General features: G+C 41.5%; 1 protein-coding gene across 2 annotated transcripts; it reads right to left on the reverse strand.

Moving 5' to 3' along the window:
• Positions 1–14,677: 14,677 nt before the first annotated feature.
• LOC147464939 (uncharacterized) lies at positions 14,678–43,910 on the reverse strand. 2 transcript variants are annotated; one of them, XM_086517146.1, is made up of 7 exons: positions 41,467–43,232; positions 41,188–41,307; positions 15,975–16,091; positions 15,794–15,883; positions 15,602–15,709; positions 15,444–15,504; positions 14,678–15,301 (listed from the first exon to the last, which is right to left on the reverse strand). In XM_086517146.1, the coding sequence occupies exons 1-7, from the start codon at positions 43,099–43,101 to the stop codon at positions 14,787–14,789; spliced, it is 2,646 nt and encodes an 881-aa protein (XP_086373272.1). In that variant the 5' UTR covers positions 43,102–43,232; the 3' UTR covers positions 14,678–14,786. The 2 variants fall into 2 exon arrangements, with proteins under 2 accessions (XP_086373272.1, XP_086373267.1); XM_086517141.1 differs by adding an exon at positions 43,600–43,910 and having other exon boundaries at positions 15,169–15,504.
• Between the last annotated feature and the right edge of the window lie 28,179 nt (positions 43,911–72,089).

Here is a 72,089-nt window from a genome sequence, read left to right on the forward strand (position 1 = left end):
TGAGAAGCTTGAAGCATTCCGCAAAGCTTTGGGCTTACTCCCCTTTGTGGACTGATCATGTCCTCAGGGCATGGCACTTCCCTTGACTCATGTGCTAGCTCTCGTTCATCGTATCACTCCAGGGGGGATTTTTAACCATATACATGTGGTAGTGATGTGTGTGAACACACTAGGACCGCCGGGGCATTTCTTCCCTCTTTAGGAGGTTTTTTCTTCCGTGCATTTTATATACGCCCATCACTCTAGGGATATCCATCTTTCCATTGCACACTAAGTAACATACTCTCTATTGTGTGCCTTGAGCTTCCTTCATCTTCTCCAAGCTGTGTGCGTTTCTCTCCGACCCTAATTCCAACAAATAATTTATTGTTTGTATTATGAAATAGCTGTCTCAATTTGAATTGAGATACTCATAATTAGGGAGATGTGATTTCATGTTAGAAGGAAACACCATTGCCCCTTTGAGCTTTGTGTATTTTCTTGTTTGTATTATGACACCATTGCCCCTTTAAGCTTACTAGGATAACATGATTGTGTGCGTGCAGCCATTTGTGACTTGCACACAGTGTTTGGCAAGTCCCCAGCCTCTGACACGTGCGGTAGAAGCACACATTTTTGGCACCACTATTGGGGATTGCCTTGCACCAAGCTCGAGGAGCACTCAGTGTTCCCTCATGAAGCCATTCACTTCTGTCCTTTTTGAGTTTTTTTGAGTTTGGACTAGATCTGTTGGTGCTACAACCTGCAGGTTTTAGCAGGTTTTGCTAGATCTGTTAAGGTCTATAATGTGCAGGTTTTAGCATATCTCTTAGTGTTAGTAGCTCTACAATGTGCAGGTTTTTTGCAGTGGATAGTGTTGAGAAGGTTGTTAGTGTGCAGTGTTAGTTTTGTTAGTGTATAGTGTATTGTAGCTGCAAGGTGCAGTTGCGCACGTTAGGCAGGCTCTATGCACATGAGCTCGACGCTCTGCAGCACAACCTTATCCACAAAAAGTTATAATTAATAAAAAAACGCTCAAAAATTTTGAGATCAAAAAGAAATTTCAAAAAGAAAAAGCTTATATAAAAAGAAGGGATCGGGATCGGGATCATTCTCCAAGCCCAAGCCCAAGCACAGGCCCAGGCCTCAGTCTTCAGTCTTATGATATAGTAAAGACACTACTCTATATAGACTACCTCCTCAAGAGGAAGGGAGGGCGTGTGTGATAAGTCCTTCAAGTCCTCCACCCTTCCCTTCAGACTTACACCCTTGGACTTACTAATTTTAGCCTTCTTTTCAACTAGAAAAAGATTGTTTTTATGATTCCAAGGGCCTTAAGTAACCAAATCGGGGGCTGTAAAGCACGATACATCCCTCTAACCAAGAATCTCATTTTGAGCTATCACACGTCATATTCTGTGGTTGGTTTTAAAAAAAGGACAAAAAAAACAAAAAATTGAGAGTAAATCTGGGTTGCAAAACACCCAAAAAACCTAGGTGAGCCGCCTTCGTGGGCACTCATCAACACTTCTAGGGTGTTGAGTCCAAACATGCACCTACTCTCTTATCGTGTGCTAGAGGACGATCATATAGAGAGTGTCTCCGTTTACACGGGCACCCATTATTCCTCCACATTAGGCTCTAGGCCACATTAGGCTCTAGGCCTTCAGCGAGAACCCAAGGTAGTACCACTCAGGACCCACATATTGCATCTAGTGACTCTTTCTTTGACTATGACATCATGGAAGGTTACTTGACACCCAATCCCGATAGTTCAAGCCAAAACATGAATGCCATGGACCCACGGTCCGGGCCGAGCGTGCTTAGCCGCTTGAAAGAGACTTTTAGTAGAGCCACTCGCTCCAAACATGAAGCTAGCGATGTAAATAAAGGGGGTGGGGAGGTAAATTCACCATTCATGACCAATATAGACCCCATTTCCTTGGAGATTGTACATGTGAATACTCCATTCACTGCACTCCCTGACTCTTCAGAGCTATTCCCCTCTGAGGTTATATTACCTGATCGTAGAAGCCTTGCCAAAGACGTTGAGCAATATATCCTTGCAGCTAGGGAGAAGAAAATAAAAATCTTACGCAAGGCAAAGCAACCGGGATAGCTAAAGGCAAAGCCCCCTATGTCAACATCCATGCTAGTCGAGCAATCAAGTGCTCCTAAATTAGAAACCACTAAGGGTCAAACCATAGAGAGCCACATTGCATCTAGTTCAATGGACACCCCTAGCACCTGAATCCTAGATGGAGCATCTCCAAATGAAATTTGGGAGTATGAACTACAAACGGAGACTTTAATCGATGTGGGATACATGTCTAACCTCACCATCCTATCTTATTGCAGTATTAGCGAGAACCACGATTAATTTGTCAAACCATGGGACGAAGCTCACTCAACTAGTACATAGAGGCTACAAGAGGTTGTTAATCTCTTGGAAAACAACTAACAACTCGCATCTAACTCAAGCTACACTCAAGTGACTGAAATCACCAAAAGCCAATTGCTCATCAACAAGAAAATCACATCCTTGACAGCATCAAATGACATCCAAACGTAACGAAACTTCTAGGACAACTTTATAAGACCTAAGCACACATGCCTATGGCCTCAAATCCCACTTTAGGTCAAGTTCCAAAATCACGATTATTAACAGCAGTGGGATTTTGACCTAGTCGTTTCCGACCTAGAATGCATCTAAATGCTTAGCAATGATGTCCCAAGACCTCGCCTATGCTTAGTTTTCGATTTAAAAGTGTAAATTCTTAGTTATGATGATATTAGGCTGCGGGTCGGCAACGCCAAAAGCTACAAAATACTGTAAATGGCTTACGTCAATGCGTAGATCTCTTACCTGTGGTTGCAATGCAACAAACACAATCACAATGTGACAACCGGAAAGGAAGTAGGAAGCGCGATAAGGAGAGAAGTGAGCGTCGTTAGCTCACGTTGTGTATTTCTTATCCAAAACTTATAAAAAACTTACAAAAATTGGCTTTTATACCTTACCCAAGGTTTTTGGGTGGTCAAAACTAATAATCTGGAGTTCTATCAAAGCTGGGAATTGACTGGCTGATACAATCTGGAAGCTTGTAGCCCTGACACATTAATTACAAGGTTTATCAGAGAAAATAGAAGTTACAATATTCCCAATTTATCAAAATAATGAATGTTTTACAAGGAGAACTCCAAAAAATGGTTTCCGCTGTCAAGAAGTGCGCAGTGCGACTAGGAAAGCGTCGGGCCTCTGACTGTGAGGATTCGTAGCAAAATCAAGCGAGGCATAGACGATTTGAAGCCAAAAACACACTAAAAAAGAACAAACTCTAGCCATGAAATCTCCACTTTGAAAAAGAACCAATACTAACTCAAAACTCTTGTGTGTGTGAAGATTAGGTGTAGCCTCGCTCCCAATTGCACAGATGCAATGCTCATTCGACCTGTTAAAAACCTTAAATTTACGCTTCGATTCTTCGTCGTGACCATTTCATGGAAGCTTTAGTACTTCATTGGAGAAGCCCAAGTAGTTATTTGAGGAGGGGAAACCTTAATTGGAGGCCTCACAGCCTCAACCATGTAGTGGAAGCAACAAGGGGCTGCACTAGCACCCTGTAAAGGAATGGTTGTATCTCCTTGATCATGTGTCCAAATGATCTCATTCTTGGCTCTAAAATTTCCCACACAGCTTGAGCAATAATGCCAGCATCATTGATGTGGCATTTTTATACTATTTTTGGCCATTTTTAGCCCAAAAATGTCACTTTTTGTCCGTAAAAAGCCCAAACGAGTTAGAAAAAATTCCTAAAATTGAGGAAAAATCCCATTGGGCTCAAACTTCATGTTGAACCTCATTTTCCCACTTGGTAAGCACTTTGGACAGGTCTTTCATGCCAGCGTGGTTTTTGGCCGAGATTGCTCGCATTGAACTTTCTAGGCAAAACGAGCGTGCCACTTCGAAACACTTGATATTTGTACATTTCCAAAGCAAATTTGGCATATATTTATGTGAAAAAACATTCCATGGCGCCACGTTGTCGTGTTGTGACACGTACATAGTGGGAACGCATGCTACAAGAGTTATCTTGTAATTTTTTAGATACATAATTATCTTTTCTATAATGTACATATGCATATTTAAGTATAATAATAAGCCTTCTATTTCATCCTATTATTTTTCTCAAGGATAGCCTATTCTTACTTTACCATTAGAAAATACTATGGGAAAAACATCAATAGCTCCGCCTCTTTAACTTGGGGCAAAAAGCATTGATTCTTTATTTCTACTATCTCATTATCATCTCACACCCTAGCTAGATGCTATATCTAGGGTAAAGTCCAATATATATATATATTATGTATTTTTTATACTTTTCTTATATTTCTTTTTAAATAGCTACTAGGAGGGAATCAAATCCTAGTGGGACACTAGGTGGCATGATTTCAAAGATACACTTATTTTAATGCATTATTGCAAGCATGATTACAAAACTTTGTCAATGAGCAATGTCATGCTTTCATATGGCATGAGGTGTCCTTTGGAATTGAATGAAAGTTTAGGCTAAGGGGACCACGGGAAGACCTTTGCTGCCAAAAATGGACCCTATTTTGATGAATTGTTTACACAAGGTTCCAATCCGAATTGGAAAATGATTTTAAAATGAAAATCGTAGCTAATGAGCTGAAGTTTCTGCCCATATTTTTACTTTTTTATTTGGAGCCACGGTTGAGGAGATATGATCAAAATACTGGACCCCAGTCTGCCCACATCATGCAGGGACAGCTCATTTTCAACTTTTCCAATTCCTATTCACACTGGCTCCTCTCTTCTTGTGTAAACCCTTGGGGGTTCCCTTCACCTATAAAAAGGGACCTCTTCTTCCTTGAAAAAAAACTCAAGCATTCAAGCTATTGATGAGAAGAATTCTTGAGGGAGTGAGTAGTAAAGCCTAATTGTACTTAGCCATTAACATAAGCCCAAGCCTACACTTTCTCCTAGAGGAAGACTAGACATTCTTGTATGCTATCCTTGGAAGATCAACTCTAATCAAAGAAGGTCTTGCACTTGGCGTATCAATCAAAGTGGAGTTCTCCCCTCTTCTTCTCTCTCCATCAATAATGGTGCCAAAGGGCTTGTCAAGTAAGATGTGTTTTACATTGATGTTTTCCAGATTTCTTGTTGTTTTCTTTTTCATCTCTAATCTAACATATATATATATATATATCTAATATTATCTTCTCAACCAAATCTATCTCTCTCACTCTTAGTAATTCATCCTCTCTATAAATTTTAGGTTCTCTTTGCTACAGATACATCTCTCCCCGCAGTATCCTTATTGCCTACGGGCAAGAATAGGGCTTGGGAGGGAAACTTCTCATCTCTTCACTTCTCTCATATCTACATTTCTCACATACTATCCTAAATGAATAACCCACATGATGATAATTTGTATCGCTTTCACTATGTACAATCTATTAGAATTAACATACGGATTAGCCGTAAAATACACTTTCAACAACGTATAGTGTTTCTCTTTGGCCCAGAAAGGCTCAATGAAATACTTCTATCATCGGATCCCATCATACTACCTCTCATAGACTATAATTTTTCTTTTGATCTAAGCGTAGTTATCTTGCTATGAACCAAGAGGATTTGTACACACAATTAATCCCAATCACTAGACAAAATATATATACTACGGTAAGCACAAAGCTACAATTCCAAAGAACAATTCGTAGCCTATTTGGTCAGCCAAGATTGAATGCCATTAACTCATCTATTAACCCTTTCATGCTACCCATGATACGATATGACCATAGCCTTGATGTTTTCATCTTTGTGTTGTTTTGACATTCTCTTTTGTGTTCTTTCTTTGTGTGTGTGAGTGCAAGAGAGAAAGAGTGAAACTTCTTTGATTGCACTTCCGTCCAAACCCTAGTCTTCATGGCATCTATGGTTTAACTCCTTCATATAGCTTTTTGGAGTTCTCTCACAAACTCTCACAGCCATAAGCTCGGTGCTTTCCCGGCAAGACCGCAAATTTCTCGACAACGTGTAGGGCCTCGCCCGCCCGGCACGGTATGTACACGACTGCAACCGTGACATTCATTTTCGCATATATCACACTATGTACATTGTAGCATTTGGTCCCACACATCATATATATCAAGAGTGAGGTAGATACTTTAATTTCACATTATGAACGTTCCATGGCACGACATCCACCCCCTCTAAACCTGCACATCCTCCAGCATGTGCCACATATATATTTTGTAGGTTCAATCTTCATTTAAGTCAACATACATTTCAATTTCATCATCGCTTGCAACAAAATCTAACGCATCATCCTCTTGTACTTCATCCACATCCATACCATTTTCATCAGAGCCTTCATTTTGACCTTCCTGTGAATCAAAGGGATCTGTATCACCTCTTCTTTTGAATAACTTGATTCTTTTCCCTGCAATGGGAATCTTCATTTTTGTCCCATCTAATTCATGCAAGGTATAAGTGTTGCATTCCCATGTACATGCTGAACCACATAAGGACCAAACCATCTCTTTGAAAGCTTTCTTATTGTTGAATGTTAGTTGTCAAGACTGTTGTCATACACCAACACCCAATCACCTTCCTCAATAGCTTTAGGTCTAAGCGTATGCCTCTTATCAAATATGTCCTTATTCTTTAAACTTGCATCTTTCAATCGTGCTACTGCAATCTCAATATCTTGGGGCCTTCTTTCTAACTGTTGTATGCGCAAAGCAAGAAGGTCTTCCCTACTCATTGCATCTTCCCAAGGTAACACATTCCATGTGGGAATCATCATCCTCAATTGGCATTATAGATTTTTGACCATACATCAACTCAAAAGGCATATAGCCAGTAACCGAGCTATGAGTTGTACGATCAGCCCATAAAGCATAAGGCAACAACCTAGGCCACTCTCCCATTTTACCTTTGCAAGCCTTAGCTAAAGCTTTAATGATAGGAGAATGCCCACGCTCTGATTTTCCATTTCCCTCAGGATTATATGCAGTAGTGAGAGCAAGTTTAATGCCCAACCTAGAGAAAAACTCCCTTGCTTTGTGAGCATCCAACTCACCCCTGTCCGGTGTTATTTTCCCAACACAGCCATAACGGCTAATTACATCATCCAAGAGGAACTTACATATCCCTTCTGTGCTTTTTGTTCTTAGAGCACGACCTTCAACTTGATTGGTTAAGTCTTCTCGTGCAAGCACTATGTATCTCATTTGCCATAAGCCCAATGGCATTGTAACCAGATCTACTGCCCACTTGTAATGCATAGCCAATGGGTAAGTAGGGTGCAACCCATCACGATGACGTACATTTGAATACATTTGACAAGTTTCACATGATTCCACAAAGTGAGATACGTCTTTATACATACCTTTCCACCAATACCTCTCTTTCATTTTAGTAAAGGTGGCCCATACACCTCTGTGTCCAGCATAAAGACTCTCATGAAACTTTTTCATAAGCTCATTTTGAGCGTCCTTATCATTCACCACTCTCATGGGCATTCCATTTCTTTGTTTTGGACGCTTCCATAAGTACCCATATTTTAAAATGTATCCATAAGCCTTTCTCCGTATTCTTTTGAACTCTTGATCAGTCACCCCTTCTTGCCTTGTCAAAGTGCTCAGATAGCGTCCAATGAGCAACCAGTCACCTTGATATAGGTCCTCTGTAAATGACTCAAGTGCATTTGACAGACAAACATGATCGCCCTTGGCATGAGAGATACTATAGAACTGTGTGCCTACATCATCGCCCTCAACAACCATGTCTTCTTCTTTTTCATACCTTGCTCTTGAAAGCATATCTGCTACTGGATTATCTTTCCCTGCAATATGCTTAAATTCTGGATTCAAGGACTTTATGTAGGCAATCCATATCAACATAGCAATGTCGGGAGTTGACCAGCTTGTGATCATTCCAAGAAGGGGTAGACAATCAGTCTCCACTATTACATTTGCTCCTATCAAATACTCTTTGTCACATTTCAAAGCTGTGACTACTCCCCATAACTCTCTTTTTACATGTGGGATAGTTGCGTTGACGGGCACTTAGTACCTTTTCTCCAAACCTCACCACATATCTCTTGCCATCATTCTCATCTTGCCCAATCGCCGATCCAATTCCTATGGGGCTAGTATCCACTGTCACAATTACATATCTTCCACATTCATAGTTTGCTTTCCTCAAAGTTGGAGACATAAGCAGCAACTTCTTTAATTTCTTCATGGCACGTGTATGCATTTCTTCCCATTGAAACTTTTGGTTCTTTCTCAAAAGTTGATACAAAGGCTCTGCTACATGTGCATAATGCGGAATACAAATAATATAAAACACGCATGCACCCAAGAACCTTCGAACCTCAGTGACATTTATACATTTCTCTTTCATTCTCTGGATTACATCAATCTTTGTAGGACAAGGCCTTCTACCATATGGCCTACACATATGTCCCACAATAAGAACTTCATTCACACCAAACACTGACTTTTGGCTAGACAAGGTAAGGTTCACCTCTTCCAGTGTTGACAAGATATTATCACAATCATTGATATGGTTTGCCACATACTTTCGGCACCCCCTCGAGTCTAGAGCCACATCTTTATCACTTACATCACATCCTTTGATTGGCACATCATCAAGGAAAGGCATTGTAGTTTGCGGTATGAAGTCACGTAGGAATTTTTTTATACCATTCATCATGTGTGCAACTGAATTCGTTGCCCCCTGAGGTAAGGTGCACATCCTTACTAAACCCAAGGGTGTCCTCATGGTAGTCAGGTCCCTGCTTTCCATTGCTAGTTGGAACTGATCATACCCTGAGTACAAATCTCCCATAGAATATATTGCCCTTCCTACAAATGCCTCTGCAAACTCATCGACAATTGGCCCTATACCCACATTTCTGATTGTCACCTTATTTATAGGTTGCATATCCTGAATAAAGCGTAAAGAATCGTTTTTCTGCAGAATTGTGAACCACCTGTTTCAATACGGAGCACAAGAAGGCTCCAAGATACCCATCTTGATCTTTTCATTAAGCAACTCAATGAGTTTTGGCAAATGAGCCTTTGGAATAGGAATAGGTCTCAAGTTCCAAGGTACATGAGAGATAGTGAAGATCACAATAGGAGCAACAATGGATGGATCAACACACCCTATCTCATAAGGCTCAAATGCAAAAGCATGTCTTCAAAGCATATCTTTTCAGCTTTTGTCAAACTGTCCTCGCAACCAACCTTTAACTCTTTGAAAGAATCCTTTGTGAACTTGTGTCCAATCTTGCTTGGGTCACGAAGGCTAGGTTGCAAAGCAGCTTGTTCCATCTTATTTGTGCAGTCTTTTGGTAGAGGTAATGCCACTAGTTTCACTTTCTTTGCCACGGATTTATACTTAAGTCTCCACTCGTACATCAACACTTTGAGCATTTTTGAAATCCTCAATGGCCTTGTATATTTCTATTGAGAATACTTGCACAACCTCACTTCCCATACACAAATTGCAATACTAAGACTCCAAATCTTGCATAGTATTCACAAACGAACACTCATCAAACACACCTACAGTGCATTCATCATCTTCTAGAAAACCATTCATCTTCAAACCTATTTGTACACTATTTACATGTTGTTGTTCACCCCGCTTTAAGTCCTCACACTCTATAAAAGCTATAGATCCATAGTCTGATAATCCTACAAAACCTGTAGAAAATGTTTCCTTTGCATATATGGTGTTAAAGTGTGATTTAAATAGGTTGTACTTTTGCACTTTGTTGAGACTATGATAGGTAGAGAACCTATCAAAGATAATCCAATCCACCATTGTCATGAAGCAAGAATGTTTGCTCTATTAGCCTTCTTGGTTATATGCCATCGAGGTAAATGGAGATCAAGGTGCAAATTATTAGGCACTTTGGTAGAGATTTGTTTGTTAATCTTGGCAAGACCGAGGTTATGATATTTAACACCAGAGTGGGTAAGGGCATGAGCATCGATATTTACATTTGGTTAAGAAGTGGTAGAGTATGTAAATTCCTAGTCATATCTAGAAGTCATTTTTTACAAGACCCTCTTTCTCTTTGAGAGAGGAAGCAATTTTGAGTTTGACATGATGATATGAAACCCTTGCAAGATTGTACAGATTTGGGGGCCTAATGTTGACCATCATGATTGGTTTGACCAAAATATATCATGTATGGAGAGATTACTAGTCACTATGATCTCCAAATTTATCCAATCTAAGGCCACAATGTTCCACATGAGGTCGTAAGAGCAGGATTAGAAGTTATAGATTTGGGGACCTAGTTATAACCAATCGTGGTCTATGTACTTGAAAATATGATAAATCAAGAGAAATGGAGAGACCACTAGTCATCCTAATCTCTAACATAATTTGATGTAAGGTTGTAGTGCCACATGAGGTCCTCATAGAAGGACTAGAAGCTACTAGTGCCACAAGTGGTCTATGTACTTGAATGTATGATAAATTGAGAGCAATGGAGAGATCACTAGTTACCGTAATCTCGAACATGATTTGATGTAAGACTGTAGTGCCACATGCAGTCCTTATAGTAGGAGTTCTTGAGAAATCTACTCCTCTTTATAAAAGATTATGGTCCCTAGATAGAAAATCTTTGTGGAAAACAAGTAGGAGTTCTTGAGAAATCTACCTCTTGTATCCCCTTGTTCCCCCAAGATCCCAAACTATGCATGCCAATCCCCCTAGTACTAATGGATGTGTCAACAAACAAGCTCATGTGGTAGAGCTAATACTAATGTTTCCTCATCCTCTCAAACCCCCAGAGGTCAAGACAAAGGAAAAAGGCTTGTGAATTGTGATCGGTTCCAACTAGTTCAATTTATTATCTTTTAGACCTAGGGAAATACTATTTGGATACACATGCTCTAACCAATATGATATCCTACATGATACTTCCTCTAGAGACCCTTGGAACAATTGATTTTGTTGTTCATGATTATGGTAAATCTCATCATCCCGTTTACCCCATAAAAATCTTGAAGTTAATATAAATGATGTTGATTTTGATGGTGATGCTCAGATGATGGCTAATACTCCTATACCGAGAGTTGTTACCTTTAATGTGAAGAGGTTCAATGACCTCATTAGACTCTATTCCTTCAGTAAATGGTTGATGACTCAGGATATTGACATTTTCTTTGTGTAAGAATATAAGCTTCATAAAAGAGCTGGGAAACAAGGGTCCTAACCTATGTAAAGCCACTATGAAGACCTATTAGGTGGCTGACCATAGTACAGGTAGGTGCTCCATTCTATCTTTGCAATCACCCTTTGGACAGCTCTATCTTGAGAATGTATTTGTCGAAATGACCATAACAATAGATCTTAGGAAAGGATGAACCAAGGAATTTGACTTTAACCAAGGAATTTTTAATGGGTATTTTGATATGGCACTTTTCGACACCACCTCCCCCACTATTGTCTTAGGAAAGGATGAAGCCTTGGCTTGAGAATATGTGTTCAAAGCCTAGTCCTTGTTTGTTTCTTGGCAACAGATACCTTGTTTCTTGGCAACAAGGTATCTAAAAGGACATGGGGTGCACCTTTCATTCCACAACTCACTCAAATTCCAAGTCTAGATTGGACATAATATATTATATAAACTCTTACTGATTACCTTTCAATGATGATATATATGTGGACATTAGCTCTATTTTTCTAATCTTTTTTCTCTTATTCTCTCCTTGACTAATATTGATCTTCACATGCTTCAAAAAAAAGCGAAGAAGAAACCTCTTATGGTAAATACACTCTGCTCAAGAAATATTGGTTTGTTTATTTTCTATTACATTTGCTTTTCAATGTTAAACACGGTGACATTAACCTACTTGTGGTTGTGGTATGGTTACAATTTTGTGTTGGCTTCCAAAACTATATCAGAAACGTTGGCAAAAGGGTTGCAAATTGTAAAAGGCATGAACTTGGGAATGCATTGAAGGTTATATACAAAAACGTATGCAATCATTGGGATTTTTCCATTGAGTCATAGGCAATTGTTGCAAGAGTTAAGTGAAGCAAGACATGTACTCATACAATTTGAGATTGAAAATGCATGCAAGGTATGATTTGTATGCATGCAATCTAATCTTAAGGAATGCATTAACGCATTCAAAGGATTCTTTCAAGAGACTTGTGTTGAGGAAGCAAATACAAAAAACCTTGAAGCGGTATTTGATGAAAAAGAACTTATATATGCCCTTCAAAATTTGGGAAATGATAACCTTGTGGCATTTCCAAGGGATTTGTTATACACTTATAGGATCACTTAAAGGACATAAATGTCCCTCTCAGAAATGCATTTTGGCTTTCCTAGAACATGAATCCTCGTGTCAAGAAAGGTGGTATCAAACCGATAACCAAGAAACTCTTCCCTAAACATTGGATCATTGGAGACCTGAAACTATGATAGGCATTTTGTATAAATCAATCTCACTTCATCGATGTGGATAATCCATATACACTACCATCTTGATTGTCAAATCAACTATTTAGCATGCCCTTATATATGAGCAGGACAGTATTCTCATGCAAATGATTTTTTCGAAGCTGTCAATACAATGCAAAGGGATTTTATTTGTTTTGTAATGGCTAAGATGGGATTGCCCCTACGATGATCAATTGCATCTATCTCCTTGGAGAATAAACCTACTCTAGGCTTAACCTTAATGGAAGACTTTTAGATCCTATCACTACTACTAGATCTATGAGGTAGGGGGCTGCCCTATCAACCCCTTAGTGCTTTCCATATCTACACATCCTTTGTTTACCTTTCTAGAGAGAGAGGCTAAGTAGGTAGCATACAAGGTGTCCAGTTGGGTAATGAATAGATGTTGGGACAAGGCTTTGTAGATTATACTTTCTTAACCATTAAGGCTAAACAATTAATGTGTGAAGATACTTAAATGCATTAGATCTGTTTGCTCTAGTAGTTGGTCTAAAGTTAAATTTATCTATCCACTAATTTATGTTTCTACTAGAGACTTTCATGTTGTAATTTAGAATGGAAAAAAGTGTTTAATGGCCACATCTTTGGACAGTTGGGTTATCCTATAGGTTTGGAAATCTCTCAAACAGATATGTTGAAATGGGTTATGGATATGGTGCAAAAAAAAGAAGCCGGTTGGAACTATGACAAGTGACCATTGCATGTAAGTGCCATGTCTACTTTATTTCATTCCTTTGCTAGATTATACTCTTAAAGCTTTGCAAACGTTCGAAGCTAGAATGATCAAATTCTTGTGGGGATCTAAACATAATGCCTCTACTCTAGTGTCTTGGTATTTGATAATTGTTCCACTACATTTGGGCATACACGAAGGGCCAATCTATTTAAGCAAATACTTGATATCTCATCTAAATGTATATGGCATTTGATGATTGCCTATGTTGTTTATCTTAAGGGTATTTGGGCATTTGTCTGCATGGGATAAGCAATTCTTTGCTGCATCTCTCAAAATTGGGTTTGACGCTTCTTAGATGCTTGGGAAATCTTGTAAATATGTTGCTGAAAACTACACATTCTCAAAACTCACTCGGGTTTGAAAATGTCTTTTTGTATTTCCTAAAAAATTTGGCTCATTCTCTCAATAAAAAGGGATTCGTGCCATTGGTCAATTATGTGACTTGACAGACATGATAGACGAATCCAACTCTCAAAAGCTTGTCGAATCCTTCTGCCTCTTTTACCTATTGTGTAATGTTAGGTCTCTTTTGTATCTTTGTTGAATCACAACATTTCAATTGATCTTTGACTAAATCAAGGGTCCACACCCCTTCCTATCATTGTAGTGAAAGATATTAAATACTCTTGAATTTCTCAAGCAAATTAATGCTTATTTTAACTTTCTTTTTATTGTTTTATTTAGTTGTTTTCTACTTACAATTTTCCATTCAGCTCTAGAAGTCTTGAAATTCCACTTGAGTATTCCCTTTTGCTTCTTGGATGTGTTGGGTGGTCAAGTAGGAATGTCTACTTTCATACTATCATTACTTAACACTAGTTCTGTAGTCGGACACTCAAATGTCCTGAGACACTAAAATCCACGATATTTTCCACATCAACCCCAAAAATTGTACCCTTCAAGAATTGGTATTCTAGAGGGCTTTTTCAGCTTCATATACGTTAAAGACACAGATCGAGGGCTTTTTGTAGTGGTCTTTTCCCATATTCAATTGAATTTTCTTCTTGCCTTTATACTTAATAATCTTTATTCAGCCCCACACTTGTACCTTTTCTTCTCTTTTACCCAATACCTCATCAATGTAGTGAGGATGGGAAGTAGGATTATATAGGCATCTTTGCTATTTCCTTGGACTTCTCCCGTATAGAAGTGCAAAGTAGTATTAGTTTGAGGCCCAAGGCAAACACAGCTAAATCAGCCTTGTTCCATTTCCAACATTTTGTAGCTCCACACCGTAGGCACCGCACCTTTGTAATTAAAAATCAAGTCGATTGTGGTATCCCTCACTGTGATTTTGCAATGTGGCCAGTAACTCAAAGACAAAAATGGATGTGTTTTGCAAGAGACTAAGAGATGACAAGGACAAGGGGACTGACCAACGTATGTGCATCTGATTGTGTGGAGCAAAACCTATTATGGCTGACCTGACTATGGAACAAGTTTGTATTATTACGATCCTGAAGACTAAACAGGGATATAGAGAGTACAACAACCGAGTGTGTACAATCTCAACACATAATAAATGTGGGCAGAAGGCCCTACAAAATGGATGTGCAGTGTATATAGCCCTGCACTACAAAGCTAACCGTTGATGAAGTATACATAAATACACCTGTAAACCTTGGTAGTCCATGCCCTTGGCTGTTGCTTCCTTCTCCTGGTGATCCATCAGCAATGTCCAAAACACCTCCTCTATTCCCAATGGCCTCACAACACTCACTCCTTTGGTAGTCCATGCCCTTGGCCTTTGCTTTCTTTCCTTCTTCGGTGATCCACCAGCAAGGTCCAAAAACCTCCTTTGTTTCCAATGGCCTCACAACAGTCACTCCCATATATTGATGGCCAATGCATTGAGCAAGATGCACTTGCACAAGCTTTTGAACAGGAAAGTTGAGGCTCACCGGTCTCCACCACACCCACCAATCGGCCCAACTTGGCCGTCTGTGTTCCACAAGCCTGGCAGCTGCACGCGTCAAAATGCCTCCACCTCCAGTTAGTCTCTCAATTGACCACGTTCTCCTCACTTCAATTCCAGTTGCTCTACTTAAACCTGCTGTCTTTTAGCATCACAATGTTATCCAAAACACTGGACAGGGATTAAACCATGGTACGACAACAGCCTGCCTTGTTGTTTGATGACCCCCCCTGCTAATAATGTAGATCTGTCAACGCAGCTGGAGCATGCCCTTGCACACCAAACGCTCGCCTTTGGCGCTCCGTCTGGACAATATGTGCTCGCAAACTGCACTCCTCCATCTGTCACAAGTACCAATACAAGCGACAATCTTATCTTCATTTTTTAGAAAGCATGAGGGTGAATGAATGAAAGCTCCATGTTTGAGCTGAGATTAACCTCCAATGCCGATGCCATGGCAACAAGATCTGCACACTCTTCTAGCAAGTTCCGCTCTTGAGCAACCACATGGGCTAACTCTGACATCAATAGATATGTATCCTCAGCCTGCACGAGCACACCCCATAATATATAATTTAGCTGTAGACGAGGAAATCCTTGAGGTAAACAACAAACCTCTGCATATCATACCTTTGGTGCCAAGTAGTTGACTGAATTCTCTACTGAATTCATCACATCAGATGCAGAATGCAAGGCCTCTTTCACTGCAAATGTATCTGCCTACATTGCGCATTAACAAAACTAGGCATTTGACTTCCAGCTTTTTTTCTTTTTTAAGATCTTTTGATCATTGATAAGCCAGAGTACCTACCTTCACAGCTCCCGTTACAGGGACTCGAATAGTTGCAGATTCCAGAGCTTGAACAGTCCCTTTCAGCGCAAGGCAATGCGCTTGCTGTAAATCAGACCAAGCCTGTAAAGCAGGTGCCTGTAACAAAAGAGCAGCTTGAAGCATCGATTTTACAATTTTACAATCCTTCAGAAGGTTTATCACAAGATTTTGTAGTTTTTCTTTCAAAGTCATCAGCCATGGGGCAAGTCAATCAACACCATCATCCAGCATCTCCCCACGTCGAACTCAATAGACACGCACGGCCCTTCCCTCCCCTCCCCCCCCCCCTCTTCCCCCCTTTTCAAGTGCTAATGTATTCCCAGAAGGCAACTCAGTACATTTTGGGCAGCTTAATTTAATAAAGATCCCACCGAGTGTCTGAGGCAAGGCTGAAGAATGAACAAAAAACTTCAGTCTAAATCGGTGTCTTACATCTCTCTCTCTCTCTCTCTCTCTCTCTCTCTCTCTCACATCTGCTCTGCCGCTTTTTTCACCGCAAATTACAGGATTGGTGACATAGCAGCTGTACAAAAAAAAATCTAGCTTTTGGGCGATAGTTCCCAAAACCTAACTTTTGGGCGATAATTCCCAGGAACAGTAAATCAGAACGCGAACTGCGAATGTCATTGGGGCCACCACATGAGTAAAAGGTGATGGTTGAGGGACGGTGCTAACTGCTATCAAATTGATTTTGGGAAAGGTGAATTCAGGTTGGCTCAAAGACGTGGATGCCCGGATGCCCTTTGCTTGAAACAATCCTTACTGTAGTGGTCCTTAGTCTCGTGCTTGATATTGTCCAAAGCTTCTTGATCTGGAAGCTTCTCTTGCCGAAGAGAGAATGATCTCTCCTTTTGAAGAACTCATTGTAACTTCAAGGCTTCTAGTTCTCTGCATAAAGAGGTTAAATGTTCAGAGGGACTTTCTAAAAAGACTGAGGTGGTCTCTCTGCTTGAGGAGAGTCGGTGAACAGCTGAACAGCTTCCTACCTCCTATCCGAGTAGCAACTGCGACAAACTCCTCTAGAGTGGCGTAAGGTAGGAGACTCTCTCGGAGTTTTTGTTGAGACATTGTCGTGTTGTGGCACATGCATAATGTGAAAATAAAAGTATCTACCTCACTCTTTATGTTTTTAATATGTGGGACCAAATGCTACAATGTACATAGTGTGATATATGCGAAAACGGATGCCATGGTTGCAGGCGTGTACATACCTTGTCGGGCAAGCGAGGCCAAGGCGTGGCACCATTGCATGTTTTAACAAATTAAAGCATGCATGTTTTGCTTTAGAAATGTACAAATGTCAAGTGTTTCGAAGTGGCACGCTCGTTTTGCCGAATGCAGGCAATGTTGGCCAAAAATAGCAAGTTTCATGCGCGGGCGTAAAAGACGTGTCCAAAGTGCTTACCAAGTGGAAAAATGAGGTTCAGAATGAAATTTGAGCCTAATGGGATTTTTCCATAAAATTAGGGATTTTTCCTAGTTCGCTTGGGCTTTTTACGGACAAAAAAGGGAGCATTTTTGGACTAAAAATAACAACTAATTGGCCATAAAATGGTCAAAAATAGCTCAAAATAGTTCAAAATGCCACATCGACGGTGTCGTCTTTGCTCAAGTGGAGAGGGAAGTTTTAGAGCCAGAAATGAGCTCATTTGGGCATATAAGCAAGGAGATACAACCATTCCAATAAAGAGTGCTAAATAAAGGGTGCTAGTGCAATCCTGTGCTGCTTCCACTACATGGTTGAGGCTGTGAGGCCTTCAATTAGGGTTTTCCCTCCTCAAATAACTACTTGAGCTTCTCCAATGAAGTTCTGAAGCTTCTATGAATGGTCACGACGAAGAATCGAAGCATCAATTTAGGGTTTTTAACACGTCGAATGAGCACTGCATCTGTGCAATTGGGAGCGCGGCTACACCTAATCTTCACACACACAAGAGTTTTGAGTTAGTATTGGTGCTTTTTCAAAGTGGAGCTTCCATGGCTTGAGTTTTGTTCTATTTGAGTGTGTTTTTGGCTTCTAATCATCTACGCCTTGCTTGATTTTGCTACGAATCCTCACAATCAGAGACCCGACGCTTTCCTAGTCGCACTGCGCACTTCTTGACACATAATTGGTGAACCCAACACAAAGTAGACTATGGTGAGGGTTCGAAAGCTTCATTCAGAATCTTAAATCAAACCTTTAAAGCTATGGAGCAACAAGAGCAACACGGGATTCGGTTTGAACCAGTCACAATGCAAATGTTTCAAGCTTTTGCGGTGTTTATGCATCACCAACAAGCTGAAGAAAGAAGGGAGCTTTCCTCAACCAAAGCGCTTAATTTGTGGTGAACAAAATGGACCAACTCAATGGTAAAGATCTAACAAAGTATCTTTGTGGGTATGTAAAGAAGATGGAACTACAACAAGTGCCCGAAGCAGAGATGGTGCAAAGTTTTGAACTAGTTGTAATTCCCAAGATCAGATAGCATGTAAGGGGAATTAAAAATGAGCATGGGGCAACTCGGGAAGCATTCAAATTAGCCTTGAAAGAAGAGTATTTCATATTGCAAGACCTACACCAATGGTGAATATCCTTGTGCAAACTAGGCCATACATACCCCTCTTGCAAGATCTTATGCAAGGTGATCTTTAGAGTAAAATGTCTGCCACATGCGCCTTCATGATTCTCTTCGAACACTCTAATAAGCTCATCCCGCCAAGGTATACGTCTCAACACGAGATCAACCCCTTTCATGTATAAGACATCACCAATCAATTTGTACCTAGATGCTCTGCGCACAAAACCATACTTCTTAGACTTCTGAATGTCCTTCGGAATGATTCATGTTAGTTACAACTCCTCTTCTTGAGCCAAACTTTCGTGGCCATGATGAAGAGGTAAATTGGTCCTCAACACAAATAGCTCCCCAATCATGCTTTGAGCTGCTTCATGTGCCTCTTCATTTAGAGCACGTTCAATGTGTCTATGTCACATGACACATCCAATCCTATGTGTCTGTGGACAAAGCTACAACACGACAAGGGTTCAGTCAGTCCAGTCAGTCTAGATTTAGAAGTGATCTAGCACTTTTGTGAGTCTGTTCGCAGATCGTGCATGCCGAGTCACTTAGTGTAGATACATATCCTCTAGTTGCACATAGCATGATCATAAGCATTCCCATCAGAATCCTTTAGGGAAATTTTTATGTGCATTTAGCCTATTTTACGTATTTTTGACATTTTTCACTTATTATTTTTAAATGACTTTTGTTGGAAAGTAGGTAGAGCAAATTGAGTAAGTTTGTATATAAGCAAACCTAGACTAACACAAATTTGGCAGAAGAGGCAGCAGGAGCTCCAACGCTCATCAGGTAACTTCTCATGCAAGAACCTTGGTGGCGGTTTTCTCCTCCAAGCAAAGACCCTCTCTCTCCCCCTAGCGTTTTCCATCAAGTATCCTCGCCAGCAGATTTGTAGCCCTAGCGTTTTGGAGCCCAAAACGCCATCCCAGTCATCTGGCGTTTTCAGCCCTAAGCCATCAGTTTTCAGCCCTAAAGACCTGCTGTTTTCGGCCCTCATAGCAGCAGATTTTCAGCGACAAAGATCAGCAAAATCACGGTTTTCCATAGCGTTTTCAGCCATAGCCGATTTCAACCGATTAGCGTTTTTGGATAGCAGATAGAGACCATCAGATTTCAGCCCTTAAATCGGTCTCGCCATCACCGTCGTCGTCATCGATCTAGCCTAGACTTGTATCAGCCACATGCATCCCCATTATACCAGTTTGTGCAATCAATAGTAGACCACTCTCGCCGACGAAGATCAGCAAATCAGCGTTTTCCATAGCGTTTTCAGCCATAGCCGATTTCAGCCCATTAGCGTTTTTGGATAGCAGATAGAGACCATCAGATTTCAGCCCTTAAATCAGTCTCGCCATCACCGTCGTCGTCATCGATCTAGCCTAGACTTGCATCAGCCACATGCATCCCCATTATACCAGTTTGTGCAATCAATAGTAGACCACTCTATGGCAGTATGTTATGCCCCTCTAGTGGGCTTTTCATTTGACCAATGTACAGTTGTGTGGGTTCATGCGCGATTGCCGAGGCAAGAGCCTCTTGCACAGGTACTGGATTAGCTAGCGGCTAATCCCCTGCAGGTACAGGTGAATTCAAAGAGGTTTCACGCAAGAAATCTCGTCCGATTCAAAGGGCAAGTAGCCCTACAAGTGCGAGAGCTCGAGGACTTGCTACGGATGCGACGGGCACGCGAAACGGAGCCCGAAACAGTAAATTACAGCCTGCTGTGTATTTTTGCAGGTTTAGGGTTTTGGCCCTAAACGGTCCCTAATACCCCCAGGAGGTTCGGGGACGCGAGGGGACCGCTGTGCAGGTGATCTGGCGCATTTTCGGGGCTGAAAACAGAGAATTCAGCGTGCTGCAGATTCTCGCCAGGTTTTGCAAAGTGCCCGTATGCGTCGGGAAAGTCATTCAATGCATGGGAATACTGACTGTGAAGGGTCCTAGTACAGTTATGCTGCCGAAATCGGGCCGGAACAGTTGAAATTCAGCCGAGCTTGTGTGGAGCAGCTTGTAGTGAACCACAACGTTTATTCCCTCTTTTAAACAATAAAGAAATACCGAAAGGGGTGCCTCAGTTAGGGACCAATCTGGTGTCGGTCTACTCATACAGGTGCAATCTAGCAACCTGTATCCCTCTCCCCTTTGTTGTGTCTTGAAAGTACAGGTAAAGTAGACGACTAATAATGGGTGAAAGCTAAATCAAGGTTTGAAGTAAAGTCTACCGCCCTTTTTGGATTGAACAGACCGGTTTCATGGTTCCATCGACGGGAGTAAATCACTTTTTCCCATAGAAGTGAGCCTTGGTCAGTTTGGGCTTGAAGACACAGGGGATCATAGACCAAACACAGGGAATTGCAATTATGGCTGACAGACCAAATGATGTGACTGAAGAGGTTTCCTCCTCACAGGGTCAACAGACACATGAAGTGGGTGAGTCTTCAAGACCACCACAGACAGATAATGATATATTCAGGACCCAGTTGGCTACTGCTGTGGCTATGTTCACACAAGTAATGCAGAACCCGAGGTTTTTAGCCTTTCTGCAACCTCCTCTTCCGTCTCAGCAAGTTGGGTCACTGGATCATATTCAAAAGCCTGTTAAGGCTCGAGCACAGGTGATTCATACTGCACAATCAATGGAAACACCTGTACACTTTACGGAGAACATGCAATCTCCAATACCTGTGCCTAAGGTGCAAGAACACGTGGCTGAGATGCCAGTCTTTCACGCTATACCAATTCAGCCTGCCACTTTTCAGCAGCCTATAATTACAAATCGGCAACCAAATATGGCATTTCCAAGTCAACATAATTGCGGTCAGGGAACACAAATGAACCCTAACAGTGTTCCCATGTTTCAGTCACTTCCATATGACAATTTGACGCCGCTGGAGAGGCCAACTCCGTACAAAGAAGGTGGCAAAGGTTCCGTCCACACCAGCAGTTTGTTGGTACATTCTTTGATGACATGATAGTCTACTCAAAGAATGAAGAGGAGCATAGGCATCACTTGGCCATTGTGTTCGAAGAGCTACGCAGTCATAGGTTGCTCATCAATGCAAAGAAAAGTGAGTTTTTTCTGGAAGAGATTCACTTTCTGGGACACATTGTCTCAAAAGATGGTGTCAGAATGGATCCTACAAAAGTTGAAGCGATCAAGTCATGGCCAGATTTGAAGACGGTGCATGATATCCGAAGTTTCTTGGGACTATGCTCCTATTATAGAAGGTTTATCCGAAATTTCGTTGAGATTGCTTCATCTTTACATGCTCTTCAAAAGAAGGCAGTCACCTTTAGATGGACATAGAAAGAGATTTCAGCTTTTAATCTCTTAAAGGAAAAGATGACTTCGGATCCAATCATTGTGTTGCCAGATCTTAGGAAGTCATTTGTGGTCCACTGTGACGCCTATGGTAGTAGCATTGGTGCAGTGCTAATGCAAGATGGCAGGGTAGTAGCCTATGAGAGCAGAATTTTGCAAGGGCCAGAGATGACCATGCAGGTGTATGAGAAAGAGTTGCTAGCTGTGATTCATGCGCTCTTAAGTTGGAAACACTCCCTGCTAGGTGCAGATTTCGTTGTCCAAACGGACCATCAGACCTTGCGATACTTCTTGACACAGACAAAGTTATCTGAGAAGCATATGCGATGCGCAAATATTTTGTCCATGTTCCATTTTCAGATTGTGCATGTGGAAGGCAAGAAGAGCGTTGTGGATGATGCCTTGTCAAGGAAGCCACAAATTTCAGCTGTGTCAATTCCTTATCATCATGAACTTGATGATATGAGAGAACAATATGCAAATGATGAAGATTTTGCAAGGGTCTTCGAACAGCTAATGAATGGACAACGTCATGAACACTATCTTCTCAAAGATGGGTTCATGATGATGCATGGCAGATTAGGTGTCACAAAGCCATTGCGACGCAAAGTTATGGAAGAGAGTCATGTCCCACCGTATGCAGGGCATCGTGGTATCGATGCTACAGTTAAAGCGGTTGAGACATTCTTCTACTGGCCTACATTGAGAAGAGATGTGGATGCCTTTGTGCGAGAATGCCTAATTTGCCAGAAGGTCAAGTTTGACAGGCAAAAGGCACCAGGGTTATTGCAACCACTACCTATTCCAGATAAACCATGGGAAAGTATTGCTATGGATTTTATCTTTGATCTTCCGAGAACGCAGACAGGAAACGATGGTATTTGGACCATTATTTGCAGATTCAGCAAGCAGGCTCATTTTATTCCTGTTAGGAAGAAAATAAAGCAAGATCAGATGGCACGCTTGTTTATGAGCAATATTTTCAAGTATCATGGCATGCCACCGTCGATTGTTAGTGACCGTGATCCACGCATGACAAGTTTGTTCTGGAGAGGCTTGTTTGAGAATATGGGCATAACGCTCAAATTCTCTTCGTCATTTCATCCTCAAACAGATGGGCAGTCAGAAGAGGCAAATTCTACTATCCTAGATTTGCTGAAGTGTTATGTGTCAGAGCATAAAGGAAAGTGGGAGCAGTATTTGCCATTCATTGGTGGAGTATGCATACAATAATACAGTGCATTCATCAATCAGCAAGGCACCTTTTGAGATAGTTGAAGGTGGCAAGAAAGTTCCTCCCGTACTGCATACAAAGGACAAGATATTTGAAGCAGATAAGTATGTTCAGGACATGGATGAAATGTACAAGAAGGTCAAAGTGGCCGGTGCTTTTGCGCTTTGAAAAGGCAAGGTTAAAGAAGATGAAGGGCAAGGAAAGACTGTTTCCAAAGCTCAGCATGCGTTACTATGGGCCTTTTCAAGTGTGCGACATAATCAGTGATGTTGCATATAAGCTGAAATTGCCTGACAGTTGGAAGATTCACAATGCGTTTCATGTGAGTCTTCTCAGACCCTATGTGGGTGATGTGCCAGAGGATATGCCAGCTGAAGAGGAACTTGACGAGATCTTGGCCCCGGAACAGATTTTGGCACATAAGGAAAGAAAAGTGAAAGGCAAGGTTGCTAGGCGTTACTTGGTAAAGTTCAAAAACTATCCACCAATGGATGCTAAGTGGATGGAAGAAGGTGAACTTGCAGAGTCACCAATTGTGTTATCACTTTACCTGGAAGCCTTCGATTTGCAACCTACCTTGACCCCTTGAGTTTCAGAGCTACATGGATTGTCAGTGTGACAATGGCTTTTGAAACAAATGATGTACATGGTATTTAAAGTGAGCTCAAATGAAATAGCTGTTACATGAATGTTAGAGCTGTACAGATTGTCAGTTTGGCAATTGCTCTTATGGAATGTCCAAAAGTTTGGTTAGTGTTATAGAAGTGAGTATTTCTTGTCAATTTGTCAAGGATACAGTAATTGCTTCTATTAAAGAGTACATGTGTAGCTGCATTCTTAAACTGTCAGTTTGGGTATGCTCGAAAGTGTTACGGGATCCAACGTGTACTATAAGACAGTGGCAAAATGTGCAGCTACCATTTTGTCATTGGAAAGTTAGTGACTCAAAGCAATGGCACAGTGCGAAGCTACCACTATGTCATTAGGACAAGGTTCACACGGAGGCAATACATGAGTCGACGAGGTGTTGAATACACCAGGGTTGACAATGAGCATGTATGTGTCGTACATGTGTCGACAGGTGTTGAATACATCAGTGTTGACCGTAAGCATGTACGACATAGATGCAAACGAGGACGTTTGAGATTTCAAGAGGGGGTATGTCACCAGCGTGTGACTACTATCTATCCTTTTTGTTGATTTCTTTCTTATTATCTATTTACTTTCACTTTTTGGAAACACCCCTCGGGAGATCTAACTGCCCTGCATTGCATAGCTAGTGTGGAACCGTCCAGAGGGAGTCCAGGCATGAGGGCAAGAGAGCACTAAAGTTGGACAAGGACTATGGTTAGCCAAGTGGGGTCATTGACTAGCCAAACTGGAATCCTTTGGTACAGAGGCTACATTTCAGTTCTGGGTGTGGCTGCAGTGTACAAAGAGGGTCAGATGACCTAGAAAGATACAATGGCAACATCTCCTAATATTTAGGGAACTGCTATTTTGGGACTTGAAAATGTGTTTGCGTCATTACCTCCCGAATGACAAGGAGAACGTTTTCTTACTTTGTCGTGAAGTCAACTAGGCCACCGATTGGGAGATTTTTAGGCGGCAACCCCAAAACGGGAAAATGCTTATAAATGTGCCAAGTGGCACCTTCTGGTGCATTTTCCTCATGCAAGAGAAGGGGGCGCTGATTTTAGAGAGGAGAAGGGCTCATTTTCAGTCTGTCACAGGTTAAGAGCTATGGAGTGCTTGCTTTCCCTCTTATGCACAGTGCGGTGCCAGGAGTGATGCCCTGCACGCTGCGCACTGCCCTCTCTCTCCTCTATGGCAGTATGTTATGCCCCTCTAGTGGGCTTTTCATTTTACCAATGTACAGTTGTGTGGGTTCATGCACGATTGCCGAGGCAAGAGCCTCTTGCACAGGTACTGGATTAGCTAGCGGCTAATCCCCTGAAGGTATAGGTGAATTCAGAGAGGTTTCACGCAAGAAATCTCGTCCGATTCAAAGGGCAAGTAGCCCTATAGGTGCGGGAGCTCGAGGAATTGCTACGGATGCGACCGGCACGCGAAACGGAGCCCGAAACAGTAAATTACAGCCTGCTGTGTATTTTTGCAGGTTTAGGGTTTTGGCCCTAAACGATCCCTAATACCCCCAGGAGGTTCGGGGACGTGAGGGGACCGTTGTGCAGGTGATCTGGCGCATTTTCGGGGCTGAAAACAGAGAATTCAGCGTGCTGCAGATTCTCGCCAGGTTTTGCAAAGTGCCCGTATGCGTCGGGAAAGTCATTCAATGCGTGGGAATACTGACTGTGAAGGGTCCTAGTACAGTCATGCTACCGAAATCGGGCCGGAACAGTTGAAATTCAGCCGATCTTGTTTGGAGCAGCTTGTAGGGAACCACAGCGTTTATTCCCTCTTTTAAACAATAAAGAAATACCGAAAGGGGCGCCTAAGTTAGGGGCCAATCTGGTGTCGGTCTACTGATACAGGTGCAATCTAGCAGTCTGTATCCCTCTCCCCTTTGTTGTGTCTTGAAAGTACAGGTAAGGTAGACGACTAATAATGGGTGAAAGCTAAATCAAGGTTTGAAGTAAAGTCTACCGCCCTTTTTGGATTGAACAGGCCGGTTTCAATAATGATGAGCATGATGATTTGGATGACAATGACAAGCATGATGGTTGCATGATCAAGATGTGATTTCTCACAAGCATGATGATTTACATGAAGAAGACGTGATTGTTCACAAAGATGATGAGTTAGTTGATGCTTTTTCTAGCGAAGCTAACCTCCTTGCAGATTCGATCAATCACGAAGGATCGATCTTGGCTCTCGAACCGAGGTCCAAAGCACCTCTTCAGGAAGCATCGATCTTGGCTCTCGAGCCTAGGTCCAAAGAATCCTCACAGGAAGTATTATGTGTTTGCATGATTGATACGCACGCATTGCATGAGTGTTTCATTCGTGATCGTTTCCTATATTTTAGTCAGCGTTTTTATGTGATCCCTTTTCCTAGGCATGTTTCACTCATGAATGAGCACGGATGTATGCGGATGGTTCATGAAAAGCTGAAAAGTATGCATTCAAGGACGTCACATTCCATGTCTCTTCCTTGGCATGACACATTTGCAGAAAGAGCACATAAAAGTATTAGCACCAAGCATGGGCATTTCGTTTGTGAATTGCACAGTTGATTGCCTTAGATCAAACGAGAAAGATTCGATCTTATTGTTTGCGTGTGCGTGGTGAACGGTTTAGCACTCCGTCTATTTGTTCATTTACATTGCATGCACAGTCTTTGAGACAAACAAGATTATTTCCACTCACTTTACATGGAATAGGTATCTTCATGGTTTTGTGTTGGACATGGTTTCAGGAATTTTCAGCCATGGAGATTCTTGAAGAAGAAAGAAGCATGACACTCGACGAAGTTGAAGCATTGAAGGAGCCACAGAAGACTTTGTGTCGCTTTCTGTGCGGCCCAAAGAAGCAAGCGTTGCAGACCTTTATAAAGTTCAAGTACCGCACGACCCACACATCAGAGTGGGCCAACGACGAGTCCCTTCCAGGATTCCGGATGCTATTGACGATCTCTCTCGATGCCATACAGTTCAGTATCAGTACCTCACTTTCAAAAGGAGGGGATGTCACGTGGCACATCCAACCCTATGTGTCCGTGGACAAGCTACAGCACGACAAAGGGTTCAATCAATCCAATCATTCTAGATTTAGAAGTGATCTGGCACTTTTGTGAGTCTGTTCACAGATCGTGCATGCCCAGTCACTTAGTGTAGATGCATATCCTCTGGTTGCACACAGTATGATCATAAGCATTCCCATCAGAATACTTCAAGGGAATTTTCCAGTGCATTTAGCATATTTTACCTATTTTTGACATTTTTCACTTATTATTTTTAAGTGACTTTTGTTGGAAAGTAGGTAGGGCAAATTGAGTAAGTCTGTATATAAGCAAACCTAAACTAGCACTAATTGGCAGAAGAGGCAGCAGGAGCTCCAATGCTCAACAGGCAACTTCTCATGCAAGAACCTTGGTGGCGGTTTTCTCCTCCAAGCAAAGACCCTCTCTCCCCTAGCGTTTTCCATCAAGTATCCTCGCCAACAAATTTGCAGCCCTAGCGATTGGGAGCCCATATCGCCATCCCAGTCATCTGGCGTTTTCTGCCCTAAGCCATCAGTTTTCAGCCCTAAAGACCTGCTGTTTTCAGCCCTCATAGCAGCAGATTTTCAACGACAAAGATCAGCAAAATCAGCGTTTTCAGCCATAGCAGATTTCAGCCCATTAGCGTTTTTGGACAGCAGATAAAGACCATCAGATTTCAGTCCTTAGATCGGTCTCACCATCACCGTCGTCGTCGTCGATCTAGCCTAGACTTGCATCAGTCACATGCATCCCCATTGTACCAGTTTGTGCAATCAATAATAGACCACTCTCGCCGACGAGAGTGGGGCCTTCGGAGGAGGGTTTTACAACGTCTCGGGTGTGTATTCTCTTCTCTATCTCTCAGTTTCATACACTTGCACGCACAGTGTCCATTCACACTTTGTTTGTGACCATTGCACTCTCTCACTAAAGGAACGGAAGGCTTTCCCTTCCGTAAGTAAAAGGAACCCTTGAGCACAGTTCGGAGCACTCATCTTGAGCAAAGTTCAAACATTCATTCCACTGCACCTTACAGTCTGATGCTCAGTGCTTCGAACCTTTTTAACAGGCCTTTAATTTTGAAACACATTTCCTTCAATGAGGTGTTCTTGCTCTTCCACACACCCAACACTTGCTTCACAATTAAAAAGGCATCACCTTTTATGCTCAACCTTCTAATTCCATGCTTCAAACAAATGTGTAATCCGGCTTCCAAAGTAGCATATTCAGCGTCATGTTAGCATCCAATTTGAACCCTCTCTTGCATGCTAGATTCCCCTCTGAATCATAAAGTGCTATACCCTTTGAAGCCGCATCATGGCTCTTTCTGTATGAGCCATCTTAGAACAACACATGTGCATTGCTGATATGTGATACTTCTTCAACTATCCTTCTCACCTTAACAAGAAGGAGAATCTCCTTGTAAGTCAACAAATCAGCTAGGGTAGCTCTTGTACTGACTTCCACTAAAAAAGAGAACTCAAACTCTTGCAACTCAATTACCCATTTCTTGACCACATTTGACATGTTAGTGCCATTAATTAATTGTGGTAAATTGCGTAACTCGTTAAGAAAACAAAAGGTTGTGGTAGCAAGTAATGACAAAATCGTTGACAAGCAAATATTACACTGGCCATCACTAGCTCTACTTTCAACCATTTTCTTTCTGCTACCAACTTCACTCGGCTTGCACAATACACTGGCCTCATATAATGGATGCCCTTTCCCTTCTGCAATAGCATGGCTCCAATGGCATCATCCCCTACTGATGGATTTACATAAAACACTTGCTCCCAATCAGGAGTCTGCATGGCTGATAGCCCCCCTAACACCTCTTGAAACACTTCTTCACACTTGTCATCCCATTGCAATGGATCATGCTTTGCCACTTGTTGTAATGGATAAAGGAGCTGTGAAGACAATGGAATAAACCGCGCCATGTACTTCACTTTGTGTATAAAGGTTGCCAACTGCTCTGTACTCTTAGGTGATGGAAGAAGAATAATAGACTTAACCTTGTCTGGATCAGCCTCAATACCATTTTCTGACACCATATGGCCCAATAACATCACCCTTGGTTGTGCTAGATGACATTTCTTTGGATTTAGTTGTCATCCACATTCATCATATTGAGCCAATACCATCTACAACTTCTCGTGGTGTTCAGCTCTACTGCTGTAGACACAAAAGTCGTCCATAAAATCTTTAACACAACTACCAATGGTACCAATACCCAATTTGCTCTCTCTTGATAGGATGGTTCATTTGTTAACCCAAATGACAATACCGTGTAGTAATGAAAGTATTCTTTATTCGGACTTTGAGAGCAATATTCAATTGAAAATAGCCTGAAAAACCATCACACACACTGTACCTCTCATAACCTGCCACTGAATCCAAGATCTGATCAATGAATGGAAGAGGATATAAGTTCTTCTTAGTGGCTGCATTTAAGGGTTTTAAATCTATACAAATCCTCCACTTTCCATCCTTCTTTGGGCTGACTACTACTGGACTCACCCATTCTGTGGTCTCCATTGGGACTATGAACCCTGCCTCTTCTCCACTTTCCACCTCTTCTCGCAAGCCTTCCATCTACTCTTGACCCATCCTTCTTAGCCTTTGCAGCACTGGTTTAGCATCTTTCTTCAACTCTATATGCATCTCTTCTCCTTTGAGCCCTCTAATCTCTTCATATGAAGTAATGAACAAATCAGGAAAACTAGCCAGCATGTGCAAATTGTCACGTGACACATCCAACCCTATGTGTCCGTGGACAAGCTACAGCATGATCAGGGTTCGGTTCAGTCAATCTAGAATAGGAAGTGATCTGGCACTTTTGTGAGTCTATTCGTAGACCGTGCATGTCCAGACACTTAGTGTAGATGCATATCCTCTGGTTGCACACAACATGATCATAAGCATTCCCATCAGAATCCTTCAAGAGAATTTTCCAATGCATTTAGCCTATTTTCCTTATTTTTGACATTTTTCGCTTATTATTTTTAAGCGACTTTTGTTGGAAAGTAGGTAGGGCAAATTGAGTAAGTTTGTATATAAGCAAACCTAGACTAGAACTTTTTGGCAGAAGAGGCAGTAGGAGCACTTTGCTCAACAGGTAACTTCTCAGCAAGACCAACCTCCGCGACAACTCTGGCATTTTCTCTCAATAGAGGACCGCTCTCGCCATAGAGAGTGGGGCCTTCGGAGAAGGGTTTTACAACGTCTCTAGTGTCGTATTCTCTTCTCTACCTCTCAGTCTCATGCACTTGCATTCACAGTGTCCGTTCACTTTATTAGTGATCATTGCACTCTCCCTTCCATAAGAATAAAAGGAACTTTGAGCACAGTTCGGAGCACTCATCTTGAGCAAAGTTTAAACATTCATTCCGTTGTACCTAACACAAATATATCTCCTTCTCCATAGCTGAGAGGCCTCCACTGATCATTTGTGTCATCAATTCCTGCTTCTTTGACAATTCAACCTTGGTTTGCATCAGCCCTTCAATCACTTCATAAGGCCTTTCACTTTCATCTTCAATCTCATTTGCAAATGCAACTAAACCAGACTCATGGATTTCTTTGTCCATCAGAAGAAATGCAACATCAACATCCTCATCACTGCTGGTAGTACTATCACTGTCCTCGTCAGACACTGTGGAATAGTCTTGATCACTAGACTCATCCTCATCTTCATAAAGTTCCTCTAATCGTTTCCTTGTGTCCGTATTATATAGCTTCTTGGCACCTGTCTTTCCATAGAGGCTAATCTTGAACAACTCCCACTGCACGTAACCATTGTCTGCCCAGTATAATAGGATATGCTCCCACCCTCGCTTGCATCACATTTTACTTTCTAATGGTTTGCCAATCTGATCCAAAAGCATGACACCCCAGCCACTGTAAGACCCATCTTCTCAACGCATGAGTGTATTATGACACATATTTGGGCACCACCATCAACATAACCTTGTCCCACATTTTTTCTTTTGTGCCACACATCTACTATTGACCAAATGTCTGGTAGCTCATCCATCGCCAACATCTTCACTGACCCTCTCTCTAGTTCTTTCTCCATTGGGTTAACCATCCTCTTCCAATGTCACTTTAGCTTAGGCACCATCTCTATAAGCTGCCCAAAAGTAACATCTGCTTTTCTACTTGTCAGATCCTCCTTCAAGTCATAGCTTAATTGCCCATCCCCTAGTGGAAAATCTGAAACATGAAACTTCCGACAAGCCCTTCTTTTCCTCTTGGCCTTGACATCCTCATCCTCATGGCTCTTTCCCTTTTTCTTATTAGGACCTGGGGCACTTTTTCCTTCTTTATCCTGTGTGGTCCTCTTCCCAATAGGCATCACTAATGTATTCTCCAGCCTTGCTGCCTTCTCCAAGGTGACCACACTCATCACTTTTGTCTTTCCCTTTTCCTCTTGGGTTAACCCACTGGTTCCTTCTTCTCCCTTAATTTCAATGCCATAATCATTTGACCTGGTTAGCACCTGTCTTGGCAATGGATACATGTCGTGAGATTTGGAGCAAAAGTCCTAAGTGCTCGTCAACGCAACTATCCACAAGTAAAAAGAGAGTTATGGGGAGTAGTCACACCTTTGAAATGTAACAAAGAGTATTTGATAAGAGCAAATGTAATAGTAGAGACTGATCGTCTACCCCTTCTTGGAATAATCACAAGCTGCTCAACTCCCGACATTGCTATGTTGAGATGGATTGCCTACATATAGTCCTTAAATCTAGAATTTAAGCATATTGCAGGGAAAGATAATCCAGTTGCGGATATGCTTTCAAGAGCAAGGTACGAAAATGAAGAAGACATGGTTGTCGAGGGCGATGAAGTAGGCACAAGGTTCTATAGTATCTCTCATGCCAAGGGTGATCATGTTTGCCTATCAAATGTACTTGAGTCATTTACAGAGGACCTATATCAAGGTGACTGGTTGCTCATTGGACGTTATCTGAGCACTTTGACCAAGCAAGAAGGGTGGACTGACCAAGAGTTCAAAAGAATACGGAGAAAAACCTATGGTATTTTTTGAAAGATGGATACTTAAGGAAGCGTCTAAAACAAAGAAATGGAATTCCGTTGAGAGTCGTGAATGATAAGGACGCTCGAAATAAGCTTATAGAAAAGTTTTATGAGAGTCTTTATGCTGGACATAGAGGTGTAGTTTGCCTATCAAATGCACTTGAGTCATTTATAGAGGACCTATATCAAGGTGACCGGTTGCTCATTGGACGCGATCTGAGCACTTTGACAAGGCAAGAAGGGTGGACTGACCAAGAGTTCAAAAGAATACGGAGAAAGACCTATGGTGCTTTTTGAAAGATGGATACTTATGGAAGCGTCTGAAACAAAGAAATGGAATTCCGTTGAGAGTCGTGAACGATAAGGACGCTCGAAATGAGCTTATAAAAAAGTTTCATGAGAGTCTTTATGCTGGACATAGAGGTGTATGGGCCACCTTTACTAAAATGAAAGAGAGGTATTGGTGGAAAGGTATGTATAAAGATGTATCTCACTTTCAGGAGTCTTGGAAACATGTCAAATGTATTCAAATGTACGTCATCGTGATGGGTTGCACCCTACTTACCCATTGGCCATGCACTTTAAGTGGGTAGTAGATCTGGTTACACTGCCATTGGGCTTATAGCAAATGAGATACATAGTGCTTGCACGAGAAGACTTAACCAACCAAGTTGAAGGTCGTGCTCTACGAACGAAAAGCACTGAAGGGATAGGTAAGTTCCTCTTGGATGATGTAATTAGCCGTTATGGTTGTGTGGGGAAAGTAATAGCAGACAGGGGTGAGTTGGATGCTGACAAAGCAAGGGAGTTTTTCTCTAGGTTGGGCATTAAACTTGCTCTCACTACTGCATATAATCCTCTGGGAAATGGTAAATCAGAGCGTGGGCATCCTCCTATCAAAGCGTGGGCATCCTCCTATCATTAAAGCTTTGGCTAAGGCTTGCAAAAGTAAAATGGGAGAGAGGCCTAGGTTATTGCCTTATGCTTAATGGGCTAATCGTACAACTCATAGCTCAGTTACTGGTTATATGTCTTTTAAGTTGATGTAGGGTCAAAAACCTATAATGCCAATTGAGATAATTCCCACATGGAATGTATTGCCTTGGGAAGATGGAATGGGTAGGAAAGACCTTGCTTTGCATACAATAGTTAGAAAGAAGGCCCCAAGATATTGAGATTGCAGTAGCACGATTGAAAGATGCAAGGTTAAAGAATAAGGACAGGTTTGAGAAGAGGCATATGCTTAGACCTAAAGCTATTGAGGAAGGTGATTGGGTGTTGGTGTATGACAGTAGTCTTGAAAACCAACATTCAACAATAAGAAAGCTTTCAAAGAGATGTTTTGGTCCTTATGTGGTTCAGCATGTACATGGGAATGCAACTTATACCTTGCATGAGTTAGACGGGACAAAAATGAAGATTCCCATCGTAGGGAAAAGAATCAAGTTAGGTGATACAGATCCCTTTGATTCACAAGAAAGTCACAATGAAGACTCTGAAGAAAATGTTATGGATGTGGATGAAGAACGAGAGGATGATGCATTAGATTTTTTTGCAAGCGATGATGAAATCGACATGTATGTGGACTTAAATGAAGATTGAGCCTCCTGCAAAAAGATATGTGTGACACATGCAGAAGGATGTGCAGGTTTAGAGGGGGTGGATGTCGTGTCGTGGCACGTGCATAATGTGAAAATAAAAATATATACCTCTTTATGTTTTTAATGTGTGGGACCAAATGCTACAATGTACATAGTGTGATATATGCGAAAACGGATGCCATGGTAGCAGGTGTGTACATACCTTGTCAGGCAGGCAAGGCAAGGGACGTGGCACCGTTGCATGTTTTAACACATTAAAGCATGCATGTTTTGCTTTAGAAATGTACAAATGTCAAGTGTTTCGAAGTGGCACGCTCGTTTTGTCTAGAAAGTTCAATGCGGGCGATGTTGGTTAAAAATAGCAAGTTTTGTGCACGGGCATAAAAAACGTGTCCAAAGTGCTTACCAAGTGGAAAAAAGAGGTTCAGCATGAAATTTGAGCCTAATGGGATTTTTTCACAAATTTAGGGATTTTTCCCAACTTGTTTGGGCTTTTTACAAACAAAAAAAAAGGGCATTTTTGGGCTAAAAATGACTACAAATGGCCATAAAATGATCAAAAATAGCTCAAAATAGCTCAAAATGCCACATCAACGACGGTGCCATGAATGAGCTCATTTGGGCATATAAGCAAGGAGATACAGCCATTCAAATATAGGGTGCTAGTGCAGTCCCCCGCTGCTTCCAGTACATGGTTGAGGCTGTGACAAGGTGGAATCCGTACGTACGTACCTTACGATTCCATACGGTACAACCGTACGGTACGGTACAGTACGGTTTTTTTTTTTTTTTTTTTTTTTTTGGGGTCATTTTCTCCACGGACCACTCGCGCTAGAGGCGCTTTCAGATTGGGATAATAGGGTGAAAGGGAGAGAGCCTTAGGCTTTTTTAATCGACCATGATTACAATCTCTCTTTTGAAAGGTCTGTGAACTTAAATTTAGTGTAATTTTCTTTTTTTACAAATGGTACGTACCTATCACGTACCTAAAGGTTGATTCAGTACGGAAGTACGTTCCGTACGTACCTAAACCGTACCGTACACTACGTACCTTTCCACCTTGGGCTGTGAGGCCTCCAATTAGGGTTTTCCCTCCTCAAATAACTACTTGGGCTTCTCAATGAAGATCTATGAAATGGTCAAGAATCAAAACGTCAATTTAGGGTTTTTAACAGGTCAAATGAGCACTACATCTGTGCAATTGGGAGCGAGGCTACACCTAATCTTCACACACAAAAGAGTTTTAAGTTAGTATTGGTTCTTTTTCAAAGTGGAGCTTTCATGGCTTAAGTTTTGTTCTATTTGAGTGTGTTTTTTGCTTCAAATCATCTAGGCCTTGCTTGATTTTGCTACGAATCCTCACAATCAAAGGCCCGACGCCTTCCTAGTCGCATTGCGCACTTCTTGACAACATTTTGAGAAGAGCTTTCTCCACCCACTTCTTAACCATGAGAATTCACCGGGTTGCTAAGAAAGCTTGGTGACCAGAGACTTTGCTCTGGTCATGAGCTCTGCAAAAGTCTCTTTAGGCCGGAGCATCGAGTTGGCCAACTCATCCAAAACCTTCTCTTGGAAGTCCTCTGGTCTAAAAGCTTCAGAATTGCTATCTATCTTAATGTGGCCCAAGTAATAAAGTGGTTTTCTGCAAACTGACTGTACCATTTGTCTGTTAAGCCATCCAAGGTGGATGGGAAGAGTACTAAGTAGGCATCTTCTCGATTGAGGCCACAACCCCTGCAGAGGGAAACAAATCTCCGGGCATGGTCGTCGGCATCGTCTGTGGAGAGATCCTTGAAAGTCGAAAACTTGATATTCACCTTAGCCAGAATGCTTGTGAGCCTCCATGGCTATCTGTGCAAGAGCCTGTTGCTCAAGAGCTTCTTGTGACACAGTGGGTGAGAACTTTATTGAGCGGGGTGACTGGGGAGGTGTAGAACTTGTTGAGGGAATGGAGGTAGTGGGTAATAGGACTAGTGGACTTCTACCTGGCACAAAGGGTTGACGCTTTCTGTTGTAGTACTTCAGAGGACTTAGTAGTGGGCTTTGTCACTCTTTTGACTGCCAGAATGAAAACACAGAAGACAATGAATAACATAGCACCAACCCCACGACTCAACAGTGGAACCTGAACAGCATGAACATCGACTAACTCAAGGAAACCAGTACAGACTCTGGCATGGCAAAACACTGAGTCCCATCCCAAAACTCCCGGGTATAATGGGGGTGTCAAGGCTCAACTGTGCAGGGATGGCGCAGACGTGCATATGCACGAACTCAAGATGCTAGACCTTGATCAAGACGAATGACCATACAAGGTAAGTGATGATAATGATAATATGTACTAGGACCGGCACCAACCACACATGTCTCCTAAAGAGCCACCAACGGCTCGCCGATATCCCAATCTAGCTAAGCCTATCTCTGACCACGGTATAACACTTGCCACGTGTCACTGCCCATACAAGAGTCCGTCTAGTGTGAACTCCTAACCAACTATAACTAGCTGTAGTCCTATGCTAGTGACACTCTAGCCCTGCTACAATTCTCCTGCCTCGCACAACCCTCCGGTTTCACAAAATCCTCCTATTACAAAGGCTCTCACGACAATTGCTTGAGATTGAGAAACAAAAGTCAAGTGAGAACTCGGGAACTATATATAACACCAAACCGAACGAGACAAAACTTGTGCAAACACCCACCCTATAACAAATTGCTGACGTGTCAAAGCCTAAAGAATGGAGCCAACTTGCAGATGCTGGCCGAGGGGCCTATACCCTAAGAAGAACAAGTAACAGAAGAAGTCCTCCCAACTTATGGGGACCCCGTCCGATGGGGCCCCAAGTGACATAAAGAATTAAAATAAAGCAAGACCCGCACACACGTAAAAACTGATGACGTGGTAGATTTTCGAAAATTACACTGGCATGATGACGTGGCGGGCTGTACGGATTTCCGCGTTTTGCGCTGGTTGATGACATGGCAAGCTGTACGGATTTCCGTGATTTACGCTAGCAGCTTTTTGGCTTTGCTTTTGGAGCAAACGCTTTTAAATTTGAAGGCTTTTTACTATAAATTGCTTTTGGGGCCTAGGGCCTTTAAATATGAGGTTAGGGCTCATTCTCTGGCATGCTTCCTAGCAAAGGTGCAGAGTCTCAAGTACCGGCTTGTACTGTGTCAATGCAATATAAAAAAAATTACCAAAAGAGGCACCAAGGTTTGGGGCCAATACTCTCTGGGGTGGAATTCCGCCACTCCGTGACTGCGTGTCGTCTCTCTCTTTCAATTCAGTTGTTATTGAAGTGCTAAAAGTATGTTCAGTCTGTACTTTTCTATTGGCACGTTGTGCCCGTCTTGTGACACACCCAACATAGCAGAGGCACAAACTGCACGCCATACCATATGTGCATGTGGGCAAACTCTTAGGCAGTGGCTATATAGTCTCTACTGCCAACATTGCCAACCCAAGTCCCCAAGGCCCACCTAGCAAACCAGTATGAACCATCCACTACATGAAGTAGAGTATGTGGCAAATAATCCGCAAATCCCAAAGAGGGACCAAAATCTGTACAGGAAGGTATGAGACAAACCCACATCAAACCAAGACTTCAATCATGTAGGCCAACATTCGAAACTCTGCTACCACAATAGAATATGCAAATCAATGCTAGTAGAATACTCAAGAGAAGGTGCTTTGACGCTGATTCGCAACTAAAGGCCAGCACAGCACCACTCCCCAAGATCCCTTAGTAGCCATGAGAGAGGCATGTTCTCCCAAATCCATAACCACCACGCGCGGACATCATCTAATGAGAATACTCAATGTTTGCCGGATGAACCCATCACACAAATAAGGTCTCACCTAGCCAAGGAGCAGGAATCCTCATACAAAGTAGCAACAAATGCGAGTCTCGCATGAGTCCCCTCTATCACTACATCAAAATCCATTACAAACAATATACAACCAAGGCAAGCATCAAGGAGAGTACAACTAGCATCAAACATACCCCACCATTCATCATGAGCGAGCGTAGGCAAATCAACAATCCCCAGCATGACCTCACCTCAAGACGAGGGAGCGCATCATCAATCTCTGCCATCCAAGTATGTATCCCTTTACGCAAACCAAACTCATCAGCGATGAACTATGCATCCAAACAAGGACGCCATGATCATTCAACAAGAGATAATGGAGGCTATGTATCCCAACCAGCCCAATCAATGTGAGACATGTAACACGCTAAGACCCAAGACGGGAATCCTCAACAACACCCAAACAAAATTGAAAGAACTTTCAACACTTGAACTGCAAGAGATGATGTAGGCTCTCTATCCCAACCAACCAAATCAATGTGAGACATATAATCGGCTTAGACACCCAAAACACGAATCCTCAACAACACCCAAACAGAACCAAAAGAACTTTAACACTTGAATTGCAAAATGCTCTAAAAGTCGATACAAAGCAAAACTACAAAACGCTTTAGAAGTCGACACGAAGCGGAATTGCAGTTCATTAGCCCCAAAGTTTGACACCCCTCTCAATAATTCTTTTTGTAGAATCACAGAGTACAATTGCTAGGAGGTTATTCTACAACTGTGCAACGATGCATTGATCTGCCGAAGTTAACTCCCAAGGCTCATATTTAAAGGCTCTCCTAAAAAGCCGATAAGCCCGAAAGCTAGGCACCCCAAAAGCTCCCGTACAACCCAAAAGCCCTCCAAAAATAGCCACCCAGTATCTACTGCACGTGGCATCTGTACCGCACATAAATCACAACATGATTTGTGGCGTAATTGCAGCTTCCAAGAAACCACGGTCACTTTGTTATATGTAATATGCCACATCATCACTAGTGTGACATACCCTCCCCGCTTAAAAGAAGAGTAATCCTCCTCCATTATGCATGCAAAACAGACAAAAACATACAGATAACTCAGATCACACTCACTCTATGCACACATGCATTTGATAACGCAATTCTTGCATGCACAAAGACATAAGCCACTGAACATTCATGACCACATTCACATCATAATCCCAGTCAAGATCTCAAATTCGAATCATGATCACTTTAAGTGTAAGTTATTTAGCAATAACATCCACATCGTGCTCAACTTTTCACGAATGTATTGATATACTAAATCTCATTACTATCATATTTATATCATCCCCTGAGTGAACAAATAAAATGCGTATTCATTTTACTTATTTGTCAAAGTCTGAGTCTATCTCTCTTCCTCTCTCTCGTGCTTTCTCCCCGTGATCGCAGCCGAAAAGAGGAGAGAACAGTCGACCCAAGAGCAAAGTTGACCTGAGAGTATAGCGAGACCAAGTCCACCAATCACTTGGGATTGATGATTGGAATCGCGTTAAAATTCATATCATGATTCAAAGCAAGATTCACGAGTCCGATTGATAAGTTGGCATTGTGTTGTATGAACAACATGATGGCGTGGCAGGTTTGGCCCTAGAGCTTTTTGACCTCAGATATGAAAGCCATTGAATTTTTGAGTTTTTGAGGCCCGAGATCTTTTGAGGAAGCCATTCAAAATGAGGCCAAGTTCCTATAAATAAGTGCCTTGTGTAAGCTCTAGACTTCAATTGCAAAACAGGCTCATACTAGCAATTATACAATTAACTTTGAGCTTAATACAAAGATGTACCGCAAGGGGGGCTACGTTAGGGGCTAGCGCATCTGAGTCCGGAACGTCGCCTCACTACATCTCGTCTTCAAAGTTCAATTCTCTTTTCAGTTCAAGTGCAACGTTTTCAATTATGTAAAATTTAAAAGTCTCTCAATTTATAATTCGCTTGGCTTGTGGTATTCATCAGTTGCATCTAATGGCGCGATGATGAGTCGGGGCAAGGTGGAGGAGACACAATGTGTCTATCTGCCACGTGGCATGGCCAAATGGAAACGAGGGTCTAATGGCACGCTAATCATTGGGCCAGACTACGGGGGTATCATTCTACGACATAGCCAATGGCAGGGCACAGAGAGTCTTGTTGTGACGTCCTGCAAATAGCGTCCAAAAAGGGGCGTGTATTTCAAGATAATAAAACCTGATGACACACCAATGTTTCAATGCACGTTTTTCTCAAATTTCCTACCAAGGATAAAAACATTAGATGTTCTTGGAGTTAAAGCTAGCTTTTAAAATGCATTTAGCTCTGAGAGCAATAATTTCCGTAGTTTAGTTGACAATTTGAATACTACAAAAGTCAAGTTTATCCTGTAATCGAGATATGCGTATTGACTCGAACATATTTCATTCCAAATCTCTCTCTCCTACTTACTTTGTCTAATATCTCCATTATCTAAGCGTTGCTAGTTTTATGAGTTGAACGGATTGTTTATTCTATCCCGCATTGCCTAGGCAATAGGCCAGCTAGTTACATCGTGTAGAAATTTTCAATACATCGTCATTCGCAATTTCTTGATGCTTCTTGGGAAGCCTCTTTCCCATCCTTTAAGTTTTGCATAGATATATTCTATTTCTATCCACATGAAAAAAAGAAAAAAAAAATCTTGATGTTGCTGGTGTGAAGCATATGATGGTAGAATTTCCTTGATTTCAAGAACTCGAGCAAAAGATTTTTCTCATGGGACGCTTTTATTTTGCATTTTGTAGTCGGAACTTGACCATGCTTAAATGCCCCATAGAGATGTGGATTTAAAGATGAAAGAAGATACGCTAGATTTTTTGGCAAAGGGTTTGATGTAAACTACGACGATGTGGCGAATAATAATAAATAAGTTGTTAAGACAAATCACATTGGATTAATGCATCGGTATTGAATAACATAAGGGCATAGCTTAGCAAGGTGTATGTGATGGATATGCTATGGAAATATCTACTGTGGCTAATACAAACCAAATTGGACTGATTATCAATATTTTGCAATGTAAAGGCACAGCAAGACAGGGTAATATGTGATGTATATATCATCATGGCAAAGCCTTTCATACCCAAATCGCGTTGTTTCACCCCAAAACATTTCAGTCCTTGTGAAAGACCGGGTGAAACGTTGACTGAAGTCTGAAATGTCTATATATACGTTACATACATGTGTACATACATATACACACATGTACACGTACATAGAAATACACCGTACATACACATGCTAACATACATATACAAAAATAGAGTGCATAACCTTTTCTTTGATTGGTGAAAATTGTACTCCACACATACATATGTATACATATGAACAACACTATAATTGTATGTATGGATGTAAGTATGTGTGTCCCGCAAGATCCACCATGGAAAACTTATGGTACCACATAAGTGCAAAGGAGAGGAGAGGGATTTTTCAATTTCAAAAAGCTAATAAGAGTATAAGTTAGAAGTAGGCTCCCAATAATTTCCCCTTCTAATTTATAAGTACGGGAGATAGGATATAAGTCTCACTTAAGGGGGATGGGAAAAAGGGGAAGGATAAGAGAGAGCTGTATTGGAAAGAGAGGATCATACATTCTACCTACTGTTCATTTAGAAAGTTTCCACAATCAAGCAACACCAATATCCTTTTCATGGCCGATAAGATTGGTTTTTTTAGCAGAAACCAATAATGAGTTGTGCTCAAAGTCTGCCAAATGTGGAAGAAGTTTACGAACATTCTTCAAAATAAAAACACAATATCATACAAAGCCATGTACAGAATCCACACCACCGAAACCTCCATTTTCCTTTCTCTTTTATGATACTTCAGCTCTCAATCCAAATTGCACTCTAGCTATGAGTTAAAAAAAGTATTACCTGGGCCAAAACAAGTGCATTCAGTTTGTCAGCCTGCCTGCCCTGCCCCAACTGTATCCTCTTCACTGTTGTGGAAGTTCGAAGTTCGAAAGTCTTTGCACAAGTATTATACAAACATTTCTGGGAATAGAAAAGCGTAAGCATTCTTGTTTGCCAGAACATTGATAATACAGAGTAATTTAGTGCATTAGCAAAAAAAACTTCTCCTTCATACATACAGTTTTGCATAAAGCATAACCCTCTCTCCAAAACCTGACGCACATCTGAACAAGCAATCACCTGAGCTACCAACGACTGCGCATCCATGGCTGCTTCAGCTTTTGCATTCACAAACCTCCATTGCAGTAGTCGATTATGCAAGATACGATGCAAATGGGCCTCATCAACTTGCATCAATCCTTTCTTTCCCCTCTTCAAAATATCACCGCCAAAAGTTAGCATAACAGCAGCACTGTTGGGCTTTGGCCCTTGCACTGGCATAGAGAGTGCAGGTGCCCTTGACCTTCCAGGACTCGGAGTCCTTCGAATGTAAGATGATGTTCTTGTCAAACTTGCAGGTTGCTGAGGTGCCACTATTGATGTCCAAGGTGGAGAAGGAGCCTCAGTGAAAGATAAGCTGCAATCTAAAGGTGCTTCTGGAGACATGGGTGTGATGGATTTTATACCTGGTCTTTGATTGTTTGCCACTGCTAGATCAGATTCCAGCATAGAAGACCGCACAATGCTCTTCTGTGACGCACGAACTGATCGATTTTCTGCATCCTGCCAAAACCTTGCAGGCACAGTAGTACCTCTCGAAGTTCTCACTTCTATTGAGCTCATTGTACCATCGTCACACAATGAATCAGCTTTTGAATGCATAGAAGAGTCTGCATCTGAGACAAGACTATTAGCTGAAGAAGTGTCACAACATATCGAGCTCAAATCTACCTCTGCCTCCCTTGCTAATTCTTGCGAGTCATTTATACATGCAATGTTTTGTTTCTCAGCAGAATCTCTGGTGGAGGAGCTCTTGTTACCAAAAACCGCACATGGCACATCCCTCCTTCCCCTGCTTTCTACTCGTGACCTTTGTGCTTCAGCAGCAAAACCTTGTCCTTCATTTACAGAATAAGAAAGCGCTCGTGAAGAGCTAAGGGGACGTGGAGCCCGTGAAGAACCATAAATCGGCTTTGCTTGTGCCAGCACTGTAGTAGCTTTGGTTTGTCTCCCCCTGTCAAATGAAAGGTCTACACTCTTACTCAGTGTTGCACCTGACATTTTTGTGTTACTTCCAGGCCAACGGTAAGCATCAGGTTTGAAAGCATTCTCAAGAGGCTCTGCATTTTCTGCTTGATCTGAACTTTGGAGAAGTGAAGGTATGCTTTTGGGTTCTGGGAACCTGCTTTGCCCCGTATTTAGCGTAGGTTTCAGAGCCTGATCTATCACACTACTGTTGTCTTTACCTCCATAGACATTCTTCTTGTTTGATGCATTCAGTGGTTGTAAGTAGGACTCATAATGCACAGAAGTGCTGAACGTTCTCGCTGATGGTGGCCACAATAGCTCGGTGCGTCCATTCTGGCGCCTAGGTGCTAAGCTCACATCTGAGCTGCTTTTAAGAGTTACCTCACAGAGACTGTTTGAAACCTTTGTTTGTGTGGATCTCAATGGTGATTGGTAGCCCTTTTCACTTGATTGACACCCTTTTGGCGAAGAAAGATCGGATGCATATGAAAGGCGGTCACCTGGCGCATTTGGATACCTGCGATTCAATACAACTTGGGTGGTACTAGACTTGTACCTAGATGTAACTTCTCTATTTCGAGGTCTGCGCACACTAGTTGCTGTAGACCTCTCATCATTTTCCCCAAATGAAACATGTTGTGGTGTTAGAGGTACAGGAGGCCGTTGCCCAGAGGCTACTTCCGACATCACCACAATGCCAATGTGACAGTTAACATGATAAGTAAAAAGAAATCATTGAGAAGTCTGGCTTGAAACGTTTGATGCTGGAATCATTGTAGCAGAAAGCTATGTCCTTCAGAGAACAGGATCCCAACCAGCTGCAGAGTGCAAACTTAAATGAATAATCAGATAAAGTTGTGCTCCACAGACATTCCACCCGAATATGGAACATGCAGCATGTACAAGGCCTCTTCACAAAGTTGTTTGAGTACAGCAAGGACACCATGGAATCTATATGCACAAGAATGGAACAACACACACACACACACACACGAACAAAGTGGACTATGCACGTGGTGTCAATGCGCCTTCCTTCTTCAACCATGGAAATTCCAAGGAGAAAAAAATAAAAGCTCCTCATAACTCGTGTCCCTGTGCTTTTCAACATGGCCTGCAACTCGTTATTGCAAACGCGAATGTGTCTGTGTGCGAGTATGTGTATGTGTATGTGTTTGTGTGACTTACCCCAGCAGACAGAGAGGCCCTTTGATGACTCTGAATCATAAGGCGCTTCTTTTCCTTCGAAGAAGTAGGAGAGCTCGCGAAGCAGCAAACAAAGTGGCCACTGAAGAACCTTCTGATGCAGAGAGAGCGCGAGCGAGGGTGTGTGTGAGAGAGAGAGAGAGAGAGAGAGAGAGAGGGAGACGTATCAACTTCTTTATGACAAAAATGTCACGCATGTGTGTAGAGCGCGCCTCTGTGTGTGTGTGTGTGTGTCGAGAGAGAGAGAGAGAGAGAGTGAGAGAGAGAGAGCACAGTGATGTGTTACCTCTAGGAACTCGAAGGAAGCCTGTGAGAGGAACGTTAAGAGTTCAGAGAGGAGCCTTTCACACGAGGAACCTTCCCAAAAGCGAGCCGGTCCACCAGATTTCTGCCCGTTGAAACCTTTCAAACCTTTTCTTGTTATTGGTGAGCCAAAGGTCTTTTTTGGCTTTCTAAAAGAAAGCCTTGGTATTGGGCTGGGCCAGGGGGCTTCATAGTTTTCAGTGCATGATAAAAACTCACCTTTCATTTCATATTGTTTCTTACTTTTTTTGCATTCTTTTTTTTTTTTCCATAAAGGGCTTGAGAGCGTTATATTAAGAAGAGAACAAGCAACAAGAGGTTCTCCTTTATGGTTCCTACACACACCTCCAAAGGATGTTTAATGAATGCAGAATGGACGTTGAAAGGCTACGAAGGCTACATAGCAGTGGGATATGTCTGATCGTCCGCATGCAAGATCTTTTAGAAAACCTGATAGCTTAAATGCCGTGTATACAGAATGGTGTTGATGCTCCCCAATTTTTTATAATTACCTTTGAATGTAAATCGCTGCTATCGGATCATACGGAAGTAACATTTAGTAAAGCCCCACAATGTAATTTTCTTTGCATTCTATTGTTTTAGAATGCTAGGCAGCATTTACTTTCTCTCCATGCTTGAAAATGACTTTAGAAATCAAAACATTAAACAAAATATTCATAGGAGTTTGATCTTATAATGCGGTCTTCGAAAAAGTCATTTTTGTTTAAGTGGCAAGTTTCCTCCTTATAAAAATACAAAATGAAAATATTAGTAGAAATTTTTAAATTTGTAAAATATTCGAACTATTTTTTAGTATATTGTATCGAGTTTTTCTACTTTGCCTTCCTTTGCAGCCGGCTAATTTCGGCTTCTGCCCTTCAATTAGCGTGTTGCATGATAGTATTAGTGTTGTGTGCGTCTTGAAATTGTTAGTGTGTGTGATTGGGTTGATTGGAGGTGAAGGGAAGTGGATGTGGAGATTGCCTATCATTGTGTCTTAGCTCCTCCATAGGCCAAGAAGCTCACCTCGTAGATTCAACCATTCATGTTGCCATGATTACCTCACTAATCGTGTGAGTGTTTCCATGCCCTAGCTGGGTAGCACATATGAGGCCTCACTGTAGGACACGTTTAGAGTGGTATAGGTGCTTTTGACGCAGAGTTGGTGCTCTATGGTCAGTTTGACAGTTTATGCACCTCAGTTGGTCTCTATACAATGTGCTTTTGAGAGACATTGCCCCTTTTAATACTTTGTCAGTGACATACTTGGTCATTTTGTCTTGTATTTTGGTTGACATAGTCCCAAATACAAAGGAGACTCTGTCGAAATTTTCCCGGAATCTTTTGGTAGTTTTGTCACCATGACTACGAGCAAAGTCTGTGACATTTATGACATAAAGTAGCATGATGGCTCTAATTTTCAGCTTTGGAAGAACCAAATGCATGATGTGCTTGTCCAAAGAAGAAAAAGTTGCCTTTTGCCTATGCGGCTAGAACTGAAGATATGCACATGACTCAGTCTCAGTGGGAGGAGCTTGATGAGCTATGCAGGTCTACGATTAGACTTCACCTTGGTGAGTCAGTGTACATTTCAGTGTTAGAATGTGAGACTGCTCATGCTTTATGGTAGAAATTATACGACACTTGCAAAAAGGATACGGATAGCAATAAGGTTTTCTTGATTCAAAAACTCTTCGACCTTTATACGAAGGAGTCAGCAACGTTGCCAACCATATCACTAATTTTGATTCTCTTTTTGCCCAGATTCATGCACAACACACGACCATTGATGATGAGATGAAAGCAATCTTTTTACTTTGTTCGTTGCCACCCTCTTGGGATATCTTTTGCACAGTTGTTAGTAACTCTGCTCCTAATGGTACTCTAAATTACGATGATGTTACTCGTGCACTTTTGTCAGAGGAGATGCCTCAAAAGACCATGACTATCTTGCATCAAGACGAAGCTCATTATGTGCAAAGGGATGATAAGCAACATAAGGGCTGTTATTCACAACGTGAGTCGAAGAAAGAGGAAAATAGAGATGCATCAAAGGGTAGAGAAAAGTCTCATGGTCACCGCAATGTTCAATGCCATTATTGAGACAAGTTTGGTCACATAAAGAAGGATTTCTATGCTTGGAAGCGTGGCAAAGAAAAGGGCGAAGGTAAAGGCAAAGATCATGATGGTAAAAAAGAGAAACCAAAGAGTTTGATTTAGATTGAAGAACTGATCATAATGCAAGGTGACAGTGATGCTCAAGACATTAATATGGTGACTGAAAATAATGATGTCTTTTATCATGCATAGGAAACTCTATCTTTGCAGAGTTCTATGTCTATTGAACTCCTTGTTAGTGGTGAAGTATCCCATACATGGATCCTTGATTCGGGTTCTTCGTTGCATGTCACACATCATAGGCATTGGTTTACTACATACGAGGAAACCATTGGCTCTATTACACTTGGTGATAGTTACTCTTGTGACATTGTTGGCGTAGGTGATATTGCCATGGTTATGGCAAATGAGGTGAAGTTTATAATCCATAATGTACGTCATGTTTCAACCTTGACACGCAATCTGATTTCGGTTGGAAGTCTTGACGACTTGGGTTAAAAAGTCATATTCATCAGTAGTCTTGGTGTATTGCGAAGAGTCATCTTATTATAGCCCATGGTTTCTTAAGTTGGTTCACTTTATGTGGCCTCTTTATGTATCTGATAAAAACAGTGTTCTTTCTATAACGGATCTGTCAACCGTTGCTTTGTGGCATAGCCGATTAGGACATATGTCAAAGAAGGGAATGGAGACATTCTCTCGTTTGGGCTACGTACCATCTTTGCAGTTTTAATGTTTTCCCTTTTGTGAGTACTAACAATATGGAAAGTAAACACGGATACATCGTACACATTCTTTCGACAAAGAAAGTAAACCCTTAGAGTTTGTGCACAGTTATTTATGTAGTCCTATGCCTTCTAAATCCCATGGTGGTGCATCCTATTATGTTACATTCATGGAGGATGCAACACGGCATGTTTGGGTTTATGCCATGAAGTCTAAAGATGAGACATTTTCTTGCTTCAGGAAGTTCCTTTCTAGTGTTGAAACTGAGTCTGAATATAATTTGAAAGCTTTGCCCTCAGACAATGGTGGAGAGTATGTCCAATCTCCAAATCTTTGAGAAGAGTCCAAATTGCATGGCAGAGGTAGGTTGAACACACAAGCACTAAGAAGGCCCCACAACACCCTGAGTCCAATCTCAATCTTTGCCTCACAATTAAAAAGGGCATCAATCGGCTATAATTGGAGTCCAATATTTGTTCAATTGACCGATCCCCCTTTCAAAGAGGGTCAAAGCTTTCTTCCCCTGTAAAAGAGGTGGGTTTTAAATTGAAAAATTAAAGCTCCAAAAACATGATGTATTTAAACATGCAAATGGTTTATCAAGTTTAAAATCACCAAACCACTCAAGTGAACAAAAGCTGTAATGTAATCCCCAATCATCCAAGGTTTACTAGAAGACCCCCTGAGAAATTGCAGAAAGCGAGACCTAAACTTATATAATGCTTTATCTGACCAATCCAAGCGAGGGAAGAAAATACAACAAATAAGGGATCAAAATAAATTGCATATCTCTCTCTCTCTCTCTCTCTCTCTCTCTCTCTCTCTCTCTCTCTCTCTCTCTCTCTCTCTGCGTGCGACCTACGTGCTGCTTCGATGAAGGTGCTCCATTCTATCTCTCCACATCTCTCTTCTCTCTTCTCTCTCTTCTATCTTCTCTCTCTCTCTCTCTCTCTCTCTCTCTCTCTCTCTTCTCTCTTCTCTCTCTTCTCTCTCCCCCTTAGTGTGTGTGTGTATCCAATTTTCAACCTTGATAATCAAGGTCCAATGGAATTAGAAGTGTTTTACAGAGAGGGTGGGTTAACCCATGCTACCGATGTCAGCTGTGTTTGAGTGTGCATTTCTCTATCCTCACCCTCTCAGTGTAACTCTGTCAAAAGAGACGGAGTTACCGCAACCGCCGTCGTGTTCTCGTGTTGTAGCGGCTAGAAGACATGTCTACTAGCAATAAGTACTAAATAAAAATGAAAGTCATGCCCAAATATTTGTTGCTGATCTTTGCTGATATTTATAATGGACTTTGTTTCCTTGGTCCTGGTTCAAGTAAGTGGTTGAGGCAATCAGACATATAGTAACCTCGATGTGGCATATTTGTTTCCTTGATCTCCTCTAGACCAACGAGACGTATCTCTGGGGCTTTGCGGTACACAGCTGACTGGATTTTTTCCTTGTTGAGATACTTTTATAGAGAAAATCTGATTTCTTTCTGGCAATGCTCAGTGAGAGGCTAGGCCAGATATTTAGTGTATTGTCGGTGTCTTGAGTGACCCTATCACACAAACTTTAGCTAATTAAGTCAGCTGAGATTCTATGTTGTTGCTAGTTTCCATTGAGGTCAAAATTTGGGCGCTTTTCCCTTCTCCATAATCTCTTTTCTGCATACTCGGATTCGTAACATGGTCTAAGCAAGTCTTGGAGAGAGATCCAAACACAACAACACAACAAGCCAAATAGTCGCAAAAATCCTTAGGCCTGATCACTTGTCTATTGTTTGCATATAACAGACTCAGGAGTCTATTGGATTTGTCTTCATTACAAGGAGGTTTGTCTACTTAAAGGAAAATAAGTTGATTTGTTCCAAAATTAGTGTGGGAGGCCCATGATTGCATTACAAGTTTTTGACTTTTTCACTAGTTGAGAAAGAGGGCTCTTTTTTCACCGTTATCAGAACAAGCTGTCTATTTTTTGCAAGAGAAAAACGTGCCTTTTAACATGCAAAAGTTTGGCTTTTCCAACCCTTTTTTTGGAACAATCACGGTGCCATGACTGCTCCTTGGGTGATAAATTTGATTTTTGCACGAGAGTTAATTTCTCTCAATCGTGAAAAATCACATCCCCAGGTGCGAAAAACCATTTTCTCACTCGTCAAGTGTAAATCTCATTTTTTACAGCGATGGGAAAAAGTCTGAAACTAATATAGTGATGCTCTCATTTTATTTCAACTCCATGTGACCTTCAAAGTATGGCAAACCGTAGCTACAGTGTATAAAGCTACATTGATGAGAAGTCCTTTGCCATGATGATGGATTTGTGTAATGCTTTTAATGTAGTGCTTAGAGTAAGACATGCATAAATTGTATAATTTGGGTGTTCCAAGTAAGATTACCAAGGAGGCGATATTTAATACTAGGGTGCGTTGAGGAGTGGTAGAGTATGTATATTCCTACAAATACTTGGAAGTCATTTTCTACAAGTCCCTCTTTCTCTTTGAGAGGAACCTATTTTTTAGATTGACATGAGGGTATGCAACCCTCACAAGATTCTCTAGATTTCGGGACCTTGTCTTGACCATCACGATTTGTTTGGCCAAAGGTATGATGGATGGAGAGCCATGGAGAGACTCCTAGGTATTCTTTACGATCGTGATCTGTCTGGCCAAAGATATGACGGATGGAGAAGACTCCTAGTTAGTATGGTCTCCAAGATTATCCGTTGTAAGGTCACAAAGTGCCACATGAGGTTGTCCCCAAAGAGTCTTCTTGGCCATGTGTAAATGTCAACAAGGATTTCTCTCCAATCAAGGCTTCCATGCCATCGGACACAGAACATCTATTACTACTCACTTTGATGTATACACTGCCTACCTATTGGCACAGTTTTGGGATGAGTTTCTTCATGGCATCCCAGGCATTAGTATTTAGTTGTTCGAAGTTCTCGAAATGTGTCGAGCCGGTCCCAAGAAATTTTTCTAGTAGGACGTTGCTTTGTTGGTTGCAAGCTTGGGTTTCATCTTTATGTTGAGGATCCACTTATCAAAAATTCCCTTGTTGATTTGAAAGATTTTGGATAGAATTATGGTTGTTCCCCTCCAATTTTTTGGAGATATTAGAGTGACAAGAAAGGCCATCCATTTGTTTCTTCAATATAAAAAACCCTATAGAATTGTTGTTTAGGCACACAGTATTAAGCGTACTCATTGCATTTTTCGTAGGACATTGAAAATTTCTTTTATATATGTCTCTAAACGTTAATTAGCAGCACTACTATTCTGCAGCAGTGGAGCTTGTTTCATTAATATCCATTCAAGAGAAATGGCTCTTTAATGGAATTTGTTTCCTTGGTCCTGGTTCAATTAGGTGGTTGACGCAATCTCATTTCTTTTTGGCAATGTTCATGCAAGGCCAGATATTTAGTGTATTGCCAGTGTCTTGACGAACCATATCAAACAAACTTTAGCTTAAGTCAGTAAAGCTCTACGTTCTTGCTAGTTGCCATTAAGGTCAAATTTTGGAGCTTTTCAACTCGAATGGGTGCTTTTTCCTTATGCATAAGCTCTTAAAGCTTTTTTCTTTTTTGCCAGCAACAACATGACAAATGTTTAACTAGCCTTGCAAGTACAAGTGAAATACACTAAATGAGAAGGTGCTCTAGACTCGCATTTGTAACATGGTCTAAGCAAGTTTTGTAGAGAGATCCAAACACAACAACACAACAACACAACAAGCCAAATAGTCGCAAAAATCCTTAGGCCTGATCACTTGTCTGTTGTGTTTTCATATCATATACTCATAAGTCTAATTGGTTTGTCTTCATTACAAGGAGGTTTGTCTACTTGAAGGAAAAATAAGTTGATTTGGTCCAAAATTAGTGTGGGAGGCCCGTGATTGCATTACAAGTTTCTGACTTTTGTACTAGTTGAGAAAAAGGACACATTTTCCATCGTTATTGGAACAAGCTGTCTATTTTTTGTAGGAGAAAAAACGTGCCTTTTTACATGCAAAAGTTTGACTTTTCCACCCTTTTGTAGAACAATCATGGTCCCGTGACTCTTCCTTGGGTGAGAAATTTGATTTTTGCACGAGATTAAATTTCTCTCCAATCGTGAAAAAATCACATCCCAAGGTGCGAAAAACCATTTTCTCACTCGTCAAGTGTAAATCTCATTATTTACAGCGATGGAAAAAGTCTGACACTAATATTGTGATTCTCTCATTTTATTATCAACTCCATGTGAACTTCAAAGTATGGCAAACCGTAGCTTCAATGTATAAAGCTACATTGATGAGAGGTCCTTTGCCGTGATGATGGATTTGTGTAAAGCTTTTAATGTAGAGCTTAGAGTAAGACATGCACAAATTGTATGATTTGGGTTCTCCAAGTGAATACCAAGGTGGCGATATTTGATACTAGGGTGCATCGAGAAGTGGTAGAGTATATAGAGTACTACAAATACTTGAAGTCATTTTTTACAAGTCCCTCTTTCTCGTTGAGAGGAACCTATTTTTGAGATTGACATGAGGATATGCAGCCCTCACTAGATTCAATAGATCTAGGGAGCTAGTCTTGACCATCATAATTTGTCTCATCAAAGGTATGATGGATGGAGAGCCATGGAGAGACTCCTAGTTAGTCTTGACGATCATGATATGTCTGGCCAAAGATATGATGGATGGAGATCCGTGGAGAGACTCCTAGTTAGTATGATCTCCAAGATTATCCGATGTAAGGTCACAAAGTGCCACATGAGGTTGTCCCCAAAGAGTTAGTCTACGGTAAGGCTTTGGCCTCTCAAGCTACGGGTTCTGGGCTCAAATCCTGCATTGGGTTACCTCTAGAGGGGCACCTTGTGCTCAACTGGTGTCCACATTGCTAGGGATCTTGCCCTTGGACACTCAAATCATCCTTCTCCTCGAGTGGGTCACCTAAGGAGGAGGTTCCTAGTTGGTTTCTATGAGTTCTCTCCAGCATTCCCAGCACGTGGTGCATCAAGTAGGTTGCCATGGTGATGATTCCTACGCATGGACCTTGCTCAATGGTACGCGATAAGCACCTCCCCCTTTGGAAGGGATAAGCACCTCCCCCTTTGGGCCCTTGGGAAGGGATAAGCACCTCCCCCTTTGTCTGTTGTAATAGCATAATGATGAGGCTACTATTTATTTATGAAAAGTATGTACAAGAGAATTAGAATGATGAGGTTCTAAATTAGGGTCTAGTACCTGAATGACCAAACGGAAAAAACCCAGTGGAAAAAAGGTGCCTTTGGGATACATACATTATTGGAGTACTTATTAGCATGAGAAATATTAATAAAGTACTCAAGGGATTATTTACTGATAGATATGGAATTAAAAAGGTAGAAAATATGAGAGGATAGCATGATGGAATATTGGTTTGCCTGCTATAGTCCACTCAAGGTGCATCGATGGAAGAAAAAAAGAGTGTCTAATGCATATGTACGATAACGGGACATCTTATTTCTGCATACACAAAAATGCATGGGAAACAATATGTTGTGCAAGAAGGATTTTGAGGGGTTCTTCAAAAAGATGGTATAGCTATAAAGCATATGACATGGCTTTGCAAGCTGGCACCCCTTAAGAATGGTTTTTGTTGACGAGGATATGTGCTCTCATCTTGTTGTGCATTGTCCGTGAGTGTTAGACTCTATGACACTCCACCAATTGTAAGTTCATAGAGTTTGACTCTTATGCTCATCTTATCCAGCATGACTGACATGAATTAGATATGCTCAACTCTTCCAGCTTGAGCATAATCATAATAACTACGACTCTTAGGACAAAGTTTAATATGACTTGAAGCTTTGGGACTAATGCCTTGCTCATTTTATGGCTCAGCAGCCCGACTCTGACTATGCCAAAGAGTGTTTTTTGCACCCTGGTGACTTGACTTTTTACATTCTTGTGCTTACTACAAACATTTCTTCAGGTAAAAGAAAGCTTGAATCCTCAAAAAGAGGATTACTAAAGGACCAAGTTGGCATTGAAGGTTTCTTTTGCCATACCTGTTTTAGCCTCTTCAAATCTGCATTCTCATTGGTTGGGTTGTCCTTATTTGACTGTGAAAACTCCATTATTTATTTGATTCTCCAATTGGGCTTGGTGATAGGAGTCTTTGATGCTTTTGTAGGCCTCTGTTGATTGTTGACATTTGACTTTTGACTTGGAGCATTGGAAGACTTAGGAATCCAAATCTGTTGATGACCTTTGTATCTCATAGGCATTGGTTTACTACATACGAGGAAACCATTGGCTCTGTTACACTTGGTGATAGTTACTCTTGTGACATTGTTGGCATAGGTGATATTGCCATGGTTATGGAAAATGAGGTGAATTTTATCATTCATAATGTACTTCATGTTCCAACCTTGACACACAATCTGATTTCGGTTGGACGTCTTGATGACTTGGGTTACAAAGTCACTTTCATCAGCAGTCTTGGCGTATTACGAAGGGTCATCTTATTATAGCCCATGGTTCTAAAGTTGGTTCACTTTATCTGGCCTCTTTATATATCTAATAAAAACAATGTTCGTTCTGTAACCAATCTGCCAACCGTTGCTTTGTGGCATAGCTGATTAGGACATATGTCAAAGAAGGGAATGGAGACATTCTCTTGTTTGGGCTACGTACCATCTTTGTCATTTTCAAAATTTCCCTTTTGTGAGTACTCTCAATATGGAAAGCAAACACGGATACATCGTACACATTCTTTCGACAAAGAAAGTAAACCCTTAGAGCTTGTGCATAGTGATTTATGTGGGCCTATGTCATCTAAATCCCATAGTGGTGCATCCTATTATGTTACATTCATTGAGGATGCAACACGGCATGTTTGGGTTTATGCCATGAAGTCTAAAGATGAGACATTTTCTTACTTTAGGAAGTTCTTGTCTAGTGTTGAAACCGAGTCTGAACATAAGTTGAAAGCTTTGCACTCAGACAATGGTGGAGAGTATGTCTCCAAAGAGTTTACACACTTCTGTTCAAGTAGGGGAATTAAGCGTGAGTTTACAGCTCCTTATACCCCTACACAAAATGGTGTTGTAGAACGAATGAATAGGACCATCCAAGAGAGGATTATTTATGCGCTATCACAGGCTAATTTACCGCAAGTGTTTTGGGTTGAAGTATTATACACAACCATGTACTTGATCAATAGATCACCACATGTTTCATTCATTAGAAAATTTCGGAGGTCATTTGGCCGGAGGGCCATGTAAGAAATTGTATTTCTCTCTCTAGAACCTTTTTTTAAAATGCACTTGCACTTTGTGAGTACGTCCAAAAGGACAACCAAACACTCTAAAAAGTAGATTTATATTCCCAATCGTCCTTGAAAATTGTCACTTTTTTATTTAATGTGAGCGTCTTTTTCCGGAGGCAGGTGCGACGCATTCAATGCAGCTTACGTCATCAGTGCAACTTGAAAAGTCACAAACTGTCAAATAGTTATAGATTTTCAGGCTTCTGACACCACCAATGCGTCCGGAACGCCAAAATACCCTATAAACAAATGTCTACTTGTCTCATTCTGACATACGGAGAGGCAAAAAATATCAAAAAACCCCAAAAAATGGGGTTTTTACTTAAGGCGCGCGAGGAGGCATTCTAAAATTTTAGAATGCCCCCCTGCGCGCCGTTAGTACAAAGCTCCTTTTAGTGGTTTTTGGACACTTATCTTTCAAGAAAGCCCCTTATTAGAGGTTTTTTGACATTTTTCTCTCAAAAAGCTCCCTAAAAAGAGGAAACAAGGGGTCTTTTACTAACGACGCGCGGGGATTTTGGAATGCCCCCTCGCGCGCCGTTAGTAAAATGTACTTTTAGGGGTTTTTGACATTTTTTGCCTCTTTGGATGTCGGAGCGAGGCAATTGGACATTCATTTATAGGATATTTGGGCGTTCCGGACGCATTGACAATATCAAAAGTTTCAAAATTTTCCACCACTTGATAATTTTGTGACTTTTTGAGTTCTAGTGATGATGTAAACCGTATTAAATGTACTGCATCTACCTTCTGAAAAAGGTGCTCGCATTAAATGAAAGAGAGTGATCGTCTTCAAGGACCACTAGATTATTAAATGAGGAGAGGGACATCTTTTATATTTTTGTTAATATCAATCTATTTTTTTACGTAACGCAGGCTTTTCTCTCATTGGAGAAGCTTATTTTCCTCTCTCTTCCAAAAGGCCCTCCAAAATACCTCCGAAATCTCCTAACACTACAAGAGGCTCTTCATATTAGCGACGCTCACACAACGACGCTCAAAATTTTTTTTCCCAGCGTCGCTATAAGCGTCGCTATGAGCGTCGCAAATTTCTTTGTAAATTTGCGACGCTCATAGCGACGCTTATAACGACGCTCATAGCGACGTCGGCTGGGGTAAAAAAATAACCGAGCGCACCCAAAAACTCAGATCTCAGATCTGAGTTTTTCGGCGCCCTCAAGCAAGGAGCAGGTAACGCTCTCCCTCACTCTCTCTCTCTCTCTCTCTCTCTTTTTCTTCTCCACACACACACACACACACACACGAGGAGAGGAAGGAGAGCCAGGTATGCTCCTTCCCTCTCCTCATTCCCATGTTCCCTTCCCCTCTTTCTCTCTCCCTCTCTCTCTCTCTCACACACACACATACACACACACATAGTGTTTTTGAGAGAGAGAGAGAGAGAGAGAGAGAGAGAGAGAGAGAGAGAGAGAGTACAAACAAAAACAAAAACGCACACACACATACATAAACAAAGAATGCACACACACATTGAGAGAGAAAAAGAGAGAGAGAGCATGCATAAACAAAAAACGCACGCATTGAGAGAGGAAAAGAGAGAGAGAACATGCATAAACAAAAAACGCACACATTGAGAGAGGAAAAGAGAGAGAAAACATGCATACGATCCAAAAAAACGCACACACATTGAGAGAGAAAGAGAGAGAAACTAATTTAACGTCGTAGGAAACTAATTAAAATTAAAAGACCTAAAGATCTAGCCGACGAGGAGTTGAACTCAAGACCTATTATTCAAGAGGGAAATGGCATAATCAATCTATCATACTTGGCATGGGTGATAGAAAGGTTATACCATTTATCTCTTTTTATTGGCACACACATCCACACACGCGCACACACACAAGAAGAAGAGAGTTATAACGTCGTAGGAAACTATCTTAAAAGACGTTAAAGATTAGGTTATATGTAGACTTACATTAAATTAGATTTAGGTTTATTTTTAACTAGATTTACGTTTATTTAAGCTAGATTTAGATTTACGTTATATTAGATTAGATTTAGGTCTCCATAGACTGCGATGCCTGCATGAAGCGGGTGAAAAAAGCCCTCAATGGAATATAGGGTATTGCTGCCTTCACTCATGGTGGGCTCAATGGAATATAGGGTATTGCTGCCTTCACTCATGGTGGGCTCAATGAAGAAAGCCCTCAATGGAATATAGGGTATTGCTGCCTTCACTCGTCGGACTCTGACGCTGGCCAACAAGCAGCAATCTTGCAGCCCAATAGACGTGTTCGCAGGCGCTTTGGTCAAGCGGCATATGTGAGGCCACAAGATGTAGCCTCTGACAGCTCGGGGGATGATCATGCAGAGCACATTCCCAACGAGGCAATGTTTGAGCCCGAGATTGATGAAATGATCGAGACGATCATGGATTCAGAAAGGCTTATCTATGATGATATGAAAAGTGAAGCCGATACGCCATTGTATAATGGAGCACGTATGTCTAGATTGAAAGCACTCCTGGTTCTTCTCAACATGCAGGCAAAGTTTGGATGGAGTGACACTAGCGTCACAGCGCTTTTCAGGTGATCTATTACAATTAGTTTACTTTAATAGAACTCTAAATGTACAATGATCTGATAGATTTTTACACGACTGTATCATATTTTTATGTTGTGTAGATTGCTGAAAGAGCACATACTACCAGCTGACAATGTGATGCCAGATTCCCGAGATGAAGCAAGAAAGATTTTGCGAAACTTGGGGATGGATTACAATTCTATCCACGCTTGTCCTAATGACTGCATTCTTTTCAGAGGGGAATACACAGACATGGAGAAGTGTCCGAAATGTGATTCCGAAAGATATCGAGTAGATCTCCACGGGACAAAAATTCCACAAAAGGTTTTGCGACATTTTCCTCTGCTTCCTCGCATCAAGCATTTCTTCGAATGTAAGTCCATGGCCGCCCTAGCATCATGGCATGAGGAGAATAAATCTTCGGATGGTGTGCTACGAATTCCTGCAGATTGCGCAGCCTAGAAACATATAGATGGAACATGGTCGGATTTTGCCAGGGAAGCTCGAAATTTGCGCTTAGGCCTGGCTATGGATGGCGTAAATCCATTTGGTCAAAGATCAACATCTTACAGTGTATGGCCCGTTGTCATCGTCAACTACAACATTCCCCCGTGGTTGACTACGAAGAAGGGGCACCTATGGCTAAGCTTGATTGTGCCAGGGCGATATAAAGTGGGGAATATGGATGTGTATCTTCGTCCACTATTGGAAGAGCTACAACAATTGTGGATTGGCATAGAGGTGGTGGATATGAGCCGACACACAGGACGACGGAATGCTTTGATCAGAGGCATTCTAATGTGGACCATGCATGACTATCCCGGGCTAACAGAATGCTCAGGTGATCTATTGACACTCCTCACTCAGACACTGTAAATATTGTTTTTTCCCATAGTTGATCTATTATCATGTGTATACATGCAGGGCTTCAAACAAGCGGATATAGAGCATGTGTCACATGTGGACCTAGACTGAATGCACGTAGGGCACCCTCACTGAAGAAGCAAATCTACGAAGGTCATCAAGCGTATCTTCCAGAGAATCATGTGTTACGCGACGGCTTTTTGGGAAGAGAGCCACCAAGGATGTCTGCACAAGCATGGTTAGAGCAGAAGGAGATGTGCGATGACGGATTGCCTCCAGGGATGAAGAGACTATCTCTATGGTACGAGTTACCATACTGGCCCCGACTCATGATCAATCACTTGCTCGATCCAATGCACATATTCAAGAATGTGGGTAATCTACTATGGGACCATTTGACCGGCAAGAAAGATACTTTGGGAGCCAGAGTTGACCTTAGAAATGTGGATCTTATGGAGCAATATTGGCCGCAAACAGCGTCTGATGGATCGATAAAACTCCCTAAAGCACCATGGATTTTCACAGGAGCCCAAGAACGCAAAGTAAAAGAGGCCATTCGATCTTTGCGGACCCCCACTGGCGTAATGCACTCGCTCCGAACGTGTTTTACTAAAGAAGGAAAGCTTACCGGTTTGAAGTCACACGATTGGCATAAAATGTGTCAAGTACGTTCATAGTGGTCTTTAATATCATTGCATAAAATGTGGACTTTAATATCATTGCTGCACATACTTTACAGTTTATTTTACCGGTTGCCATTGAGGGATGTTTGTCTCTCGACATCCGTAACACAATCTACAAACTTGCAAAGCTGGTGCAATGGATCTCACAAAAGGAGATCAACGTAGACTCCATACCATTCGCCAAACTAAATGCTGCGGAGCTTGTGTGCATGTTTGAGAAACATTTTCCTACTACAATGCTAACCATTCAGGTGCATCTTCTTGTTCACATAGTTGATGAGGTGGAAATAGCTGGCACAGTTCATTCCAGATGGATGTTCTTCTTAGAGCGTTTCATGAAAACGCTTAAGGGATATGTGCGTCAAAAGGCACGTCCGGAGGGTAGCATGGCAGAAGGTTGGTTGGTATCAGAGTCCCTAGTGTACATTGGAGAGTGGCTAGACGGATTTGATAAAGCCCGGGACACGCTATGGCGAACCATAGATGATGAGCGCATATCTGGGATTGTCATGTGCAATCTCGGTGTTGAGAAGAAAATGACGGAAGATCTAGAGGCTAAAATCAACCGATTTTGCATGCTTCACAATCCAGTGATGCAAAAGTGGATTTCACAATATGAGGATGCAAAGCAAGAGCGACAAAGGGCACGAATCGAGTGGAGACGCGGAAGACGACCACCGATGCACTATCCAGCGGTTCTGGAGAGCCTACCAACCTTCATGAGCTTAAGATGGTTGCACAACCAATTGAAAAGCGCACAACAATGCGGTGACGAAGTGACTGAAGAAGAGTGGGAGTACTCTCGGGGTTGTGCGACCAAGGTAAGTTTGCAATGTACGACTAGCAAGTGACTTTATTTATAAACGTTTGAACGGCCACTCATAATCTTTGTTCGTTGTAGTATAAGTCATACACAGCAGCATGGTGTAAAGGTCGACATTTTAGGGTGGAACGAATCGACAAAAAGCGTTTTACTCAAGATTGTGGAATCATGGCAAAATTTGAACAGTCTAGTCGACGACGTTCCTCTGATGTAGATCCTGTGGTGGCGGAACTCACTTACTTCGGCACGCTGCAAGAGATTTTGAGGATCGATTACAGAGGATTTTTTGTCGACTTGTTCGACGTGCAATGGTTCAAGATAATCATGGAGGGTCGCAACGCTACTGTGCATAGAGGAGAGTCTGGTTTTCTTGAGGTGGATTCTACTAAGAAATGGACTGACCTAAGAGACACTTTCGTACTACCCGAGCATTGTGAACAAGTAAGTATGTAAATAGTTAACATCCCCCTTTTACAAGTTATGTGCTTGAAAGCTCTCATGTAAGTTATGTGGCTCTGGCAGGTAATATTTCATCCTACAAAGTCTACATCAAACTGGTGGTACGTCATAGAGGTAGCCCCTCGTAGTGCAAGGACGTATGAAGGCTACCATGTGCCAATCACAACGACATCAATGGAGGAGATCAGAGAAGATGCTCAATCAGAAGCCGCTGCGGTGGTGCTACTACTCTATATGGGGTACATGCAGAGGAGCTACAAAATGAAACAGAGGATATGTGTTTAAACGGAGAGCTCTATATAGATATAGGAAGTTATGCTGAGTTATGCGAGGATGAGAGAGAGATCTCTTAAAGCCACAAATATTGTATTTGAACAATTTTGCTCCGTGTTGTAAAAGCTCTGGCTCTCTAAGTACCTTCCATGGTGTATAACGCTCTTTTCTACTCGCGCTCACATCTTTTGATTGAAAATTCTGAGTTTTCGACTTGCCTCTTCTATCACTCGATTCATTGCGTCATTGTATTTATATGCGTCATTACGTCATTGTATTTAATGGTCTTTGCGTCATTGTCTACTCTATTCATTCAATATTAAGTTTAAATATTCGTGTGTTTAATGCAGGTATGGATGATGAGGAGTTTCTTTCTTCTTTGTCACCGCAGCAGAAACAGTGGTACGTGGAGCGTCATCGCTCTGGCGCATCATCGCGCGTTCCTACACCATCCGCATCTCCCTCTCTTTCGGAGCATTCGGTACGCTCCGAAGCTTCGGCGTCGACGAGATGAGCTTCACACTCGTCTAGACACCGACGCTCTAGTGGTGGCGGTGGCGGTTGTTGTGGGGATTCCGCCACCGATGCCTCCACACCGCCTCGTGTTCGACGAGGCTCTTTACCCTCCCCTTCTTTGCCCGCCCCCACACCAGCCACAGCATCGCCATCTACGCCAGGTTTTGCACGGCTGACTGTTCCTAGAAGCTACACACCTCTACCTACTCCACCAGGAGCCACCCCACTCGACACTCCTCGCTTCGGGGCCCAGACGCCGGTGGAGACACCTGACGTCCATACCCCCATCGACACGCCGCTAGAGACCCCTGCCGGGACACCCAGGTTCACGCGTCACCGGCCAGAGGGCTTGCCTTACTTCGTCGACATCAGCGGCGGCATCATCATGGATGATGATGGCAAGAAGGTGATCTCGCGCATGCGTGGTCTTTGCTTTTAGCTGTTTAGACACTACATACTAAACAAATGGAGTGAAGTACCAAGTGATTTAAAAAACAGAGTCATCAGCATACTTCATGATGAGTTTCCCGTTCCAACACGGGATCAACGCTTCAATGAAGACCTGATGAAGATTCGAATGCGCGAATACTGCAAACACAAGCGTTCCGAAGTGCAAAAAGCAATCAAGAATGGGTGGAACAGGCCGGATTGGCTGGCCAAAGAAGATTGGAAGAATGCGAAGAAAGCAGCGCGCGAGAATCCCGACAAGTGGAAGCAACAAAAGGATGCAGCCAGAGCGCGAGTAGAGGCAGGGAGCTCGCACCACTTGGGGAGCGGTGGATGGGCATCATTTGAGGCCGATTTTGTAAGTCTTTTCACATTGCTCTTTATGCATGTTCGATAGTTTAGGGTTTATGAGTTTTTTAGTTCTAACATAATGAAATCTTTGTATGTTTTGACAGTGGTCGATGACAGGACGTGATCCCACACCGTACGAGCGCGAGTACGCAGGAAGGAAGGGCTTAAACGCCCTGATGGACATTCTCAGTTCTCGCGGCGGCATGGTTAGTATTAGGGTTTACTCTTTTTTATTTTTTGTATTGTTTTATAAATGTCGTTATATGTTTATACTTACTGAAAGCTGTCTTATTGTCTTTTTTTGCAAAATCCGACAGATACGCCGCTTGGATGCGATGAGACGTCTGACTAGACGACGTCAGTTTAGCTGTAGCTAGATAGCATTAGTTTAGGGTTTCTCATAGCTTATGTATCATGAGACGGATTTTATACGTCTTTTTGAACCATGTATATTATTACATTTGTCACCGCAGTTCCTTTTGTCAATCAATTCTTTATGCCTATGATGTTGTACAATTGTCATTATTACATTTGCCAATCAATTCATTTTGCCTATGATGTGTACAATTGTCAATTTTGCAAACAATGCGTCTTGTGGGTGACTATTTTGGGTCTATTATCTACCTTTGCACTTTTTTTAAAAAGTGAATCAAGTACAATATGGTTGATGGGTGGCAAGGCATTCAATGCCCTGCCACCAAAAAAATATTCTCTCGGGCGTCGCTATAAGCGTCGCTATTTATGGCTCTGTAGCGTCGTTATGAGCGTCGCTATAGTCTTCTGTGTAAACGTCGCTATAGGCGTCGCTATATGCGTCGCTATATAGCGACGCCTATAGCGACGCTCGTAGCGACGGTTTTAGCGACGCTGGGGGTTATAAAAACCCAATCTGTTTCCGTCGCTAACATCGTCACAAGAGCACACAACCTCTTGTAGTGTAATGACAGTTTTGTGTACCTTTGGAGTCATAGTACGAGTTCTCATCATCCGCGGAGATCTCAAAGAGTCTCACATCCGCAAGAACGTTTTTTTCCAAGTCTGCATTTTATTTTGCTGACAGATAGTCGTGAGCCTTCTTGTTACAAAGAGGTTATGCTAACCAATGATAAGGTTCAGTGGGAACATGCTATGAAGAGGGAGATGTCGAGTATTGCAAAGAACAAACATGGAAAATTGTTCCATTGCCAAAAGGTAGGAAACCATTGCCTTGTAAATGGGTTGAAAAGAAGAATATTGACTATTACAAAGCTCGTTTAGTGGCCAAAGGTTTCAAGCAAGAATATGGTGTTGATCTCCAGGAAATATTTTCTCCAGTGGTCAAGATTACCACATTGAGAACGTTGGTTTCTTTGGTCTCCGCTGAATATATGGAGCTTGATCAAATGGATGTCATTACATCTTTCGTACATGGTGATATGGAGGAATAGATGTATATGCAGCAACCTGAAGAGTTTGTGTTGCTAAAGGGCAAGGAACATTTGATATATAAGGTTCTGAAAAGTCTCTATGACTTGAAGCAATCATCCCGACAATGGTATAAAACGTTTGATGCATTTATGCGTTCCCTAGGCTATAAGCACACTAATGAGGATCCACGTCTTTATGTAAAAATACAATTCAATGGACAACTTATTATGCTTATCCTTTATGTAGATGTCATGCTTATTGCTGGTCATTCTAAGAAGGACATTGTTGACTTGAAAACCAAACTCAAAAGTCAACTTGACATGAAAGATTTGGGTGAAGCCAATCACATTTTGGTTATGCCCATTACTCGTGACCGTAAGAAGAGGTTGTTGTACCTTTCTCAGAAAGAGTATGTGCACAAGGTTCTTGATCGTTTCAACATGTAGAAGGGGAAGGCTTTGAGTACTCCATTGCCTGCATATCTGAAACTTAGCAAGAACGACTGTCCCAAATCTGTTGCGGAAAAAGCTGCGATGGCTAAGGTTCCTTATGCTTCAGCTCGTGGTAGTCTCATGTATGCCATGGTGGCCACAAGACCTGACATTACACATGTAGTGGGAGTTGTCAACAGATTTAGGTCTAACCCTGGTAAAAAGAATTGGGATGTTGTCAAGTGAATTCTCAGATACTTGAATGGCACTGTAGATAGACAGTTATGCTATGGTCCTGGAAAGTCATTCATTCAGGGATTTGTAGACAGTGATTATGCAGGTTGTGTTGAAAGTCTTAAATCAACAACATGTTGGATCTACATATTTGTTAGTTTTGCTATTTCTTAAAGATCTGTTCTTCAAGATTGTACATCCATTTCTACCATAGAGGCAGAGTATGTGCAGTGAGTGAAGCATGCAAATAAGCTATTTGGCGTGCTAGCCTGGTGAAAGATCTTGGGTTGGAGCAGTGTACACCAGTTCTTCATTGTGACAGTCAGAGTGTTATTGCCTTGGAAAACAATCCAGTGTTTCATTCCATAACGAAACACATTGATGTGAGTTACCACTTTAGTCGTGTATGCCTGACAAACAAGAGCCTTGATTTAGTGAAGATTCCTATGTCACAGAACACAGTGGAAGCACTCACTAAAAGTCTCTTCAACCATCCGTTTCGGCACTGTCGTGAGTTGATGGGCATTGGGCGAAGAGTGTTTCTATTCCATTCTTATGGTCTCCCACATTGGCCATCAAGTGGGAGAATGTTAGGTTTAATGGCCATGTGGCCGACCGCCCATTACTAACTGCTACTAACCCTAAGTGTACAACTATACAGTTGTGTGAGCCACTAACACTAAGTATAATGTGTATTGTGCCCTAGTGCATAAGATAGAGAAGAAAGAAAGGGGACACACAGTACGTGTTGTCTCTCCCTCTTCAATTAGTGTGTTTTATGATAGGATTATCCATTGTCTTCCCGGCTTCTCCCCTTTAGTTAGCGTGTTGCATGATAGTATTAGTGTTGTGTGCGTCTTGCAATCGTTAGTGTGTGCGATTGGGTTGATTGGAGGTGAAGGGAAGTGGATGTGGAGATTGCTTATCATTGTGGCTTAGCCCCTCCATAGGCCGAGAAGCTCACCTCGTAGATTCAACCATTCGTGTTTCCATGATTAGCTCACTAATCGTGTGAGTGTTTCCATGCCCTAGCCGGGTAGCTCATCGCTCCAGATTGATAATTTTGTTAGTGATTGGAGCTATGCAACGATGGCGACCCCCAACATCCCTCCCCCCCCAGATATGACATCGCCCTCCCTTATTTTTAAGCGTGGGAGATAAATTAATAGGGGCCTGCCCCTAACTTATATTCTTATGTAACTTGTAAAAAAAAACTCCTCCCTTGCAAGAGCCATGGAGAGACCACTAGTAACTGTGTATAAACAATAAACTAGCGGTAAAAAAAAACTGTGTAAAAAAAAGTCCTCCCTTCCAAGAGCCATATGAACAATCGTTATCCATATGGTTGAATGTATAATAAATCAAGAACCATGGAGAGACCGCTAGTAACTGTGGTATGTAAGATGAGCTAAAGTAACAATGTAGTGTCACATGAGGTCACTAGAGTAGGATTTGGAGCTATACAAGTGGTTGAGGCACTTACAAGAGCATGATCTTTACATACAGGGCTTATGAGAGCTTCAAAAGCATTCTCATACTAGATGGGCCCTCAAGTAATCTCAAAAACTGGCCATTAGGGAAACTTTGGTAGAGAATGATTAGGAGTTACACAAATTATTGTTGAGAGTCAAGACATGTACTAGGTCAGTATCTTACATATACAGGTGGGAATTTGCAAGACATCATTATGTTGTATTTTTCCTTGAGTTGAGTCTCAATCGAGGAGGCACCATTTCTTGCAAATTCTTCATGCCATTATCCCTCTCACAGATTATGTCACCGATATAATTACCAGGGCTATAGAATGGATCATACGAGGTTTGTCACAGAGGATGAGATTGATTCCATGATGCCACAACCCATGATAGATGTCATGTGAATGTACTAACCCATGATAGATGTCATGTGATGGTACTTATTGTGACCTAGGAAGTACGAAGTCAATATATTTGGAGTGAAATGGTAATGGGAGCCACGAAGAATGCATCTCGTAGCCATCTCCACAATTTCCTAACGATCTAGACATTATTTTTCGATGAAAACCGCCTAGGAATGCACTTAAAATTATGACGTTCTTGGAGTGGTTTGAAAGCAACAAAACAAGTTTTTATTCTTGAAATAAATGGAGCTATTATACCTACACAATATTTAAAGTGGCCTTTCCTTTTATTGTATGAAGATTCATTGCGTGAAAGGGAAACATGTGCTTTTTACCACACCAATACAATTTCAAAGGTTGTCAGTAAAGGGGAAGTACTCCACCCCATTTATAACAATGTCCTAATGGTCTTAATAATATAGCCTATTGTTGTCCACCTTGAGGTTTCCTTGATTCCCTATCCTTCCCAAAGGCATTTTTATTGGCACTAGACTATAGTGCCACATCATTGGTGTGTGATTAACCTTTGAGAAACACAATACGTGGTGATAATGTCATTTCCATCATATCATGGTATCATATGTCACTTATGGTTTATTGCATTTTTTAGTATTGCAATTCTGCACAAAGCCACACCATGGAAGGGGGCGGGGGCGTAGTCTTTGATTTTCATTATTGTTGAGATCAGGTTGTCACCAAAATTTAAATTTCCTAAGAACCCAAATGAGTTTATAATTATCAAGGTACAAATCTGATCCCATATGATTGATTTTTTGTGCTTACTCTTGATGGCATACTATCTCCCTAGTTGAAATTAGATATGGGCCCAAGTGAGCTTTAGTTGTTATAATCTTATTGATGCCTAATTCTCATTGGTCCACCTCCAAGGCCATCCAATAGGATTTGAGTACACCTTGTAGGCATCTGAGCTAGGGAGCTGACATGTGTCCCTCTTTCTGCTTGTGTACAAAGGAAGCTTGTGTGTGTGTGTGTGTGTGAGTTTCTCTCTAATCCCCTACTTCTTGGGCTCGCCCCCTCCTTTGTAGGGCTTGAGAAATACTTTTGGGACACACACAAAGCATCCAATTTCCCTAGGCTTTTGACCTTTGGACACAACCTTTGAATTTTGGAACCTTAGCATTTTGGAAGTCTTAATGGGCTGAACCCTAAGGTCTTTGGAGCCCATTGTTGCACATAGTTCTTTGCAGATGGCCCCTTTGGATCCCTATATTCCCTCCTTTGGATCCCTACTGTGGCAGGTCTGCCAGCTTAACCAATATTCTAGATTTTTCTCCCCTGGAACTTCCCCATATTAAATTATCAGGTTAACATGAGAAAATCATTTAGGAGAATTCGATATTAGTTATTATGATAGGTATAGTTCTTAGCAGTACAAAAGGAGCAAGTGTCAATTGCAATGCTCTAGTGGATAAAGAAGCAAATTGCAATATGGTTGCAGAGAACATCCAAAGGATTCTCCATATCACTCCATGCAAGCATGATAGCAAAACAATGCTAGTTTTGCATACATGACATAAAGAAATGGTTTCTACCCTTAGCATCTAGTATCAAAAAGAGTAGGTAAAGTTTCAGGTCAAGCCTTCAAAGGAAATGATTGCAGACGTCATCCTTGGACATCAGTGGTTAGACCAACACAAGACCTACAAAGAAGATACAATGCTAATAAGAAGATACAATGCTAATACTCTCTTCTCCAAGAGATATCAAGCAACAGATACAGGTACCGTTAATGCTAGATCCAGAGTTGCAAAAGTCACAAGAATCAAAGACAAAGGTAAAGCTAAAGTGGACCCTCCACCGATTAGCAAAGAAGGTATGACAACATATGTCTCTACATCAAAGAACCCTCATGGATCAGCTACTTCAAGCAAGTCACGCTTTCAAAACATCAAGTCAATTGCTGACCCAACTAAAACCTCTAAGGAGCCAGCCAAAAAATCAAAGGTATATCATCCAAAGTACTAAAGAAATCAAAGGTATATCATCCAAAGTACTAAAGAAAGCAAAGGAAACACAAACAAGTGTTCGTTCCGAGCAATTTAGTGAAATTCAATTATCCGGTTTGGATTAAGGATGGAAATTCAACACAGAAAGACAACCACATGGGATGGATAACATCACAATGAATCTTGAAAGAACAAGAGTACTATCAAGGTAACAGACAAATATGGGTACCAAAATCGCTGGTTAGGGCATATGAAGTAGCTTCAAGTCCCTCCCAAGAAAGAAGGCCCATAAGGTATCAACCTCGACTATATCCTAGGATATCTAAAAAGCACGTATACAATAGAGAAACATCGAAACATGCTAAAGTCTACCACAACTCTCAAGAGGATAGAGAACAGAGATGGATCTCAAAGAATCTTCCTCTTAGACAAGGATTTTACAAAGGTTTTACAAAGATTTGGCTACCACTCGACTACAAACCAACTGCAACTACACCAGGCCTTCATAAAGATCTCAAGAACTCAACAAGACCTAGAGCAAGGCCAAGTTAACAAAGGAAATACAAAGGTCATCAATAGATTTGGATTCCTAAGTCTTCCAATGCTCCTAGTCAAAAGTCAAATGTCAATAATGAACAGAGGCCTACCACGTCATCAAAGACTCCTATCACCAGGCCCAATTGGAGAATCAAATAAATAATGGAGTTTTCACAGTCAAAGAAGGACAACCCAACCAATGAGAATGCAGATTTGAAGAGGCTAAAATAGGTATGGCAAAAGAAACCTTCAATGCCAACTTGGTCCTTCAGTCATCCTCTTTTTGAGAATTCAAGCTTTCTTTTACCTGAAGAAATGTTTGTAGTAAGCACAAGAATGTAAAAAGTCAAGTCACCAGGGTGTAAAAAACACTCTTTGGCATAGTCAAAGTCGGGCTACTGAGCCATAAAATGAGCAAAGCATTAGTCCCAAAGCTTCAAGTCATATCAAACTTTGTCCTAAGAGTCGTAGTTATTATGCTTACGCTCAAGCTAGAAGAGTTGAGCATATCTAATTCGTGTCGCTCATGCTGGATAAGATGAGCATAAGAGTCAAAGTCTATCAACTTACAATTGGTGAAGTGTCATAGAGTCCAACACTCACGCACAGTGCACAACAAGATGAGACCACATATCCTCGTCAACGAAAACCATTCTTAAGGGGTGCCAACTTGCAAAGCCATGTCATATGCTTTATAGCTATGCCATCTTTTTGAAGAACCCCTCAAAATCCTTCTTGCACAACATATTGTTTCCCATGCATTTTTGTGTATGTAGAAATAAGATGTCCCGTTATCGTACATATGCATTAGACACTCTTTTTTTCTTCCACCAATGCACCTTGAGTGGACTACAATAGGCAAACCAATATTCCATCATGCTATGTTGTCATATTTTCTACCTTTTTAATTCCATATCTATCAGCAAATAATTCCTTGAGTACTTTATTAACATTTCTCATGCTAATAAGTACTCCAATAATGTATGTATCCCAAAGGCACCTTTTTCCCACTGGGTTTTTTCCCTTTGGTCATCCAGGTATTAGACCCTAATTGAGAACCTCATCATTCTACTTCTCTTGTATATACTTTTCATAAATAAATAGTAGCCTCATCATTATGCTATTACAGCAGACAAGTGCAACATCATCTCTCACATCAGACCTATTTGGACCAATCAAGATGCTGCAGCAAATTGAACCTAACAAGAAATTCAATGACAAATGAAGACAATCATCCCATCAACAACCAATCAAAAACCTTCCACAGCCTCCACGGATACTTTTCAACAGTGCCCGAGGATGGGCATTAAAATCGGAAGGGGGGAATGTTAGCTGAGTCAACGTCTGTTAACAGAAGCTACAGACCGAAGACATACGGATGCACATTGAGGATGAATACAAAGAAGCAGTAAAGATTGGAGTTACACATTTTTCACATTTTTCTAAATGGTCACGCATTGTAAATTCCCGTTTATCTAGTATCTGGTATAAGAGATGGGTCATTTTCATCTTTGTCATCTTTGTCATTTTCAAATTGTCCCTTTTGTGAGTACTCTCAATATGGAAAGCAAACACGGATACATCGTACGCATTCTTTCGACAAAGAAAGTAAACCCTTAGAGCTTGTGCACAGTGATTTATGTGGGCCTATGCCTTCTAAATCCCATGGTGGTGCATCCTATTATGTTACATTCATTGAGGATGCAACATAGCATGTTTGGGTTTATGCCATGAAGTCTAAAGATGAGACATTTTCTTGCTTTAGGAAGTTCTTGTCTAGTGTTGAAACTGAGTCTGAACATAAGTTGAAAGCTTTGCACTCAGACAATGGTGGAGAGTATGTCTCCAAAGAGTTTACAGACTTTTGCTCAAGTACGGGAATTAAGCGTGAGTTTACAGATCCTTATACCCCTACACAAAATGGTGTTGCAGAACGAATGTATAGTACCATCCAAGAGCGGATTATGTATACGCTATCACAGGCTAATTTATCGCAAGTGTTTTGGGTTGGAGCATTATATACAGCCATGTACTTGATCAATAGATCACCACATGCTTCATTATAGTTTTGTGTACCTTTGGAGTCATCGTCAGGACATCAATTGTCTTATGAAAAACTCCGCACATTTGGTTTTGAAGCTTATGCACATGTACCAAAGGTGTTGCGTGCTAAGGTAGATCCTAAGTCTAGGAAATGCATCTTCATTGACTATGGTGTAGATGGTCAATTTGGCTATCATTTATGGGATCCAAAAAGTCGATTAGTGATCTGTAGCAGTGATGTTGTCTTTAATGAGACTAAGATTCATAGACAGCCAGTGAAAGAGGTTGAATTCTAGAAAGTCACATTCCCCAACACTCCTCCCTCCCCAGATATGATATCGCCCTCCCTTATTTTTAAGCTTGGGAGATAAATTAATAGGGGCCTGTCCCTAACTTATATTCTTATGTAACTTGTAAAAAAAAAACTCCTCCCTTGCACTTACGTGGTGCGATAAGTTTTGCATGGTGAATCCCCCCAGCAAGAAGTCTAGCATTTAACCGATCCATGGCAAGGAATGACCAATAGAGTAATGATCAAACACTTCTGAATTTCTAGCATTACAAATAAATACCAACATCCAAAATCTAAGATGCATAAGGCAGGCATGCACTCCAACATTCTCAACTCTTACCAAGCCAAATAACATATGGAATTTAGTAACCTTCACATTCCAATGCAACATACACATATGTTGTAGAGCTTGTCACCAAGATCTAGCAAAAATACAATTCGGAAAGATGTGATTCATAGTTTCCATTCTACTACAACTTATACATTTGCCTTGCATTACATTCTTCATGAACAACAGTTCCCTAATAGGCATAGCTTGTGTAAGCACTCTCCACAGGAATACTTTGTGTTTGTACGAGCAATGATAGGTCCACACTTGCTGGAATCTATGTAGCTACCAATTCTTGTCTTGAAAAAGACCCCACATTCTGTTGCATCTGGTCTGAATGTCGCGCTCAGGTTGAAGCATTTGATAGAACTTTTTTGTGGGAAGGTTTCACGAGTGATCTTAATCGAGTGATTTGGCATCTCTCTCTCTCTCTCTCCCCCTTAGTGTGTGTGTGTGTGTGTCTGTCTCCAATTTTGAAGGTCGCTCTTCTGTAGGTCGAAGATCGTGGGAGGTATGAGGCTGGAGCCCCGAAAGCCCCTCGGCCCACGGCCACGACCGCCATTGCACCAGGGCGGCCGTGCGCATGGCGGGAAGACCCCATCACGGGATGTTAGTGGAGAAGGCGCTTGTTGGGAGTGGGGACATAGGGGCACCCCAGCACCGAGAAAACTGACCGTGCCACCGCTCCTCGAAGGGGATCTGGTCTCATGCCTCCCACGGTCCCCCCTTTTGCTCAGCATTGTCGCTGTGCCCGCGTTGTTGGTAGTGACGCTGTCATAATCATCATGCAAGCCATAGCTCCCCCCTAGCATTTGCAATGCCTATCTTCGCATTGCAACTAAAAACAGAGCTTATGCCCAGGGAAGCTCATGAAGAGAGAGGCAAGCATGAGATGATGATTAGGCTTGCCAACTAGGGCTGTTTAAACAAAACATCAGAGTCGGTGTTTGACCGTCAGTTACAGATGAAAGTAAACGTCCAGGGAACTTCATAGTGATAATCTAATTTAGAGATCATTGCTGTACGGAAGTATAGCAATAAATACTAAATAAAAAACGAAAGTCATGCCCAAATATTTGTTGCTGATATTTGCTGATATTTGTAATGGAATTTTTTTCCTTCGTTCTGGTTCAAGTAAGTGGTTGAGGCAATCAGACATATAGTAACCTCGATGCGGCATATTTGTTTCCTTGATCTCCTCTAGACCAACCAGACATATCTCTGGGGCTTTGCGGTACATGGCTGACTGGATTTTTTCCTTTGTTGAGATACTTTTATAGAGCAAATCTGATTTCTTTCTGGCAATGCTCAGTGCAAGGCCAGATATTTAGTGTATTGTCGGTGTCTTGAGTGACCCTATCACACAAACTTTAGCTAATTAAGTCAGCCGAGCTTCTATGTTGTTGCTAGTTTCCATTGAGGTCAAAATTTGGGTGCTTTTCCCTTCTGCATAATCTCTTTTCTGCATAGTCGGATTTGTAATATGGTCTAAGCAAGTCTTGGAGAGAGATCCAAACACAACAACACAACAAGCCCAATAGTCGGAAATAGTAGGACATTGGAAAATTCTTTTATATATATCTCTAAACGTCAATTAACGGCACTACTAGTCTGCAACAGTGGAGCTTGTTTCATTAATATCCATTCAAGAGAAATAGCTCTTTAATGGAATTTGTTTCTTTGGTTCTGGTTCAAGTAGGTGGTTGAGGCAATCAAGTACAGTAACCTCGATGCGGTATTATTATGCAGAAATTTTTCTCTGCCGATTCTTATAATGAAATTGATTCCTTTTAGACCAGCCAATATCTGTAGGGCTTTGCGATAAGTGGTTGATTGGATTGTTTCCTTTGTTGAGATACTTCTATAGAGCTAATCTCATTTCTTTTTGGCAATGTTCAGTGCAAGGCTAGATACTTAGTGTATTGCCAGTGTCTTGAAAAACCATATCAAACAAACTTTAGCTTAA

The sequence above is a fragment of the Adiantum capillus-veneris genome, chromosome 1, assembly GCF_014529385.1.
Source record: "Adiantum capillus-veneris isolate H3 chromosome 1, ASM1452938v2, whole genome shotgun sequence".
In the NCBI taxonomy this organism is placed as follows: Eukaryota; Viridiplantae; Streptophyta; class Polypodiopsida; order Polypodiales; family Pteridaceae; genus Adiantum; species Adiantum capillus-veneris.

Coding starts and splice junctions, on each gene's coding strand:
- LOC147464939 (XM_086517146.1), bottom strand. CDS start 43,101: ATGTCGGAAGTAGCCTCTGGGCAACGGCCTCCTGTACCTCTAACACCA. Junction 15,884..15,974: donor CTGTAACGGGAGCTGTGAAG/GTAGGTACTCTG, acceptor TGCGCAATGTAG/GCAGATACATTTGCAGTGAA. Junction 15,302..15,443: donor GCGCCAAAGGCGAGCGTTTG/GTGTGCAAGGGC, acceptor GCTAAAAGACAG/CAGGTTTAAGTAGAGCAACT.